This window comes from Alnus glutinosa, chromosome 3 (genome assembly GCF_958979055.1).
Source record: "Alnus glutinosa chromosome 3, dhAlnGlut1.1, whole genome shotgun sequence".
NCBI lineage: Eukaryota > Viridiplantae > Streptophyta > Magnoliopsida > Fagales > Betulaceae > Alnus > Alnus glutinosa.
This window is the reverse complement of record NC_084888.1, coordinates 21,168,861-21,240,949: the sequence shown is the minus strand read 5'-3', so window position 1 is coordinate 21,240,949 and position 72,089 is coordinate 21,168,861. Positions and strand designations below refer to the sequence as shown.

Below are 72,089 nucleotides of genomic sequence, written 5' to 3'. Positions count from 1 at the left end.
AATTTTCGACATCTCTGACCAGTTTCGCACCATTTCCCGAAGATGCAACCATCAGGCACTGCTTCTACGGAGTCGGAGTCAACAACGAGTGGGGCAACTTCTGCAGTAATGCCGATTTGTTATTGCGAGCGTCCGGCTTGTATGTTAACCGCCTACGCCGAAAAAAATTTCGGTAGAAGGTTTGTGAAATGCCAAAATTACAAGGTAATTTAACCGAAAATCTTCAGCAATTTTTATGAAGAGCAATGCTGCTTACCTCTTACTGTACTTATATAAATATTTTTTAAAAAAAAATGAACTGGGTTGATTTTTATTTAGTAGTTTTTTTTTTGGAGCATGTTATTAGATTACATTTTTACACATGTGATTAATTCTGTATAGACACGTGACTTTTGTTTTGTTAGTTAGTTAGACTGTTAGATTATAGCAAGTCATGTAACTCGGTATATATATACTGCGAGTCATGTACAGTTGATTATGCTATTCAATACTAAATCAGAGAATCATTTTTCTCTCAAACCTTTTGTTCAGTTTCATATTCACAGCTCGTTCCTGCTTTACATAATCATTCAACATCAAATTCAATACATGTATTAAACTCATTAATTTTCTGAAGATTAATGAGTTTTGAAATGATATGGAAAAGTGCATAAATAGCCTACAACGATTAATTTTCAAATAACATAAGCCAGAAATAACCTTTGTTTCTGTCTGTTTTATTTTATTTATTTTTTGATTTATTTTTGTTATCGTTTTTCAGATAAATCGAGCTTGTGGTTTCTAGCAATGGGTTGATCCCAAAATGTGTTCACATGGAGAGAGGGTGGTAGGTCGTTTTCGTGAGTGGCATGGAAGTTTGATTCAAGACGCTGAACGATGCCGTACAATGGTTGAAACTGAAGTTGCAAAGTTGAAGGCGAATATGGGGATAGAGGAAGCCGAACGATGCCGACTTATAGTTGAAGCTGAAGTTGCAAAGTTGAGGGCAAATATGGAGATTGAAAATGCTGCCCTCCGTAAAGAAATCGAGATTCAGGGGATCAATTACCAAACAATGAAGAAGATTTATAAGACAATAATTGTATGTACATGGATATTGATGATTGTGTATCTGCTTATGGCTGGATCAGAATCAAAGGGTGTATTCGATTCCAAACATGATCGTATGTTGTTACCATGAAGATTTAGGGTGATGATGTTTAGGGTTTAGGGTGATGTTTTGGGCAGGGTTTATGGTGATGTGTTTATGGTTACTTTATGTAAACCATTATTGGTACATAATGGATGATGTTTTGGAAATGAAAAATGTATGTGTGTTGAACCTGAACTTATTTGAGTCCGGTTGTGTTAAAGCATGCATGTCCACTCTAATTTTGTGTTAAAGCATGCATTCACCAATACCATGCACATACCATGCATTCACCAAACCCATTTAACAAAACCTGTCCAAACTCATTTAACAAAACCTGTCCAAACCCATTTAACAAAACCTGTCCAAACATACCAAAACCATGCATTTACCAATTCTGTCCAAACATAATTTTGTGTTAAAGCATGCATTCACCAATACCATGCATTCACCAAACCAAACCTGTCCAAACCCATTTAACAAAACCTGTACAAACATAATTCACCCATACCATGCATTCACCAAACCAAACCTGTCCAAACCCATTTAACAAAACCTGTCCAAACATAATTCACCCATACCATGCATTCACCAAACCAAACCTGTCCAAACCCATTTAACAAAACCTGTCCAAACATAATTCACCCATACCATGCATTCACCAAACCAAACCTGTCCAAACCCATTTAACAAAACCTGTCCAAACATAATTCACCCATACCATGCATTCACCAAACCAAACCTGTCCAATACCATGCACATACCATGCATTCACTACACCATAGGTTTTTTAAAGACACTGAAATCTGTACAAACATATCAAAAGCATGCATTCACTACACCATAGGTTTTTTAAAGACACTGAAATCTGTACAAACATATCAAAAGCATGCATTCACTACACTATAGGTTTTTTAAAGACACTGAAATCTGTCCAAAAGAAATCAGCATGCAATTCAAACTACTTACATAAACTACATGTCCAACCCTTTCCTATATACAAAATGCCATTATATTCCAGAAAACAAAAACTTCAATGCTTCCATTCTGGTCTTTTCCTTTTCGGCTTTGACTCCATAATCTGTAATCCTTTTTCAATGGTATGGGCGATCCTTTTTCCTTTCGCCGGTGTTGAGGATGTTGTCGCCGCACCGTGTTCTGCAACTTGTGGGGTTCTTGGGGTCAACCCAAATACTCTCCCTCCTCCATCAGTACCAGTCCTAGCTGTGAGGTCAATCAAAACAGGTGGACCCTTTTGAATTGGAACACTCTTCACCATGGCCCTGATTCGATTAGACACTCTTCTAACTGGTATGCATGGTTTGGGTGCTGGCGGTTGCCTGTTCCAGCTGGGCACTTTAAGTCCAACATGATTTTGCTGCCATAAATTTCAAATATGAGATATTGACAAATAAACAGTATGATGCATTTTAAAGACTAAACTAAAGTAAGTACCAAATTTTTCTCAGCTGTTGCAATAGGTGGGGCAGTGGCAGTGGGTTGCTGTGTAGCACCAGTAATTGTCCTTTTAAGGGCTGGTTGTGCACCCCCCCTTCGACTGTTGGGGGCTGGTTGTGCACCCCCCCTTCGACTGTTGGGGGATGGTTGTGCACCCCCCCTTCGACTGTTGGGGGCTGGTTGTGCACCCCCCCTTCGACTGTTGGGGGATGGTTGTGCACCCCCCCTTCGACTGTTGGAGGCTGGTTGTGCACCTCCCCTTGTACTACTGCTACATCCAACGCTTTGGGTCTGAAGGCCAACATTAATAACACATCAAATAATACATTAATAGCACATCAACTATTATACAACTATATTGGTTAGTGAGACTTACACTTGTTGAGGGTGGAGTGGGCAAACTAGCTGGTGGTGGAGTAGGCAAATCAACTTCTGTCGAGGGCTGGTCCTTCTTCATTGGACAGGTCCTGTTGTTGTGTCCAACCAGCTTGCAAATCCCACATCTACCCTTCAATCCAAACTTTCTCATTCTATAAGGATTCTGAGGAACTCTCGACTCATCAGGACCTCTTACCCTGGCCTTTCGAGGTCTGCCTAGCATTTTCTTGATCTAGGCGGATCCAATACATCATGCCCAGTCTTTACCCACTGTTCCTCACTAGGCATTGGATATATGATGGGAGCATAAGCCTTCTTGTACATCTCAATGCTATAACATGAATCTACATAATCCTCCAGTTTATGCCCATGAAATGTTATGGCAGAATGTGCATGTGCACATGGGATCCCAGTCACCTCCCACTGTCTGCAACCACATGTCCTCCTCCTCCTCAAATCCACAGCATATTGCCTTCTTCCCTGCTCTACTTCAAATATGCCATCACTAGCAAAACGGGATAGGCAGTCCGATGCAGCCTCACCAATGGCCTCAAGCTTCTCAACAATTCTAGGGCACAACTTGCCCTTCAATTTGTTGATGCCATCTCTTTTAAGTTGGTACCTTCTCATGAGCTGCTTCCTAATCATCTCAAGCATCGTCAGAATTGGCTTCTCATGTGCCTTCAGGATGTATGAGTTGAAACACTCGCATATATTGTTGACAAGGAGGTCACATTTAGGATAGTCACTGAACCATGCTCTCGACCATCCGCTGGGGTCAATCTTGTCTAGGTAGTCAAAGGCATCAGGACTGACTTTCTTCATCTCTTCCATCTGAAATCTGAACTCGACCTCAGTATATGCTGATGCTGCCTTCCACAACAATTCCTTCAAGGCCACCCCCCGAAATCCTTTATCTCGAAAGTTGGCATATAAATGCCTTACACAGATTCGGTGATCTGCCATTGGCATAACAACATCAAAACTTGGCACAAGACCCTACATTAGTCCAATGTGCAAAATGGGTAAGTTTATATGTAGAAAAAAAAATAGCTAAAAGTAATATGTAAAATTATGCAAGTAATATAACTAACCTTTTGCCGATCAGAAATGAATGTAGGAGCAGTGTGCCTCTCATGATGACCAAGATCTGAAACAAGGCACTCCAGGAACCAGGTCCAACTGTCTTTTGTCTCAGATTCTACAACGGCGATTGCAATTGGGTACATGTTGTTGTTGGCATCTCGACCAATCGCAGCCAGTAGCATTCCCTTGTAAGGTCCTTTTAGAAAGCACCCGTCTAGACCTATGACAGGCCTACAACCTTCCAAGAACCCATTCTTCATGGCTGCAAGGGACAAGTAGAGTCTCTGAAACTTAGCAGGCAAATTAGGGTTTGGTCTTTCAACCTTCATCACTACACAGCTACCCTGGTTAGTACGCCTTAAAGTCTCACAATAATCCCACAGCCTGCCATACTGTTCACCCAGACAACCGTATATCTTCTTTTCTGCCTTCTTCCTACCCCTATACATTTGACTCCTGCTGACTTCAACATTCCATTTCCTCTTGACTTCATCTTGTATCACTCGCAGTGGCATGTCTGGTTGAACCTTAAACTTATCATAAAGTTTATCTGCTATCCACCTCGAATTGACAATTGAGATCTTGTATACTCGAGTACAAGAATGTGTAGGTCTTAAGGACCTTATTTCAAATGAGGCCTCAGTCGCCATCTGTCTACCATACACTCTATAACCACAACCTGGATCTCTACACACAGCTACACACTTGGCTCTTTCATTTTTCTCAAACCTTATGTCCTTTCCCCTTCTCACATTGTATTGCTTAACAGCTTCTCTAAATAGTTGAATGTTAGCGAACTTCATTCTAAGCTTCAGGTTTGGATTGACAATGTCAACTTCATGGAACTCCACATCAGGGTGAGATGAAGTCCCACATGAAGTCCCACCATCCTCTTCATAACTGACAGGTACTGGTGACAATAGGATGTCACTTCTACCAAGTTCAGAGTCATTCTCATCCACCTCAACATCTTCAAACGATGACATTTTTATACTAGATGGCCTACTCTGGCCATCATCATCACCCAAAGTACCCCCACTCTCACCCCCACTCTCACCCCCACCCTCAACCTCAGTACCATCACCACCATCTCCATCCCCATCCCCATCCTCCCCATCACCCTCCACGCCCTCATCAGTTTCTGGCATTTTTGAGGGGCCAGCACTATCCACCAGATAATCTTCAAAAACATCATCATCATCACTGATTTTATCATCCCACCATGGATCATTTAAATCAACCCTACCTCCATCATCTCCCTCTTCATTATTTTCCAAATCTTCCCCATCCCCACCTCTATCATTTTGGAAAGAAACAATATAAAGGACTACATTAGGAGTATCCACATGTTTGGCAACCATATAAGCTACATCATAATCCGAGGATACTAGTTGTAGACCATCCACTAGATCTTTGGTAGGGTCCCTAAAGTAAATCAAATCACCTGGACTATACCCATATTGTCCCACTATAGACTTTATCAGGACAAATTACACATCATCACTATCAACGTTATCCGGATGGACATCCACTTGACCCCCCACATAAATACATCCATATTTTCTGTCAAACCTACCCCAATAGTTTATCTCAAAGACTAGCTTCATTCTACACATGCAAACAAAAAAAATATATTATGCATGGGACAAGGGGACCACAATAATAAATCTCAAAGACTAGCTTCATTCTACACATGCAAACAAAAAAATATATTATGCATGGGACAAGGGGACCACAACAATAAATCTCAAAGACTAGCTTCATTCTACACATGCAAACAAAAAAATATATTATGCATGGGACAAGGGGACCACAATAATAAGGCACTGCAACTAATATGCAAAGCACAACTGCAATCGGGACCCCACTGCATATAAAGTAGTAACATGCAAAACAAATAGTGCTCCAAAAAAATAGTGCAACTAATATGCAAAAAAATATATTTGATAGGTACACATACATATTAACCAATGCAGAGACATATTAAATAAGGACCAATAATGCTCCAAAATCAATTACAAAAAAATAGTGCATTGGGACCCCACTGCATATATTATAAGAATGGACTTGACATCAACATAGAGCTTCCACTACATGCACGGTATCCGGTAAGTGATGAGGATATTATGAACTGTGAAAAAAAGAAACAGTTCCTACTTTCATAATTTAGACATCCATGTATCTGGCAATATTTTTAAGTTCCATGTATTGGGTCCCATGTGGTGTAAACAAAACAAACCACATGGGACCCAATGCATATAAACAAAACAAACCAATTAGGTTCTCGGCAGACAACAAACAAATCAAAAAATGATACAAATCGGGACCCCACTGCATATAAATTAGTAAAAAACAACAAAAAGGATACAAATCGGGACCCAATGCACTTTAACAAATCAAACCCAATGCACTTTAACAAACCAATTACGTTTTCGGCAGACAACAAACAAAGCAAAAGGATACAAATCGGGACCACAAATGATTAAAAAACACATATTGTAAGCGAAACCCCCAAATCCCGACAAACCCTAACATTTTTTTATACCCAAATTGCAGTCAATTTCTACATTAAAAATGAGACTAAACAAACAACATTAACAAAAACCCCAAAGCCGACCACCCTAAATTAACAAAAACCCCCAAATCCAAAACCCTAGATTAACAAAACCCCCCCAAATCGCCTACCAAAAAAAAAAACTTTCTCCATTAAAAAACCACTAACCTTTATTTAACAACGATTATGAACGAGTTGAGCGGTATGGATTTCGGTATGGATTTCGGCGACAGGTTGTGGGTGGGTCAGTTCGTGTAGAACCTTCGAAAGCCGTCCGTGCTAAGTGGAAGTGGGGACCTCACGCACGAAATGTCTAAATCCAAACGATAGGTGAGGCGGGGGTATTTTGGGTAGCATTTCAGTCTGAAACGGTCACGTGACCGACTTGCCATCCAAAATAACGGGCGACTGGACGGAAGGTCCATTTCGTTACACGCTGGCAAGTTCGGGGGGGTCATGTACCGATTTTTGTACATTGGGGGGTAAATCGCCACACCGTGGATAAATCAGGGGGGTGAAGTGTAGTTATCCCTATTTTTAATAATCTGTCTAATAACAAGCTGCTGGATCTAGATCCACAGTGGGTACGCGAGGCTTCACATGAGTTCCTAGGTTCTCAGTTAATGAGGAGGTACCTGAAAAGAGAATAATAAATACAAAAACTGATGTACCTAGGTCACCAGGGAAACTGAGGTTTCCAGGAGCCAAGGCTCCCAAAGATTATAATTAAAAGTTAAAGGGAGGAAGCCAAGGTTTCAAATAACACGCTAACCGTGCCAAGGCCAACAGAGTAGTGGAAAAAGGGAAATACCCAAAACTCTACACTTAAAACTATCATTGCTTTATGATTACGTTTATGTTCATTTTATATCTATGATTCGCCGTCATAGATTATATTTTGTATATACATGTGATTATATGGCCATTGCATTGTGTTGCATTAATTAAATAAATCAACACTGATATTATTATTGGAAACAGTGGACTCACTTTAGTGTTTATGTTGTTGTCTTCTCTTTGTATGGTATCTTGTAATGATTCAGGCTATGAAGAGGAAGAAGAATATCAGGACTATCCCGACTCATAGATGGTCTCTGGTTCAGTCTTTTTGCAAGGCTGGATAGCCTTTCTTTTTGGAGCTACCCTGCTGTAGTTCACCCTACCTAGCTTAAGATAATACTTATGATCCTTCAGTTATATGTATATATTTGGCTTGTATGACTATCTTGCCCTGTGAGGCATGACTGTTATCACTGTTTGTATAATTATACTTACTGACTTAATATATATTTTGAGGTATTTCAGTAGTAGCTCTGAGGTGTCAATCTACTACCAAATCTTTTATTACATTTACATATATTCTGTTGCCAACATGTACCTCTGATAAGTTAGTAATGTCAAGTGGAAATTCGAAAATTTTCACTTACGCTTTTTGTAAAAGCGGGGCGTTACAACAGCATATGAGTCAGCTTCTCATCAGTGACTCTTTCCAACTATAGTTGCGTCTCCAGTAGCTTCTCCTCTAGTCCTTGTATCTTGAGCTACAATGAGCTTTTCTCTGTCTATAAACTGTTTAGCTCATGAATGTGCTGCTTGGGAGCCTTCCTCAGTTTCTTGAACTCTACATAGAGGGTTTTATAAGCCTCCTTGAGTTCTTCTCCATCTTCATCACTGTGCTATGAGTAGTAAGAATCCTCCTCTTCTACAAGTGGAGCCACAAAGGCTAGAAATTTCTCTTGCTCAGGAGCTTCTTCTTCTTCGAACTCATCACTGAGAGTCACATTGTAAGCCTTTCCTTTGCCCTGTTTGAGGTTCCCATAGTCAGCCCGTATATGCCCAAATCCTGAGCATTCAAAACATCTTAGGCCCCTGGGATCTTTCTTCTCAGTTTCCTCAGGTTTAGACTCTCTAGGGGCCTTCTTCATTCTTTCGGAAAACTTCTTCTTGAACCGATCATTCCTCATCAATCTTCTGAAATTTTTGGCTAGCATAGCCACGGTTTTTTCTTCATCCTCAAAGTCGTCTCCAGATGAGACTTCGACCTTCTTCTTGGAAGCTTTTAGGGCAATGGTCTTTACCTTCTTGACCGGGGGCAGGGACAGCTCATAAGTTTTAAGAGATCCCACCAACTTTTCAATCTTCATCTCTTCCAAGTCTTTGCTTTCTTCAATTGTAGTCACCTTGATTCTGAAACGTTCAGGCAAAGATCTTAAAATTTTACGGATGAGTTTTACATCCGAGACGGGTTTCCCAAGACTCACCATTGAGTTTCTTAGGTTACTCATTTTGAAGTAAAACTCTCCAAATGTCTCTTCTTCCAACATCTTAATTTCTTCAAATCTAGAAATCAACATTTGAAGTTTCGCAGATTTAACAAGTTTTGTGCCTTCATATGTTGTTTCTAAGATTTCCCATGCTTCTTTAGCAGAATCACTATTTGAGATTCATGAGAATTCAGACGGTGAAAGTGCTTGACATAGAGCATGAAGGGCTTTATCATTAAAAAGTCGTGTGTTTTTCTCAAGGACTGTTTCGGGAGTTGCATCTGCTGGCTTAATCCAACCAGTTTCAACAATCTTCCAGCAGTCAATCTATTTTAAAAAGAATCACATACGAGCTTTCCAATAGCCATAGTTCGTACCATCAAAGGCAGGAACATTATTAAGATTTAGAGACATTTTTTTAAAAAAAAAAAAAACTAGAAGTCAATAGGAAAGACAACATTCAAGAATTGAATCTTAAACAGAGTGTACCAAGCTCTAATACCAACTGAAAATTAAAGGACTTCTAATTTTAACAAGTGTGTGCAAAAGTGTGCAACAAAATATCACAATGAAGAAACTAAAGAGACAGATATTTTGTTGAAGAAGTGGAAACTCAAGTAAGAGAAAAACCACTCCGGGGCAGCCAAACCCAGGATATCCACTATTCAAAAGACAAAGCTAGTTACAAAGCAGTAGCACTCACATACCCTTATGCAGTGGTCGTACCTTGAACTCTGACGTGTAACCCAACACGAACGCCTCCCAACCAAGTCACCTACTTGAAAGGGTCTTCAATGGAATCATTTGCCTTAGGGCCAACCCATAAGATAGACTTCAGTTAAGCACATCAACAACACTTGGCAACGGCTTCAGAGAGAACACTTTAGCACAAAAATCCTCACAATAAACTCTCTAAACTCTACTAAATTCAATACCGAATTCTTACAATTCTCAAGTCTAGGGGCCTCTATTATAGGCTACAAAAGACCTAAATCACGTCTGATTAGGTTTTCCTAGGCGCAATCCTAACGGTAAACATAAGGTGTCCGGACGGACAACTGTGCAATCGGCTTTCCAAATTTTGCTAAAATTCTTTCCTGAATTGAGCCACTTCTGGACAGTGTTGCCCTAGCGTCCGAATGGTCGCACTTTAGCTGCACCCAATTTCCATATCAAGGCTTAGGGCGTTCGGACCATAACAGCTGTCGTCCGGACGGTTGATCTGATGAACGCAATTTCCATATATGTAGCTTGAGCGTCCGAACCATTAAGACTAACGTCCGGACGTCTGAATTTTGAATGCTCGACTTGCCTTTTGAATGAGCGCATCCAGACGGGAATACACATCGTCCGGATAGTTGCAGTTGTATTCCCATATATGTGTTTTTGAAAAGAAATCCCATAGCTGATTGAACATTGGACGGGGTCCGGACGTGCTGCTGAGACGTCCGGACATATGCAAGCTGGAGCAGTTCGAAGCTTCTTGACAGAAAAAAAAGGAAGGTCCAGACAGAAAGTTCTTATCGTCCGAACGGATGTTGCTTAGACAGTTGAGCGTCCGGACAGAATAACACGTCGTTCAGACGGTTGCAAGGGAACCGATTTTTCTAACTTGGAATCTGAGCAGAAGCTTCTAGGAATATAACTCTAAACAAGAAGACTTCTGAAAATGACTGGGTCCCTGTCTAAAAAGCATCATTACATGAAAGTGATTTTGTCCAACAGAATGTAACCAATTACAAACCAACAAAGTCATTCTAAACCAAAAACTCTCTCACACCTCACTGCAATATAACCTAAGGTCCTTACATGATCTCTAACACCGTCCTAAACCACAATAACACACCCATGCAGAATATGGTACATCAAACACCATTAATCCACTAATCCAACATTAAGCTTGTATTAAAACAAAAAACTAACTATAGATTCAAAACTGTAAAGTAGTTCCGAAAACTAACTAAACATTAGGTTAGAAATAAGATAACAACCTACTGATGCTAATAAAAAGAAGTTAGGCTAGGAAAATTACCACATTTGAAAAACAAGAACCAAGATAGCTCATTCTCTCTCTCCAAAGCACTCTCTCACTCTCACTCCAGGATCACATTGATAGAAGGGGTGAAATGAGGTGACATGGCAGAGGTGGTGGGCATTTATAAGCTAAAACCGTCGGGATAAGGAAGAGGTATATATATATATGAAGGGTATTTTGTCATAGGGGATATTAAGTTAATCAATAGTTTTGAGGGGACACTGACAATGGGGTAGTAGTTTGAAGAAAGTATATGGACTTTTCCCAAATTATTATTATTATTGATATTTTAAAAAAATTGATGAATGGTATTTTTTTTTGGGTAAAAAAAAAAGAAGAAGGAAATAAAAGAAAATTCTGTCCTCCTTAGCCAAAAAAAAAAAAAAAAAAAAAGGGAAAACTTCTCCTTTTTTTTTTTTTATTTCCCTTTTAACGGATAAAAATTTGGTAGTAGTTAAAAGAGAATAACTTCTATAAGGACTTGACAGTTGGCACAAACCAAGTCCTTTGTGCCCCTAATGAGAGATAGACACATAAGCATGAAACAACCAAGGGAAGATAGATGAAAACACCAAATCAGGTCCTATTCTCTGTCACTCATTATCAAAATCCCTTTTTGCCTATTCTAAATTCTCTATCACTCATTGTCAGAAAAGAAACACCACTGCCGAGTGCCCAAGCCACCGCGCTCCCATCCTCTGAATACCATCGAATGCCACTACCGAATAACTCCTTGTGAGCTCCCTTGAAGGTATGAATCTCACTCTCTTTTTTATTTTTTTCTCTCACTCTCTTCAGTTTCTCTCCCTTCCTCTTACATTCTCCAATTTCCTCCTTCTGTGCCTTGATTTTTGTTTCTTTTAACTGATTGAGTGAACTCTTTCTTGTCCACAATCTCTTAATTTTTTTTTTTCAAGCCCCTGTTTTAAACAGACTGTGATTTGGGGCCAAGAAGGTTCCAACTAAACTTCAACATGAGGGTGATGGTGTTGTTGTTAGGAGACATTGGAAGGTATTCTTGCATTTATGTAATACTTTAGATATGATTAAGGCTAATCATATTCTTATTCCAATAAAGTTGGACAAGGTTGGGTGATGATTGTTGGGATTTCTGCTTAAGTGAACATTTGAAGTTTCCTTCGAACGATTGTAAGTGAACGTTCGAAGTCCTTCAAACATTTGCCATAAACATTCGACAGCACATCCAGAACGTTCAATGCCTGTAAGTAGGATTGTTTCTTAAAAAGAAAGTTTGAACTCATGTGCATTCATGGGGTCTTATAAATAGGACCCCTACGACCCTTAAAGCGAGTAATTCTAGAAGTCCCTCATCTGTCAATCTTGTGTCCCTTCAGAAATGAGGTGGCTTTTAAAATCACCATTATGAATGGTGATTTTAAAAGCCACCTCATTTTTAGAGAGACACAAGAGTGAAGCAAGAGTGATTTCTAGCATTACTCCCCTTAAAGCCCCATTTAGGTTTCCTTAGTTTTGAAACCCTAGTGAGAGAGAGAGAATGTGTTTATTCTTCAAGGAGGTATTACCCTTTTTCTTAAAATTGTTTTGTTATGTTTCTAGTTGGTTATTGCTGCTTTGTTAGTATTATTTTAGTGGGTTAGACTACTTAGTATATTTATCTAGGTTAATACAGTTAGGATGTTAGTATTTAACATGGGTAGTCTTTAATTAAGGTTTGTTGATTAGTGAATTGTGTAGGTGCATCATTTTGATTTAGAACTGTGTTAAGTTTTATAAAAAAAAGCCTTACGTTGTGTTAGGTTAAATAAAGTTTAAATCTTTGTGAAAGTTGGACTCTCCTGTCCAGCGAATGTTTGTCAGAGAATGTTCAACACGATAAATAAACGTTCGACGAACAGACAAAATGACAGTTTTACCCCTAGTTTAGACTTTAGTTTGTTTTGTTTAGATCTGGAACTAAGATAAGGTCTTTTCAAATTTCAAGGTTGTGGAGCGTTAGGAGGACTTTGTGGAGGAACCTTACGATTCAAGTGAGTAAAACTCACACGGATATTTATTATTTTTTCGCATAGCATGATTATTTTATGTATCAAATCTACATGTTTACAACTCACATTGGAATACATTTTAGATTAATGTGAACTCGATTTTGTGAAAATGATTGATGAATAACAAGATGACGAAAATGATGAGTTTGTAATTGCATGCATGTAAAAGACGGTGAATAATAAATTTCATCATATTACATGGTACATCGATACGTGGTGGATAAGACCATAAGCTTATTATTATACGGGTTAGCCTTTTCGTCAAAGAGATTTGTTTTTATGTTTCGCTTTGGATCCAACGGTTGTTTTGTAATGGACGCACCACGTATAAATGGGTCACCATTATGGCTTTGCTAGTAATGTAGGTCGCCTAAGGATAGACTCGGTCGGGCTATTAGTAGATGATGGTATGCGAGAATATTTGAGGCATTGGTATTGTACTACAAGTCCCTTGAGATAGCGTCAACCATACCAAGAAGGGATTAAAGGCTTGGATAGACTATATGAGATTGAACTATGACATGATTATTTTATTACAACATATATTATATCTATATTGCATTCATGATAATATTTTGAAATGATGATCTGTAACTTTACATTGCTGCATGTGACTTATGAAATTTAAACATTTGAGTTCACAAAATATAATAACCTGTACGTAATGTGTATTTATGCTCATTAAGTCGTGGACTTACAATTATATCTTTTTCACTTGTAAAACATGTGTTCTTTTGAAGGACATAGTCATGATTACCTTTGAAGAGCTGAATCCCGAGTGGCTAAAGGACATGCGGGATGATGACGGAGATACATGCCACATTATGATTGAGATTATTTATCTGGTTTATCTTCTGAGGACTAGACCTTGAAACTTGATATTTTTACGACTCTTCTATTTGGTTTTATAATATTTCTGTTATGTTTTGATGTTTGGTTTTTTACCGTAACATTTGGAGATTTTGCTATCTATGTTACGATACTTTAGATTTACTCTGGTTGTTTAAAGACGTGTGTTTAATTAGTAGTTATCTTTGTGTGAAAGTGAAAAGTTTTCCGCTAGAGGCTCTATTCGGAGAGTGTGATATCTCTAAGTCTTATTTCTTGTGAAATGGGATTGAGAGGCGAACCATGAAGTTAGTTATTGGTTAATTAATTTCACTAGAGCATATGGGTATTGTAGCATCGGTGATGTTGTTTGGTGGTAGCGTTATGAGGGGAGGGTGGTGGCTTGGGCACGAGAGGAGATGTTTCTTTTCTGACGGTGAGTGCTAGAGAATAGGCAAAAAAGGGATTTTGACGATGAGTGACAGAGAATAGGACTGACACGGTGTTTTTGTCTCTCTTTCCTTTATTGTTTCATGCTGATGTGTTCGTCTCTTACTTAAGGAATAAGATCATTTCAATTTAAAAAAATTAAATAAATATTATTTATTTTATGGTTAAGATTTAAAATTGATGTGATATATATTATTTAAATTTTTAAATGATTTATTAATATTAATTTTATTATATATCATGTATCAATTTTAAATCTTCAACGTTAAACGCAAAAGTAATTTGATTTGATTTAAGGAAATCCTTGAAGACATTATTTATCGTGAGAAAGCTCACATTCCCATTATGTCGGTGTCCGGTCTGCATGTGTGATGAGATCTCAATTCAGAGTCTCTCTCACACTCAAGATCTTCCCACGCAGAGAGACAGAAAGAGACGCATGCGCACAGGACTCCGCGACATTACATCTCTCTACCTCAATCTCATTATCTGATTGCATGTAAGATATGGTTAGGCCCTCAGGCTCAGCAAAGCACGGATCAGCGAAACTTGTTCTGACGTGCGTGGGGCTATTAGGGTTTGCTCTCGTCGCCGATTTCCTCTGGGCCTCGTCTTCACGCTTCAGTTCTTCTTACTCCTCCATTGCCTCCAATTGGGCTTCTCCTGGTCATACCTCGCAAAACACCGTAATTTTGCCCAACAAGGATGAACCTACAAAATCCCCCAAAAAGGTCAGCTTTCCTGAATTACTATCGTGCTGTCTCTACTCTATGCGTGTGTCTGCGTTAATGTATTTTTGTATGTATGTATCTATGAATTTATGAATTTCAATTGTGGGTTTGTTTGGTTGCCTATAAGATGCGGGAAATGAAAAGAGAGAGCTGGGAGATTTGTAGTCCTTGAGGTGGGTTTTGATTTGTACGCCTTTGAGGACTACGGGGAGAGAGCTACGAGTCCCTGCCTTCACTCCCGCTAGAGTAAAAGGAATAATGCGGTAAAGCTTCAATTATGCTCCATTTGTTTAGACGGAAAATGATTTTCATAGTAAAATATTTTCGACGAAACCATTTTTCAAGAAAAAAGTTTTTCCGAAAATATTTTTTGGCATTTGGCTTGCACGAAAAGATTACCAACGGCAAAAAATGGAATCCAGCAACATTCGGTTGCCAAATTCCGACGAGTCAGATTCCGGCCAAATTCGCTGCTATCTGGCCTAATGTGGCCGGATATCGGCCAGTTCGGCCGAAATCCGGTCAGATTGGCCAGACTCTGACCAGATCCAGCTGGTCTTCGGCTGTACTGACTGGAAACCGCGAGGGCGGCCGGACGTCGCCGGATTCCGGCGATGGTTGACTGTTTGAGCATGAAGTTTAAAAGAGGGTCGATTACGTCTGCCGTTTGGGAAAAATGATTTACGCTTTTAAAAAACGTAAATCATTTTCCGAAATTTACTAAGCATTTTTGGTCAAACGGAAATTATTTTTCGGTTGACTATTATTTTCGCCCTTACTAAACACCAAAAAATGCCAAATCATTTTTCAAAAACCATTTTATGCTGAAACAAACGGAGCATTAGTAGAAAAGTGTCAGCTTTTTTAACCATGGTTTTGCTTATTTTAATGTATTTGCAAATTTGATTGTGGGTTTGCCTGGTTGCTGAGAAATAGAAAAGAAAATGAAAATTTGGGTCTTTGCTTTTTAAGTAGAGTTTGTAGCTCTATAGAATCACATTATTTTTGAAACTTGAGCATTTGGTGTGGGTTTGGTTGGTTACTGAGAGAATATGATTATTTTTTTTATTTTTTTTTATTTTTATGAATAATAATTTTATTGAAAGAAAAAGGGAAAAGCCACAAATACCCTTAAAGCGTATACAATCTAAAATATTATCAAGATCTAAAAGATTTGAAGCTGAGAATTAGGGTGAGTTGATCTACGTAGAGGCCAAAGCTTTTGAGCTTTCGGTGGCTCCTTCGCTTGGTTGAAAGGAAACAAGGTTTTTCTCGAGTTGTGTGTTATTGGGTAAGAGGAGTGTTGTTTGGCTGAAAACCATAGTGGATGCGTTGGTTTGTAATACAAAGGTGATGGAGTTTATCAAATTGTCTAGGGTTGGGAACAAGGCCTTCGTTGTTCAAAGAGGTTCTAACAGGTTAGGTTGATATCTAGAGGTGTTGGAGTATGCAGTGGGTGGTTGCAGAGGTCTTATTGTGATCGTGAAGGGGCGAGAAGGGTGGGTTTGGAGGAGTTTTGCTGCTGAATTGAGAAAGGTGACGGGTTTCTTCGATTCTCCTCTTGGCAGGGGAGTTGCGTTTTGCTTATGCGCTAGCCCAGTGGTGGCTCTCAATTAGTCGGTGAGGGAGGCTCTTCCTTCATCTCAATGGTAAGGACCCGTTGTTAGGAGGTGATGGGTAGGACGGGGCAATTACAGGGATGCCTGAGCGAGCGCCTCATTCCTTTGCACCTCAGGGGTCGTGTAAGAACCGAGTGCCGCTTGGACCACTACCTATTTACCTCTGGGTAAGGAGAATGTTGCTCAAGGTATGTCTGGAGACTTGTCCATTCCCTTATTTCATGTTACAGTTGGAGAGAGGTTGTGTGTAGGGGTGATATGGTGGACATTTGTAGGAACCTTAAATATTGGAGAAGCCAGTTGGAAAAATTGAAAGGGGAGGTGGACCAAGCTTTAGTGATTGTAGTTGAGGGGCTTCATTTTGTTAGGCTGGAGGGTCCTAAGGCCCATCTTGTGTTAAAATGTCTAAGACATAGCCCAGTTTTGGAGGAGAAATTTGTGGTTAAAAAGAATAAAGACCAGCCTATGAAGCATGCGGTCCATCTCAAGCCCAAATTTTAACTAGGATATGAACAAACAGGCTGGGGAAGCCTCTACTTCAGGTGAGGACCTTAGAGTAACATGTTTTGAGAATTTGGTTGTGGGTAGGTGCTCTGCCTAGCCTTGTGGCTCTTCGATTGGAACACTCCGGTTCAGCATTAGGAAGATGAGTAGTTCACATAGAGTGGGTGATTTACAAAGATAGTCATGAGTGCTAAGTCTCACATTACTTAGTTTCTAGGTGAAACTGAGATCTATAAGTGATTATAGAGAAACTCCAAATTGACTAGTTTTTTTGGGGTAATAACGCATATATGACTAACGCTTTTATGTACTATTACAAATGGTATTAGAGTTACCTAATAACGCCATGTGGTATTAAAGCACCACATGACATGGCCCGGACGTCAAGGATTTAAAGAGGAGAGTTTGTAACATCTCGGTCCCACATTGAAAAGATGAGTAACTCACATAGAGTGGATGATTTATAAAAATAGTCATGAGTGTTAAGTCCCACATTACTTAGTTACTAGGTAAAACTGAGATCGATAAGTGATTCTAGGGAAGTTCCAAATTGACTAGTGTGAAATCGCAGATGTGGCTAGCGCTTTCCCTGGGTTATTACACCGATGGACTCGTAGGCAATAGTTGTTTCCAAGATGGATGTTGAATGTGCTGTGCATACTCCTCCGGGGATTGAAGTTGATGTGTTTGTGCCCGTCGGTATCCTTCTAGCCACAATGGAACCTTCAGTGCTCCAGTCAAAAAATGTTGTTCTCCCTCGAATTTTACTAGTGATGTGGTTGAGTTGGTTCCCCTTCTTCCTGGGCTTTCCGTTGCGAATTCTATTGGCATTGATTGTAGGCCTGGAGGTTTTCCTTGTCTGGTTAGGCAAGTAGGCCTCCACGAAGGCTCTTTGACCGATTCCGTCTCCTCACTACTAATGATTTGAGGGCCACCTCTAAGCTGATCACTTTGTCGGCAAACCGAGAGTGGGTTTTTGTTGCTAAGGGGTGTAAGCGGGTCCCATTGCTACAGTCTTTTATCTCCTCTTATCATTCTTCCAAAGAGGTGTTGCAGGGGGAAGTGCGAGTGTAGAGAAGGATAAAGGTTTTGATCTTGCTGGTTGGTTGGGGTTGTTGTGGGGGGGTGCGATGCTCTTGTAACCCGACCTTGTCTGGATGTGGATTTGTTCTCTAAGGAGGTGCCCACTCCATTGAGATTCTGTTCAGCAATTTCTAATAAGAAAAAAGTAGGGGTCCTGCCCTTGTTTACGACCATTGAAGAGAGCCACCTTGAGCAGGTGTTGGCCTCTTGCTCCAGTTTGGGAAAAAAAAAGGTAATAGACAATTAAGAAGGTTATCTTGTTCCATAAACTATGATGCAGACAGTGGCAATGCTAGCCGCGGTAGGGTTAAGGGGAGGGCTGCTAGTGGGTTTTTATGAAACCCAAGTTGTTATCTTGAAATGTGAGAGGGTTGAACGAGGGTGACAAGCGTTTGAGAGTCAAAAATCTTCTTAGATAGTGGAAGGCATATATAATTTGTTTGCAGGAGTTTAAATTGGAGCTCATTTCCAACAGTGTTGTGTGAAGCTTGTGGGGGTGTTAACATGTGGTTTGGTACTACTCAACTTCTAGAGGGGTTTTCGGTGGAATATTGCTTATGTGGGATAGAAGAGTGGTGAAGAAGGTCTACGATTGTGTGGGGGAGTTTACTGTTGCCTGCTCCTTTAGAAATGTCGAAGATAGTTTCTCTTGGGCTTTTGCGAGGGTTTATGGGCCTAATTTCGACTGCGACAAAAGGTGCTGATGGGAGGAGTTGGCTGTCTTGCTTGCTTTGTTGGTGGAATATACTGTGGTGCATTGGGGGAGACTTCAACGTCATATGCTTTCCTAGTGTAAGATTGGGTGAAGCTCATTTTAGTCCCGCTATGATGGAGTTTTCTGATTTTATACATGAGGAGGGCCTCATGGATCTTCCCCCCTTGTAAGGGGGGGGGGGGGGGGGGGGGCTTTTACGAAGTCTAATAATCGGGACTCCCCTTCTTGGTCAAGAATTGATAGGCTTCCTATTTCTCCCGTATAGGAAGCTAAGTTTTTTGATTTATTTAAAAAAAGCTTGCATAGATTGTGTTCAGACCACTTCCTCATTCTCCTTGATTGTGGTGGTATTTTGGGAGGCAAAAAATCTTTTAAGTTTGAGAATATGTGGTTTAGGGCTGAAGGCTTTGTGGATAGGGTAAGACAACAATGGTCTTCTTATCACTTTTGAGGCTCTCCTAGCTTCATTTTGGCTCGTAAACTTAAGGTCCTGAAAGTTGATTTAAAAATCTGGAATGAGGAGGTGTTTGGCAACGTGGAGTACTCTTTTGGAGGGGTTGTGTTCTTGATGGGTTGGATGAAGAGAGAGCTTTAGTTGCTGAAGAGAAGTTGAGGAAAATCGTGGTTATCAATGAATTTGAAAAAGCTACTTTATTTGGAGAGATTAGTTGAAGGCAAAAGTCAAGGGCTCTTTCGCTAAAAGAGCGTGTGATAAATGTATGAAATTTTTCCATGGGGTGACCAACTTGAAAAGGAGAAGCAACTCCATTGAATCGCTATTAGTAAACGGATCAGTTTCTTCTGATCAATCTACCATTAGGGAATATATTGTCCAATTCTTTGGTAGTTTGTTTTTAGACTAGTTTAGTTGGAAGCTTAAGCTGGATGCCTTTTCTTTTGACTCCATAGATGCAGAGGAAGCCTCTGGGTTAGAGAGTCCGTTTGAGGAGAACGAGGTTCTTGAGGTGGTGAAAGGTATGAACAATGACAAGGCGTCGTGACTTGATGATTTTCTATGGCTTTTTTCCACCCTTGCTGGATGTGATCAAGGCAAACATTATTGGGGCGCTTCATGATTTTCAAGCTAGTAGTTTGAAAAAGGCCTTACTGCCAATTTCATTGCTCTCATTCCCAAGAAATCCAGGGCTATGATCTTAAGGACTTCCAGTCTATTAGGGTCTGTTTGGGCTTGCGATTTCAAAAAGTGCAATTTAAAAATAACGATTTTTAAATGTGCGATTTGAAAAAGTGATTTTTAAAAACGCAATTAAGTGGTGTCCTTTTGTATACTTCCTGTATGCTTAGGGGCACCTTTACACTTTTTATAAAATTCTCTACTTATCAAAAAAAAAAAAACGCAATTAAGCGTTTGGCAAAATCGCAGTTTGACTTTTAAAATCACAGCTTAGTCTTTAAAATTTTGCGTTTTGAAAAAAGCGCCCCCATTGCCTACAATTTGAAAAAGCAATTTTCTGCGTTTTTAAATCGCAATTTTTTTAAAACACAATTCTCAAATAGTTCATTTTCTGCAATTTGGTTTAAAATCGTACTTTTTATATACGAAATCGCAATTCCAAACGCACCCTTAGTCTTGTGAGTGGAGTTTATAAGATTATTGCCGAAGTCCTTGCTAATAGGTTTAGAAGGGTTGTGGAGAAGATTATTTCGAAGCACCATAATGCTTTTGTTAAAGGTAGGCAAATCCTTGATGATGTTCTCATAGCAAATGAATGTCTGGATAGTATGATCATATCTGGTGAGCCAGGGTTGCTTTGCAAACTGGATATTGAGAAGGTCTATGATCCTGTCCAATGGGATTTCTTAATTATTGAGGAGGTGCGGTTTTGGGGAGAAATGACCCTCTTGGATGGGGTATTGTATTTCTTCTGAATGGCAATCCATTCGGTTTCTTCAATAGCTCCCATGGTTTGAGATAGAGAGATCCTTTATTATTGTTATGGAGTCCTTAAGCAGAATGCTTTCTGCAATTGTTAATGGGGATTTTCTCTGAAGCTTTTTTGTGGGGTCTTGACACTTTGGTGCGGTTAACATTTCACACCTGTTGTTTGCAGATGACACTTTGGTTTTTTGTGGGGCCAATCTTGACCATTTTCACTATCTACGTGCTTTATTTTTATGCTTCGAAGATGTCTCCAATTTGAAGATTAATTTGGTTAAGTCAGAATTGGTTCCTGTGAGTAATGTTGATAATGTGGATGAGTTGGCTGGCATTCTGGACTGCAGAGTTTCTTCTTTGCCTTTGAACTATCTTGGTCTTCCATTGGGGCCTTTTATAAGGCCAAGTCTATTTGGGACAGTGTTATTGAAAAGAGAGTGTCGGTTGGCTAATTGGTAAATGATGTACTTGTCTAAAGGTGCTAGGGTAACCCTTACAACGAACACCCTTTCCAATATGCCTACGTATTTTATGTCCCTCTTCCCTCTCTTCGCTGGTGTTGCAAATCACATAGAGAAGCTTCATCGAGATTTGTTATGGATTGGGCTAGGCGAAGAGTTCAAATTTCACCTAGTAATCTGGTCTAAGGTTTGTTCTCCAATCTCTGAGAGAGAGTTGGGGGTTTGAAACTTGCTGATATTCAATCGTGCTCTCTTAGAAAAATGGCTATGGCGCTATGTGCATGAGAGAGAGGCTTGGTGGAGAGTGGTGGTAGACTCTAAATTTGGCAGTTTGTGGGGTAGGTGGTGTTCTAATGACCCTATTGGGTCGTATGGGGTGGGGTTATAGAAGAATATTATTAGAGGTTTGGGGATGTTTTCTTGTTAATACCATATTTGAGGTGAGAGATGGCTCCAAGATTAGGTTTTGACATGATCTGTGGTGGTGGATAAGGCCCTTAAGGTAGCCTTTCCAAATTTATATAGTATTGCTTATGTGAAGGATACTTTCTTAGCGATTCATTTGGAGCTTTCTAGTTGCTCCAATCAATGGAACACACGCTTTGCTAGAGCGGCTCATGATTGAGAGCTAGATGTCTTTGCTCGTTCTTCAATTTTTTGTGTTCATTTAGAGTGAGACGGGGAGGTGAAGACAAGCTTTGGTGGGTGGCCTCCAAAAGAGGGTTTTTGATGTCAAATCCTTGTGTAGTGTCCTTTTTTGTAATGATGACATTCATTTTCCTTGGAAAAATATTTAGCAGACTAAGGTTCCTTTGAGAGCGGTATTTTTTTGCTTGGTCGGTAGCCATAAGGAAGATCTTTACCATGCACAACTTAAGGAAGCGACATGTCATTATGGTTGATAGGTGTTGTATGTGCAAGAAGAATGGGGAACCCGTGTCTTATCTTCGTCTCCATTGTGAGGTTGCTTATGCCTTATGGAATGTTATTTTCAATCGTTCTGGGTTGTCTTGGGTTATGGCTAAATGAGTAATTGACTTGTTTGCTTGTTGGAGGGGGACTATTGGAAGCACTAAGAGTGCCACTGTGTGGAAGATTGTGCTTTCTTGCTTTTTGTGGTATCTTTGGAGGGAAATAAATGATAGAAATTTCAAGGACCGCAAGAAGACGGTGGAGCTTAAGTTTTTTTTTCTTTAATTTTCTTATCTTTGGACAACTGCATTTGTAGCTCATTTGGTGCTCAGTTTTCATGACTTTGTCTTTTCTCCTTCTAGCCAAGTGTTTCTCTTGCATACTTTCTATGTACCTGGATTGTGCTTTATGCTTTTAATGATATCTCGATTACTTACTAAAAAAAGAGAATTAGGAACATCAACTACAACCAAATCCAAGAGAGATCTAATAAAAGAGGACTTTAAACATAGCATGTTGGACTTACAGTCCTGAAGGAGGTCCTGATTCCTCTCTCCAAATGCTTCACATTAAGAAAGCCAGAATAACCTTCTAGATGGCCTCTGATGTCCTCGCTCTTGGGTCTTCCAACAATGAAGCAACTCTAGAATGTTACTAGGCATAGCCCACAAAACCCTAAATAAGCTGAGAACCAAGGGCCAAAGGTCACTAGTTTACTCGCAATGAATGAGAAAGTGATTTACAGTCTCTTCATTTTATTTTTTATTTTTTATTGCATTGACAACACCAATATATGAAAAGGAGTGAAGCCTCACCTTTTAAAGTTATCAACCGTGAGGATTCTATCCAAAGCTGCCATCCATATGAAGAAAGCAATGCGGGGCGAGGCCGTAACCTTCCAAACACTTTTCCAGTGGAATAAACTAGGCTCTCCAGTCTTTAAAGTCTTATAATAGCTCTTCACTTTGAAACTGTGATTGCTAGCTGGGATCCATAGCATTCTAGCCTCCCCAAATAGTTTTCCAAGGAGTATAACAGGTTGAGGAAGGAGTCAAGAGATTTGAGCTCCCAATCCTAGGTTGCCCTAAGGAAACTCGGATTCCAATGAATAGAAGAGTCGGTGGAATCTAAGTAATCCAATACCTAGGCCTCTTGTCACGATCTATTGAATAAAGTTCTGGGAATGAAGATTAAGAGCTTCATCACCGCACCGCACCGCACGTCATGCCAAAAGCGAATGTAGGCTCCATCCCCCACCTTGAAGGAGACAAGTTTGGAGAAATACCCCAAGCCATTTCTTAATATTCCTCCAAAGACACACCCATAAGGCCCTCGAGCTTCCTCTAAACACTAACACCCTCTATGGACCCCACTTCTAAACAATCACCTGTCTCCATGGAGAATTCTCCTCTAGCCTATATTTCCAAAGCTATTTACCAAGACGAGCTTTATTGAACATGAGATTTTTAACACCCAACCCCCTCTAGGGACTAAGGAGTAGATAGTCTTCCAGTTCACCATGTGAAACTTAGGCTCACCACCCGGACCAACCCAAAGAAAATCCCTTTGAAGCCGCTTTAATATCCTAGCAATGCTTGCTGGTAAAGGGTAGAGGGACAAGAAATACGTAGGTGAACTGGATAACTTACTCTTGAGTAGAGTTAGGCGGCCTCCCCAAGACAAGTAGATCTTCTTCTAATTAGCCAACCTTTTTTTCCATTTTCTCAACTACTCCATCCCAAATAGCTTTTGACTTAAAAGAAGCACCCAAAGGAAGGCCTAAATATTTTAAGGGTAGAGAAGAGATACAACAACTGAGAATATTGCCCAACTCTTCTTGATGGCGAGCCTCCCTTACTGCGGCTAATTTAGATTTTCAATGGTTAACTTTTATCCCCAAAATGGCCTCAAAACACAAGAGAATGTGGCCCAAATTATAGATTTGATCATGATCTGCATCACACATAATTAGCGCATTGTTTACAAACAGAAGGTGGGACATTTCCAAGGGGGCTGTGTTTTGGATGTCTACCAGAAATCTTGATAAATAACCCCAACCATAGCTCTAGACAACAGCCAACTGGGAGTGTCCATAACAATCACGAAGAGGAGAGGTGAAAGAGAGTCTCCTTGGCGGAGGCCCGAGAACTACCAAAGAAACCATGCAAACTACCATTAATCAAGATAGAGAAGCAGGCCGTGGAGATACAAGCAGATATCCATTTCCTCCATTTAGTACCAAAACCAAAGCATCCCAAAAGATAGGAAAGTAACTTCGAGTTGACATGGTCGTAAGCTTTTTCCAACTCCAACTTGCAAATAACACCAGGAATTCCCGATTACAACCTACTATTTAGACACTCATTAGCTATAAGAACTGAGTTTAGAATTTATCTTCTGTCTTAAAAGGCATTTTGGCTGTTTGAAATGAGCCCTCCCAACACTTTTTCATTCTGATAGCAAGTTCTTTTGCCATGATTTTATATACACCCCCTACCAAGCTGATGGGTCTGAAATTCTTAACTTCTAACTGCCATTCTTTTTAGAGACGAGAGATAAAAGTGGCATTGAGGCTATTCTCGAACATCTCATCCTCATGGAAGTTTTTGATGAATAATAATAATTTTATAGAAGGGGATCACAAAACGAGATTCTTTCACCACCAATTCTCACTAGAGAACAACTTTTTATTTTTTATTTTTTTGATGACAAGGGACCCCTTCAAGGCAGGGCCACTTCGTGTACCCACCCCTGTCAGGTAAACCTTTGACCCGTGCAAAGCACCCCCACCACACGAATTGAGTAATATTGAATTATTTGCACCTAAAGGGATTCAAACCTTAGACCTGATGGAAATGTTATCAAGACTAAGGCCTTTACCACTTGAGCCAACCCCTTGGGGTTACAAGAGAACAACTTTATCTCCAATCTTTGTATTGGAGCTTAATACAACCTATTAGCTTTTCTGGATAGTTTTATTTTTTAAATTTTAGGTAACTAAAGCATTGTATGATTGAATCGTTGAGGATAACGAGAGGACGTTGGAGGAGTTCAAGTCCTTTTTCTTTTATTGTCTTTTTATTTGGACAGCAGCATTTGTAACTTCTTTGGAGTTAGTTTCATGATTTTCTTGTTTGTTTTTCTCCTTTTAGCTGGATGTTTCTCTTGTATACTTCTTGTGTATCTAGGTTGCGCTTCGTTTTTAATGATATTTCGATTACTTATATAAAAAGAAAACTAAAGCATTGTTGGTTTGTTTACTGTTTTAGTGTTAACTTTTATTTTGATTAATTGTACCACATGGGAAAATCCACATATAAAGTAGGGAAGAAAGTTCTAAATGCTGTGCTTTCTTAATTTTCTTAAATCTGAAAATTTGATGGCTAATTTGCATCATTAATAGGAAGAAGCTGTTAAGGATAAACAAGCTGCTACTGGAAGACTCTTATCAGCAACTTTTGCTGATTTACCTGCACCAGAATTAAAATGGGAAAAGATGGCAGCTGCACCTGTGCCTCGTCTAGATGGCGCTGCAATACAGATTAAGAATCTTCTATATGTTTTCGCCGGATACGGCACAATTGACTATGTAAGAATAACTCCTTGAGTAATTAAGTTTTCTTTACATTCAAAAGCTTCTTGTAAATCCAGAAGCTAGTTATCTATTATTGATACTTCAGAATATGTTTTTTTGTCTTTGTGATCTTAATAATGGCCAATTCTATTCAAATATGAATACTTAACAAGTTAGTGTAGCTTTGGATTAGTCAACATTGTTGCATTGAAGATTCTGTGGACTGCTTGTCCAATTTGTTAGTCCTCGTCTAGCTAATGTCATTTGGGATGTTATTCCGTTTTGATTTTCTCTGGGTGTTGGGACATGCATATCACAGATGTACCAGGGTTGCAGTCTCTTTTTTCACCCTTTTAATTCCATTCATATTTACTTATAAAAAATATTTTTGTATTGTAAATGTTAATGTAGTTCCATTATTTCTAATGTATATTGCAGTTTGTAAACATTATTCTTGGTTTTTGTTGGTGTTAGAATACTAAGATTGAATTAGCTGATAAGCTCTAGCTTAAAAGGCCCCCTTTTTTCCATTCATAAAAAAAAGGGCACCCTTTTTTCCCGTAACAACAATGTGGAGAGTAAGGTCATGGGTTCAAAACCCGCCGGGTACATGAGTAATTTGTTAATCAAAAGAATACTAATGCTGAATTACATTCGAATACACCAAAATTAAAGGCCACTATTGCATACTATATTCTTTTTTTTTCTTTTTTTTTTTTAATAAGTAATAATTTATTGAAAAATGTAAGGCGCCCCTAAATATACAGGCAGTATACACGAGAGGCTCCAAACAAGAAGGAAACCCAAGCCCTCAAACCTGAAATCCTACAAGCCCTCAAGCCCAAAACCCCCCAAGGCACTCAATGCTAGAAAACGTGAGACTTGCCTCTCCCCCGCCTAGTGCATGCTTTATGGTTTCACTGGCTATATGAAGATTTTAGATTGAAAATATATTTTGACCTAGATGCCACCATATGCCGATGTTTCAAGGTTTTCATAACAGACTGCTTGATGGCTGTGAGAATTTTGATAAGTAATATTAGACAATCAAAGGCGGCTGTCCAGTGGTATAAGGTTTTATTGAACGTCTTTAGTTCTACTACTGTTCTCTTGCAATCCTCAAAACTACGATAATTTCTCTGTCCAAATACACCACATTAAGCAAGATGGTATCATCTTCCAATCTGCTACGCGTTGAGAAGAGTTACACTGCCCTCTCCATAATGTGAAGAGATCCCCACCACCTGATGTGGCATGACCCACTGTAACCCATAAAGGCCGAAGATAAACTGTGAGATTGATTGGGCATATCGGGATTGGCATCAAGAACTTCTGTTCTTGGGGTGGCCTGCTGACTCTAAACACTTCTGTAGAACTATTGGAGATTTGTTTAATTGCAATCTGTTTGTTCGTCAAAAAGTTTTTATTTTTTTTTTATTTTTTTTTTATTGGTGATTGATATGTACAAGCACCTGGTGTATCTTGAATCGACAACCGTGCTCTCCACACCATTCTTATGGGGGAAGAGGTTCATTTGAGCTGGAGCTCATTGGCCAAAATTGATCTTTTTGTTAATATTTATTATGTTATATGTTTGTACTACAGAGACATAGGCCTTGATGTTTCTGTCTATTGTTTATGTTGACTTTCCAATAGGTCCATTCACATGTTGATGTATACAATTTTACTGATAATACATGGGGAGGAAGATTTGATATGCCGAAAGAGATGGCACACTCACATTTGGGAATGGCAACGGATGGGAGATACATTTATGTAGTTACAGGTCAATATGGTCCACAGTGCAGAGGGCCTACTGCTCGTACATTTGTACTTGATACTGAGACAAAGCAATGGAGGGACTTGCCCCCTTTACCTGTGCCTCGGTATTTGCCTTTATGAAGACTTGATAAAAAATGTTAAGACTATTGTTGAAGAACATTTGTTGGTCTTGTGCATCTGACTTGTTTTTTTTTTTTTTTTTTTTTTTTTTTTTTTTTTTTTTTTTTTTTTTGGGTATCTGAGAACCACAACACATCTGTGCTGATATTTACCTCTTTGATTTTTCTTTTTGTTACTTATCATTTTTTTAATTTTTTTTTTTATCTTTTTGTTGTAACAAGTGTGTTATTTCGAAAAAAAAAAAGCTATTGTTTTTATGTTATTTCAAATGGTAAAAGCTGTTTTTTCTAATTGCTGAATACCTTCCAGATGGTGACTAGTGACTACTATGAAGTGAGATATCATGGGGTTGAATCATGTATTGTACTGGTTACAAGTCAATATTGTAGTTTAGGAAATGAAAAGACAAATATTTATTAAACTCTGCATTTTCCTGCATACATAGTTCAATTACAAGAAATCACATCAGGCATTGTACCTGTTATTAGACAATTTGATATGTTTGAAAGGAGCAATAAATTTAGATGTGTGTGTGTGTCTTCTCATCTAAAAAATATCATCTTTGCCTTGTAACCTCAGTTTCATCGTTTGTGAAACTGGTAGAATTTTCATGAGGATTTGCCCCTCTGTTGAGATTGTCATTCCTTTATATTTTGTCAACTATCTACTTTTTGTTTTTTGTTTTTTTTGAAATAAATAAAATATCAGGTGTTAGCTATCAATCTTCATGGCCCTTCATGAAATTCATGTTTACGGATATGGCGTAAATAAATTCAAAGGCTCTCATCTTGTGGATATATATTTTTGATTATTCTTACTTCAACCCTGCTACTATATCTACATGTATATTTGCTATGCAGTTTAGGCATTGGTTTTCATAACATTTTTGGCTAGCCTTGACACGTTATTCATTGGATGTATAGATTGGTGGTATTGGCTCACATGCTTTGCTACAGAAAAGCTGTGTATATGCTATCCCATAAAATATTAAATGAAGAAAGTTCAATTAAATAATTGAAACATCAATGAAAAACAGTTCTTAAGCATGTTTATGTATGCTATAAAATATCAAATATGGGAAGTTCATTCAAAATTTATGAAATTTTTATGATATGTGATTCTTAAATGTGTTTTAAGTTGTATGATGTTACGTACCTCCGTAACGGGGAATGGACGATGGTGATTTGGATGGGAAGTGCGTGTGATAGTAGGGTATTTGAGGTACTCTGGGCCTCCTAATGTTAGGATTATTCGAGAAACCCTAAAAAACTCCCAAAGCAACTACTAGAGTTGTTTTATAATTTTTCTTCTTGATTTTTATTGATCACTCTATTAGGTTTATATAGAGATGATTACATCAGGGGAAATATAAAACGTAAATATTACTTCTAACTCTAATGGGAAACAAGTCTCTTATTTCTCTCCCTAAAATCCTGCTTACTCTAATGGGCAACAAGTCCCTTATTTCTCTCCTTAAAATCCTGTTTACTCTAATGGGAAATAAATACCTTATTTTTCTCCTTAAATCCTGTATTTATTCTCCTAGTAGGATTCTTGCTTTATGAGCATGTATCCTACATTTACAATGGGTCCTCTTGCCTTAATCAGCCACTTTCTTCTCCACGTAGTATTCTTTCCTTCTTAGCCATGTTGTGCAGCTCAAGACTTTCCTTGGGAGAGGCATGGTATTTGGCAGCTCCACTTCTTTCCTTCTTAGTCATGGTGTAGACCCGTAACATATGATTCCATCTGTTTATATATGTTTCAACTTAAAGGGCCATGTCAAGATGACAGAAAATCATTAGTCTATCCAGAAGTATCTATCACTAGTCTTCAATGAGAAAAAAGAATTAGAATTCAACTATTGCTGAATGCAAAATGTTTTGGACAACTTGTTGTATTTCATTTTTACTTGAATTTATATCTATATGTCAATCTATATTGACCCTACCATTCCAAGATATAATGTCTGATGAACCTTCATTAGTGATGACTGCATCTATTATATGTTACTTTTTTGATATGTGTCTTCTAGTGTTGAGTGCCTCGGGGGCTTTTGGCCTTGGGTTTCCTGCTCATTTGGAGCCTCTTGTGTATACTGCTTGTGTACTTAGGGGCGCCTTACGCTTTTTAATATATTATTACTTATCGAAAAAGTTTTTTTGATATGTCAGTGTGGATAGTTTAAAGAATTTATCTTCTGGATTTTTATAGCTTTTGATGCTGGTAACAAATCCTGAAATAATCTTATTTTGCTCGGTGTCTGCTAAATATGGTGTTTTTATCAAATTACTAGGATGTATGGACAACTTAACTTTGTTTCACTATTCCATTTATTCAAAAAAAATTCTTGAATTTGTTTCATTAGTGATCGCATAGCCTTAAATGAGTTGTTACGGATTCACACAATAGTTAGCACTGTCTGATAGTTTCTATTAAATTGCCAGTTGTTCTGTCTGCTGGTTGCTACTAACTTGGTAGTTTTTGTCTTTGTGAGTGTGAACAAGCTCGCAAGTGCAATAGTGTTGGAATTTTGTTGGTGGCTCTAAGTAAATAAAGTGTATGTAATTCATGCTATGTAAATCTTCTTTCATATTTCACACTTTTGAGTGAAAGGTTCTACATGATAATTATCAGGTATGCACCAGCAACTCAACTTTGGAGAGGTAGACTCCATGTGATGGGTGGCAGCAAGGAGAACCGACACACACCTGGAATAGAGCATTGGAGTCTTGCTGTAAAGGATGGAAATGCATTAGAAAAAGAGTGGAGGACTGAAATACCCATTCCCCGTGGAGGGCCTCATAGGTCTGTGTGCTGTCTTATGTTATATGAACGTATTATGGTAATTAGTTTTTTTTTTTGATAAGTAATTGCAATTTATAAAAAATATTATGATAATTAGTTGTTACTGAATTGACGATTCTAGGCATTTAACTGTAGAAAATGATGTTTTTTAAGGTCATTTATGAGCTGTACAACTTTTTGAAACGGTAATAATCATTTGCTAAAGGAAGAAAAATTTGAGGGCGATAAGTTTGTATTAGTACTTGGATAGTTTTCTAGTATTGCAATTCTAAGACCATATTTTTCAATGGAAGGTCTTCATGTCTGGTAATTATGATGAACATCGTTGTCATCACCGTTACAGTTTAATAGACACCTGATTTTTCCTTTAAGGAGGCTTTTCTCTTCAATTTTCCAATTTTTCTATCTGTCCTTGTCCATATTTTCTCTTTTGCTATGTGCTGTGAAATGTCCATCATGCTCTAGTCTACCAGTTGAGTGTTCTCATCGGCGAGTGTAGGCGTGTCCCGATGGTCATTTCAGTTGGTGTACATTTTTAGCAACGATAGTGGTCCTAGTTGTTTGTTAGTGAATTTTGTCAATTCTATGGGGAATTTGAGATGGTGTTTTATTGAATCTAAAGCTTTTGAGCTTGTGGGGAGGGCGGGTCTACAATGTTAAAATTCTTGTAAGGATTGAGGGTATCTTTCATTCTATTCGTTTGGGTAAAGTTAGGGTTGCTTGGTTGTTAACCACCGTGGATGCCGTGATTCAAGAGGAGGGGATGAAGGATTTTAAGAGAACCTCCAGAGTTGGGGTCACAACCTTCCTTGCCCAAGGATGCTCTAATAAGCACATGCGTTATCTAGTTGTGGCGGAGTACGATGGGGTGGTCAGAAGGGCTTTATTGCTGTGCTGGAGGGAAGAGGTGGAAAGGGGTGTTGTTCCTTCTCCCTCGAGTTATGCTCGGTTCTGCATTTTGTCCATGCAATATTAGGCGGTGGGAGTGGACCTCAGTCAACTGGGGTTCAAAGTGGTGGCGGTTTGTCACATGGCTTGGGTGGAAGTGTGTCGATGCAGGCTTTGAAACTGCCGAAGGAGGTGGTTGGGTATAGGTCTTATGCGGAGGTCTCGAAGGAGTGTCCAGCAACATTCTCTTCGATGAGGGGTATTTTTGGGAATCTTGTTTCAACATCGTTGAAGGGATAGTTGACTAGGATGGTTGTGCTTGGCATTTCGTCTAAGGGTTCACAAGATCCCCAATCCTCCGTTGGTGGAGTCTGCTTGAGGAAGGACAGGGGACTTTTGAGTGAAAGTGGTAATTTTCAGACCCTTTAGGACCTTGGCTAGGCCTTGAGAAGGTTGCGTTAGTTGAGCCAAAACTCAGCCCAATAGTCAATATTCTTTCTAAGCAACCTTCTAATGTGAGTAGCCATGGCCTGCCTCCTGTGGCCCATTCTAATCTAGTCTCCAAAGGTAAGGGTGCAATAGGCTCTTATGCTTCACAGGCTAAACTCTCTCTCAAGACCAGAGCCAAACTTTCGCTCAAGTGGAGAGTGAAAGCGTTAAGTTGGCCATCTTCTTTGTCATTGGACGTTGTGAAGGGCCCGGGTGCTTGTTATCCCCAACTCGGAGGACCTACAACGGGCTGTCCATGCAGTGTTGTTGTCTCTACCACTGATCTACAAGCCACGCCGGGTGAAGTTTTGGGAAACTCATCCGCTAGCGATTCTATGGTTCTAGATCCTTGCTGGCAGTTACCTCCACATGTGGAGGGAAGCTCGGTGAAGTGTTCAGAACTTGCTGATAGTAACTCAGCACCCTTGGTTATCCTTGTACAAAATGTCATGGGGGTCGAAGTTTTAGAGGGGTACCTCACCAATGGTTCTTCTTAGGTGTTGTCCCCAGAAGACCATTCTTAGCCGCTTTCTCAGTCCCGCTCTTTACGCACTGCCAAGGAGGATGAGGTAGCATTGGTTGCTCTTGGGTTTGGGCTCCCAAGTACTGGCGATATTGGCATTGTGCCCTGTTATGAGAGAGTGCCTCATTTTATACGGCAGATAAAGGGCTTGGGTGATGTTGATTTTGACTCAAGGCTGGCAAGCTTGGGCCCCATGGGTGTTAAGTTAATTCCTAAGCCCTTAGAGTGGGCAATAGTGGTAAAAGGGGGGAAACATATCTCTTTACCGGAATACACTCTCTACTTCTCCTTGATCAGGGGTGTTTGTGGGAGGAAATTGACACTGTTAATAGGAGGAGCTAACGAATTGTCTGCGTTGTTTGGGATGGAATTGGGTTGTGTAGAAGGGAACAACCAGTTTGATAGCAAGCCGCTACCGTGCCTGGATGTGGAGATCTACAATAGAGAGGATGCCATGATTTGCACAACTCTAAACTCTTGTTCCCGCCAACTGAGTTTGGGAGAGCCGATTGCTTAGGGCTGGAATATTCAGACTCGGTTTTGTGAAAGTGGAGGATATTTATCGTGTTGTGGGGCTTTCTTGTAAGGGTTTTGAAGAGGAGCTTATGGCTTTGTTGATAGCCATTGAAGCGAGCTGTTCTCAAATGAAAATGGATTCAACCGCCATTTCCAAAACGGGCAAATAGAGGTAATAGGGTGTAAAAACGACTAGCTTCCTATATTAATTATGATACTAAATGTGGGATCTAGTCATGGAAAATGTATGGGTAGGGGTTTCTTAGTTCTTAATGAAGCCTAAATTGTTATCTTGGAATCTTCTTTGAATGAGGGGGATAGGCGCCTAAGGATAAGGAATTTGCTGAGAGATTGGAAGACGGATGTGGTTTGCTTTCAAGAAACAAAATTGGATCATATATCCTATTAAGTGATTCATAGTTTATGAGGTTGCATCATGTGGATTGGTGTTGTTTAGACTCTAGAGGAACTTTCAGTGGAATTTTGCTTATGTGGGATAGGAGGGTGGTGGAGAAAACCAATGAGTGTGTGGGGGAGTTTGCTGTTGCATGTTCATTATGGAATATCGAAGATCATTTTACCTGGACTTTTACGGGTGTTTATGGTCCCAATCCTAATGGGGATAGAAGGCTTCTCTAGGATGAATTGGTTGGTTTGCTTATTTGGTGGAACTTTAATGTCACCCCTTTTCCTAGTTAGAGGTTGGGAAAGGGCTGCTTTAGTCCAGTAATGACGGAGTTCTCAGATTTCATTTTTAATCAGGGTCTTATGGACCTTCCTTTCATTGGGGAAATATTCACTTGGTCGAATAACTAAGATCTTCCTGGTCTAGAATTGACAGATTTATTGTCCCTCTTGATTAGGAGGCTCAACTTCATGGTGTGTCCTAGAGAATGTTGGCTAGACTTGCTCGGACCACTTCCCATTCTGCTTGATTGTGGAGATTTTCACAAAGGTATAAGGTACTTCAAATTCAAGAATATATGTTTAAAATTTGAGGGTTTTGTGGATAGGGTGAAATAGTGGTGAACTTATTAATTTCAAGGCTCTGTGAGTTCATTTTGGCTCACAAGTGGCTTTGAAAGCAGACTTAAAAATTTGGAATGAAGAGGTGTTTGGAAATGTAGGTAGGCAGAAGAAGCTTCCTTTGGAAGAATTACGAGGTCTAGAAGTTGTTGAAGAGAGGGCCTTATGTGATGAGGAGAGGGTGGGGAAGGCTAAAGCTATTAATGAGTTAGAGAGGTTTACTCTCATGGAGGAGGTGAGTTGGATGCAGAAATCTAGGGCCTTGTGGTTAAGGGAGGGTGACAAGTACACAGTTTTTCCACCGCACGACCAATTATAATAGAAGAAATGACTCCATTGATGCTTTAATTGTTGGTGGTACATTTTCTACCGATCAATCTGAAATCAGTGATCATATTGTGCTACTTTATAATAATATGTATTTCAAGCAGTTTAGTTGACGACCTAAGTTGGACGACCTTTCTTTTGAGTCTATTGGGAGGTCGAAGCCAATTGGTTGGAGAGAGTGTTTGAGGAAGGAGAGGTTTTGGAGGTGGTGAAGGCCATGAATAGTGATAAGGCCCCGTGTCTTGACGGTTAAAAGAGACATTATGGCATTTTTACATGCTTCCTAAGACGTGTTAAAAGAGGATATTATGAAGGTCTTCCGTGACTTCTGTGCTAGAGGCAAGTTTGGAAGAAGTCTTAATGCTACTCTCATTTCGAAGATTTCAGGGGTTGTTGATCTTAAGGATTTTCTATCAATTAGTCTAGTGTGGCATTTATTGTCAAAGTTGTAGCTAACAAGTTGAAAATGGTATTGAAGAAGATTATTTCCAAGTCTCAAAACGCTTTCATCAAGGGAAAGCAAATTTTAGATCATGTGCTCATCGCAAACAAATGCCTTTATAATAGAGTCAAATCAAGGGTACTGGGTGTGCTGTGCAATCTGGACTTAGAAAAAGCTTATGGTTACATTAATTGGGACTTTCTTGTTGTACTTGCTGAGGAGGTGCGATTTTTGGGAGAAATGGTGTACTTGGATAGCTCATTGTATCTTTTCGGTATGCTTTTCTGTTTTGTGAACTGCACTCTCATCACCTTTTTGGTAGTTCTCGTAGTCTGAGACTGGGGGACCCTTTGTCTTCGTTGTTGTTTGTTATTGTTATGGAGACTTTAGGCAAGATGATCACAGTTATAGTGAGAGGGGGTGGGGGGGTTCTGGTTTTTTCGTGGGGCCTAGGAATGCTGGTGGGATTGATATCTCTCATCTTTTTTTGGGGATGACACCTTGATTTTTTGTAGAGTTGACCCAAACAACAGCCGTCATTTGCAATGCTTATTTTTATGTTTTGAAGTCGTTTTGGTTTTGAAGATCAATTTGGCCAAGTCAGAATTTGTCCCTGTTGATAATGTCAATAATGTAGAGGATCTGGCTCATATTTTGGGTTGCACGTTCTCCTCTTTGCCTTTGAAGTAATTTGGTCATTGGGTACTTCTTTTAAAGCCAATTATATTTGGGATGACATTATTGAGAAGGTTGAGCGCCATTTGGTTGGTTAGAAGAGTATGCACTTGTCTAAAGGGGGTATGATAACCTTGATTAAGAGCACTTCGTCCAATTTGCCTACTTCGTGTCCCTTTACCCCTTCCAGCAAAAGTTGCTAGGTGCATTGAGAAATTACAACGAGATTTCTTGTAGGGAGGTACGGGTGAGAATTCAAATTTCACTTGGTAAGGTCGTCTAAGATCTATTCTCTGATTCTTTTTTTTTTTTTTTGGGGGGGGGGGGAGGGGGGGTGGTTATATATTCAAGAGGGCTCTTCTAGGAAAGTGGTTATGGCACTTTGCTTATGAGAGAGAGGCTTTGTGGAAATTGGTGGTGGACTTAGAAGATGGTAGTCCGTAGGGTGGGTGCTCTAATGAAGTTAATGGTTTGCACGGGTTTTGTTTTTGGAAATTCATTAGGAGGGGTTGGGAGGAGTTTTCGAAGCATACAAGATTTGAGGTGGGTGATGGTTTCTAAGGTGAGTTTTTGAGTGTGTATGTATATATTATTCATAAGTAATTAACTCCAAAGGGAGGGGGAAGGGAGATTTGAACAAGGTTAGTTTTTGGTATGATGTGTGGTATGGGGAGCAGCCCCTTAAGGTGGCATTTTTGGATTTGTTTAACATAGCTTGCTTTAGGGATGCTAGTGGAGTGTTATTTTTGTAAGAGTGGCATATGATTGGGAGATGGAACTCTTTACTTCGTATTTCATATTCTATCAGTTTGAGACAAGGGAGTGAGGATAAGCTTTATTGGGTCTCCTCCAAGAGAGGATTGCTTGATGTTAGATCGTTTTATAGTCTTAATTTCCCATGTTTTGCAATCATATCCCTTAGAGGAGTATTTGGTGAAGTAAGCTCCCCTTGAGAGTGACTTTCTTTGCTTGGTTGGCTGCTTTAGGTAAGATCCTCACTTTTGACAACTTTTTTTTTTTTTTTTATAAGTAATTTCAAATTCAATAAAAAGCTCAGAGGGGCGCAACCCTAATACACGGGAAGTATACAAGAGAACCCCTAAACAGGAGGAACAGCTAATAAATTTAGAAAGTCTACAAAAGTAGAAACACCTAGGTGGCAAAGACGGGACGCTATCCAAAGATATAGCGTGTTAAGTACACGCTTCCTTAACACTACCATTACAGTCTCGACATCTTCAAAAAGCTTCGCATTCCGCTCCCGCCAAATGCTCCACAAAACACAATGAGGAACTAACCGCCAAACTTTTTTAGCTAGGCCATGCCCAAAAAACGCACCCCATGTAGTCAACAAATCCAACACCGTTTGTGGCATGACCCACTCAACTCCAAATAAAGAAAACATAAAACTCCAAAGCTCATGGGCGGCGTTGCAATGAAGTAACAGATGATCAATAGACTCCCCCTTCTTTTTACACATACAACACCACTCAATAACCACAATATTCCTCTTTCGCAGATTGTCATGGGTCAATATTTTTCCTAAAGCTGCCGACCATACAAAGAACGCCACCCTTGTCGGAGCCTTAGCACACCATATATTCTTCCACGGGAATGATGGGCCTTCTTTCCTACTAAGCACTTCATAATATGACCTTACTTCAAAAAAACCCCTTGTAGAAAGGTTCCAAACTAACTTGTCACCCTCTCCTTGTCGAATCGAAGTGGAGTACAACCGCTCGAAGAAAGAAAGCACCATCTCCATCTCCCAGTCCTGGAATTGCCGCGTAAAGAGAACACTCCAATGAATATTTCCATTCTGAACAGCCAAATTATCCACCACCATTGTAGCTCCTCACAATACTATATAGAACTGGATAACAATGCTTCAAAGATCTCTCCCCACACCACCAATCATGCCAGAAACTGATATGTGACCCATCCCCTACCACAAACCGAACATAACTGCAAAACTTCTCCCATCCTTTCCTGATATATTTCCAAACCCCCACTCCATAGGAACCCGACACCTCAATAGAACACCACCCCCCCCTTTAGGCTCCCAAATTTGGCGTCAATCACCAAATGCCATAAAGCCTCTCTCTCCCTACCATATCTCCACAACCATTTACCCAGAAGAGCTTGATTAAACTGGGTGAGGTTGTGAACTCCCAACCCACCTGAATGCAACGGAGTACAGATCCTGTTCCATTTTACTAAATGAAATTTGGCCTCATTCCCTATACCACCCCATAGGAAATCCCTCTGGATTTTTTCAAGACGATTAGCCACCCTCAAAGGAATAAGGAACAACGACAAGAGATACGTGGGGAGATTGGACAACGTGCTCTTAATAAGAGTCAACCACCCGCCCTTTGACAAATACATACGCTTCCATCCAGCCAGCTTCCTTTCTATTTTCTCAACCACCCCTTTCCAAGTAGAAACGGACTTGTAAGAGGCACCCAAAGGCATACCCAAGTAAGTCATAAGCAAAGAACCAACCCGACAACCCAAAAGCTGAGCAAGAGGTAGATCATTGTGGTAGATTAATGCTGCATGTGCAAGAGTGGAGAAACCGTTGATCATTGTTTACTTCATTGTGAGATAGCTAGTCCTATGGAACTCAATCTTCGGTCTCTTTGGGTTAACGTGGCTCATGCCCGACGAGTGATAGATCTCTTCACTTGTTGAAGAGGGCAATGTGATAGTCCTCAAAGTGAAGCTTTCTGGAAGATGATCCCACCTTGCATGATGTGGCTTATCTGAAGATGCTCTTTCATTGGGTAGATGTTTAAAATTAACAAAAGCATGTTATCATATGTTGTGAAATTTTGTGTTTGCTTGTTAAAGTACATAACACTCCTTTGTCTATTTGCTTAATGGTGTAAGGTGGCAACTATGGCAATGTACAACTTAGGGTGGTTGGTATGATTTATGTCCGTACAACTTTTGCTTTTCAGAATTCGTAGTAGTGGTATCCTTTTATTAATGTTGCACAACTTTTTTAGATAAATTCAAGTTACTCCTTTTCTTTAACTATGGCGAATTTTGTTTACATGGTTATTTTCTTCTATTTTATATCATTGCATTGGGGTCTCTGGTTATGACTTCTTGGCTTTGAGCTGGCATAGAAGGGGGACTTCTAAATTTGTGGCCGAAAATATTAGTACACACACATATGTGTGCTTGTGTATCAACTTATGGAGATATTTTTTGTAAAATTTGCCTAATGAAACAGTTTCTTTTACATCTCATTTGAATTAATTGCGGGTGGGCCAATTTTTCACATTGAAACCAGCCACGTGATGGCCCTAAACAAAGCACCCAGTAGTGCCTAGGCAGCCTTCCACTCCCTAAGCAAGGCACGCAGCAAAGCCTAGGCAGCCTTCCACAGATAACACAAAGGCCAAGCACATCAATTCCATATCTCCCATTAATTCCACCTTAGCCAACGGCTATATTGCCTATGAGGACATGATATTTCTTTCCTTATTTAACCTTTGTAAATATAGAATAGAATTACTATTGTATAATATGCCATATATACACGGCAGCCTGTAATATCTATATATACTGAATCAATATCAATACCTTGGCATTCAATGCCTAAAGCTTTTACCCTACTTTTGTATTTAGTTTACATGGTATCAGAGCCTACCAATAGCCAACGCTTTCCCATGGCCAACACAAACACTGCTGAAACCAACTTTTTGCCCAATGTCACTCAACTCGGCAGCATCAAACTGGAAGGTCCTAACTACCTAGGCTGGGTTGCTTAGTTTCAACCAATCCTATGTGGTTATGAAGTTATCAGAGCTTGTTGTTGATTCTGGAGTAGTATTTCATGGCTAAGCAACTCGGATTGAAAATCATGGAATGTGGTTTCTCGGTTAGGTAGGGAGAATGCAGTAACAAAAGGATTAAAAGTAGGGTTGATACCGTTAATAACGTAGGAAATAAGGTCATCTTTGTCGACGGGTTTACCGACAGCTGAAAGTTCATCAGCCCACGACTTGGCTTGATTGAGATATTCGGTGCACGTCTTAGTCCCCTGCTGCAAGCTTTGTAACTGACGCTTGAGATGGGAGATGCGTGATTTAGATTGACCAGCAAACCGTGTGGACAGAGAGGTCCATGCAAGCCTCGATGTGTTCAAACCGTACATCGAGGGCACAAGAGAAGGTGCTAAAGAGCATATGATGAGACTCAGGAGCTGCTGGTCTCGTCTCAGCCATGCAACATAGGCTGGGTTCGGAATCTGGGCGTCACCAGTGGCATTGGCGACGGTTCTGGGCGGACAGGGATCGGTTCCATCAAGTAGGCCCTGGAGATCATAACCACATAGGATTGGTTGAAACTGAGCAACCCAGCCTAGGTAGTTAGGACCTTCCAGGTTGATGCTGCCGAGTTGAGTGACATTGGGCAAAAAGTTGGTTTCATCAGTGTTTGTGTTGGCCATGGGAAAGCGTTGGCTATTGGTAGGCTCTGATACCATGTAAACTAAATAAAAAAGTAGGGTAAAAGCTTTAGGTGCTGAATGCCTAGGTATTGATATTGATACAGCATATATAGATATTACAGGCTGCCGTGTATATAGGGCAATATAGCCGTTGGCTAAGGTGGAATTAATGAGAGATATGGAGGAGATATTTGGTTGTCTAGTTTAGGAAGTCTTCCTAACGGCTCTAGGGTTTGTTTGTGAGCTGCAGTGGCGGCTAGGGTTTCTGTAGAGGGTTCGGGTAGGCTTGTATCCTTAACACCCCATGCCTGAGCTAGGTGGCCAGCAAGGGTGCAATGGATACCCAAGCTGCCACCATGACAGCCATGTCACGGATGTCACAAGCCACCCCCACCAGTTGAATCCAATGCCCTCGTCAGGTGGGTGGCTAAGTACTTTGAAGTTTCATCCCCATCTTTTCTCAAGTTTTTCTGGGGCAGCCTTAACATGACCTCATTCCCCACAACAAACTAAAAGGTTTGCCTCTTCTCATGGGCAAACTTTTCCATACCGTGCTTCTGTTGCACCTTGGCCAATACACCCATGGCCTGTTGCAGTAACTCTCGCTCTTTCTCTCTCCCATGCTGAAGTCGCAAGGCTTATGCTCATAAACTTCATATGATGGTGCTGAGTTTTGTTCTCTGTGATGGAGTACAGTTATTTAATAACTCCAGAGTTTCTTTTTCACTACATTAGAATTTAAAGGCGTGTTATGCTTGCAACTATGCAATAGAATTCACTGGTGGAGTTTTGTTCTCTCCTATTGCTTATGTGTTTGAGAGCAGTGGGTTATTCAGAAACACATTAATTATCAAGTGGGCTGCCCTACCTTACTTGAAAAACAATCTGCCAATGTGATTAGTTGGAGTCAAAGACTTTTTAGCTTTTATCAGTGATGGAAAAAGAAACAAGATAAGTAGTACTCAAATTTTGTATTTTAAATGAAATGAGTAGTGTAGAATCATCAGTAATATATGAGAATAGTATTCTAGGATATCTTGTTGTCTAACGTACATAAAACAGGTATGAGATGAGAGTGATCATCTCATGCATATTTAAGGGCATGTTTATTTTTGCAATCTGCAATGAACTTCTCATACTAGTGTAAAGTTTTGTTCTCCATGATCTTTTTAGTTGTTTTGGGACTTTTTTTTTTTTTGGATAAGTAATACATTCTCATAAAGAGGCGTAGAGGGTTTTGGGACTTCTTTCTTAAGGGATAAATTGGCATATGCCTTGAGCAGCATCAAACTTCTTTTTTTTTTTTTATAAGTAAGAAAAGATTTATTAAAAAAGCGTAAAGGCGTCCCTAGGTACACAGGAGCAGCATCAAACTTCTGCAGCATATAAAAGTAATAGAAATGAAAGAGCATCACTAAACAAGGAAATTGTAGGAAACTGTTGGTCATTTATGATAGCATGTTGTGCTGGTCAAATTAATGTGACTTCTGTTTGGTAAAATGAAATAAGCATTCTCAAATTACACCCCATCACGCAAAGCTCAAGTATTCTTTTACTGTCATATTTGTTGTAGGGCTTGTATTGTGGTTGAAGATCGGCTTTATGTTATTGGTGGTCAAGAAGGCGATTTTATGGCAAAACCTGGATCACCAATTTTCAAGTGCTCTCGTAGGAATGAGGTAAGCCAATTAGTATGATCATGTTTTTTTAAATTTAAATTTATTAGATTAGATGTTTCAACATGTAATAGAGGTTTCTTCATGTTCATCTTCTTCATGTATAAATAGCTGTTTCAGCATCGAGACTCCTAAATTATGGTGACTACCAAACTCGCCTCTCCAACTAGCCTCTCCAACTAGCCAATAACTCCACCACCGGTTGGAGCATTACCCACTCTCATGAAAAGACAAAAAACCGATACCCACAAGTCTACCTACTCCGCAATGGAGCAACATATGATTGATAGATTTCTCGCTTTTCTTGCACACAACACCAGTTCATCACTATGATGTGCCTCTTTCCAAAGTTATCCAAGGTCAAGATCCTCTCTAGTGCTGTTGTCTAAACAAAGAAGATGAAATGATGAGACCATATATGCTTGTTTTGATTACCATTTAAGTCCCAAAGGAAAACTGCTTTCTAACACTCCAACTGGTTGAAAGAGTTTTTTTTTTAAAAAAAAAAAATAATAATAATAATATTTACATCCATATTCAATCTGTCTTTATGGATATTCTGTTTAAAGTTTAAAGTGTTTTGTCTTGAATTTTCTATAATTTTCTTTGCATTAAAACTTCTTTAAATCCCTGAATATTTTTTTTTTTTCCTTTTTTCTTTTTGACAAAACGTTTCTAAATGTTTCCCGCCAACATTTCTTGAGATTCATTAGAACTTTAATTTGATATATATATATATATATATATATATATATATATAGGGCTTTACCTTTTGAGACTTGGGCTTGGCTTTGAAGGACCTAGGGCTGATAGGGGCTTAAGGGCTTTTTGGATTTGGGCCGGGGAACTTTGGAGCCCATGGAGTCAGGCTGGGTCTTGGGTAAGAAGCTATGACCGGGAAGCTTAGGTCCACTACCCAGCAGACCATCTTCTAGCAGGTACAAACCCGTTAGACAATGCCCGATTTCCACATGCAGTTTCTCCAACGTCTTTCTGATGCTATGAAGATCGAGGCTTTCACTGAAATGTGACTTGCGTGAAGCAGGAGGCAACGTAGGGGAGCTTGAACCAGCCGCCCTACCCCTTAGGCTTGAAACTGACGCCTTTCCCGATGAAGCAGAAAGGGATGCTGGAGTTGTCTTCAGTAGAGAAGCCTTCGTCGGAAAAGCCTTCACTGTAGTAGTTGTATTCTTCATAGCAGATTTCGCCGTAGAAAACTTCATCGTTGCTATCACCTGATCACGACGACCCTTTGTTGGAGACTTCGCATGGCCTGGATGTCTTTCTCCGTATCAAAAGATGTCGACTTAGCCCCAGCAACTGTAAGAACAGCGAGCCACCTCGGGACCCTAGCAAGAGTGCAGTTGGAAAGACCAAAGGGCTCTTCAATCTTCGGCATAGAGGACCTCAGAACCTCAGCAAAGCTCCTCCTCATCTCGGATTTAGGCTCAGGTTGTGATACTTCCTTTACATGTAAATGCTTCGAGTAGCTTTTTAGGCCAGCATGAAGACAGTTGAAGGCTAACCGAAGCTCCACCCCGAAGCCCTCCCACCCTTCGCCAAGTTTCCCTTTAGGCACTAAGACAGAACCACTTCTTCTTCTACCCTCATATTCTTCTATGATCAAAAAGAAACCATGCCTATTGGAGCATTGCTGCCCAAGAATACGAGGAAAGCCCGAAACAGATTGGTTCCAAAACACTCTACGGTCTTGAACCGTCACCAGATCATGGAATGACTTAATCAACCATGCAGCCTCATCTTTGTCTATAAGAATGGACCTCGTCACTCCTTTGTGTTTTTCATGGATCCTAATGCCCATGAAGCCACCCACAACTGACAAAGCAAACTCGTTTGACTCGACCAACCACCAGGACGAAGATCTCATGGATCCTATAAACATTTTTGTTGTTTTTATGAAGACTTGTTCATTTATAATCATCTTGATAAAATTCAAAGGGAGTTTTTTATAGGGTGGCATTAGAGATGAGGCCAAATTTCATTTAGTGAAATAAACAGGGTTTGTATTCCATTGCATTCAAGTGGGTTAGGAGTACACAATTTCATCCAGTTTAATCGAGCACTTCTAGGTAAATGGTTGTGGAGATGTGGTAGGGAGAGAGAGGCTTTATGGCGATTGGTGATTGACACCAAATTTGAGAGCCTAAAGGGCGGGTGGTGTTCGAAAGAGGTGTCGGGTTCCTTTGGAGTGGGTGTGTGGAAACATATTAGGAGGGGGTGGGAGAACTTTTGTAATTTTGTTTGTTTTGAGGTGGGGGATGGGTCACTTATTAGTTTCTGGCATGATTGATTGTGTGGGGATAAATCTTTGAAGCAGTGCTTTCCAGTTCTGTTTAGTATTGTGATGAACAAAGATGCGATGGTGGTGGATAACTTGGTCTTTCATAATGGAGTTATTCAATGAAATGTTCTTTTTATGCGGCAAATCCAGGATTGGGAGATGGAGACCGTTCTTTCTTTCTTTGAGCAGCTTTACTCCACTTCGGTTCCACATGGAGAGGGTGACAGGTTAGTTTGGAACCCCTCTAAAAGGGGTTTATTTGAAGTGAGGTCCTATTATGAAGTGCTTATTAGGAAAGATAGCCCATCATTTCCGTGGAAGAGTATTTGGCGTGTTAAAGCTTCGATTAGGGTGGCTTTCTTTGTATGGTCAGCAACTTCAGATAAATTTTGACGCATGACTATTTGCGTAAGATAAATGTCGTAATGATTGAGTGGTGATGTATATGTAAAAAGAGTGGGGAGAATATTGATCATTCGTTGTTTCACTGCGAAGTTGCCCGTGATCTTTGGAGTTACATTCTTACTTTATTTGGGGTCTAGTGGGTTATGCCGCGAACGGTGCTGGAGTTGTTGACTAGTTGGGGTGCGTCGGTTGGGTATGGTCCTGCTAAATTTATTCTCAGTTCCATCCTTTTAGGGGCATTCTTGTATACTTCCCGTGTATCAGGGTTGCGCCCTTTTGCACTTTTAATGAATTGAATTGAAACTACTTATCAATATATATATATATATATACATGGACTTGGGTGTGTGCGTCTTAGTGTTCGAAATTGTCCGTATATTTTAGTGCTGGGATCATCTATGTCCTAGTTCTAAAGATGTGAGGACATTTTAAGTTTTTCCCTTTTACCCTTTGAAGTAAATTGAAGTGGATGCTAACATTTTCCTTTCTGTTGGAGGTGTTAAGGATAAGATAGTAAACTCACCCAACACACCCGGATCCTACCCAACAAATCAAGCCATTACTCCAATAGTGCTCTCACTAAATGACAGCAGGCAGCATCTAGAGATTACAACCATAATTCAAGGGATCTCTCCTCAACAGAATACTCGCAGATCCCCTACAGCAATCACACCTACAGCTAGCATACCTTACATACATCGGATCCTCTCATTAACTCCATTCCTCATATACACCCCAACGACTATATTGCCTTCTAGGACAGAATCCTTCTTACCATATCTAACCTATGTAATTATAAAATACTAAATACACGGCCTCTATAAAACTCTATATATACAATTATAATACAATACCTTAGCATCAAGTACTAAAGGCATTTTTCCCTATTTGTTAATTTTAGTTTACATGGTATCAGAGCCTACTAATAGCCAACGGTCATCCATAGCCAACACAAACGCTGCACCTATTGAAGCCAATCCGTTGAAGCCAATTCGTTGACGCCCAATGTTACTCAGCTCGGCGGCATCAAACTGGAAGGTCCTAACTACCTTGGATGGGTTGCTCAGTTTCAACCTCTCCTCTGCGGTTATGAACTCCAGGGATTACTTGATGGGACAGACCCTTGTCCTCCCAAACTTATCACCAATGCAACTGGTGATGCCCAAATCCCTAATCCAGCCTATACTACATGGCTGAGACGAGACCAACAACTTCTAAGTCTCATTATATCGATGCTTGCATGGACCTCTCTAGCCACACGATTTGCTGTTCAATCCAGATCACGCATCTCCCATCTCAAGCGTCAGTTGCAAAGCTTGCAGCAAGGGAATACGTGTACCGCATACCTCAATCAAGCCAAAACTTGGGCTGATGAACTTTCTGCAGTAGGTAAACCCGTTGATGATGATGACCTGATTTTGCTCATCATCAATGGTATTAACCCTACTTTTAATTCCTTTGTTACTGCTTTACCCTACGTGATCGAGAGACTACTTTTCATGATTTTCAATCTAAATTGCTTAGCCATGAAATTCTGCTTCAGAACCAGCAGCAAGCCCTTCATCATGAAGCCAGTTCCTTTGCTCTTCATGCTCAACGATCCAGACCACCTTACAGTCTCAACTCCTTCTGCAACAATCCTAATAACTTCCGCAAACCCAGATTCTTTCCCAAACCACCTGGGCAATTTCACTATCCATCTCCCAACAACCAATATCATACCTCATCTTTCTCTCCAAGAAATCCGTCTCCACCACAGACTCAAATATCACCTTGCCGGGCACTCCCTCTCCGGTACTGCCCAACCTCCTTGTCAATATTCTCCCTATCAAATTTGCAACAAGAGCAGCCATCGCGCTCTCGATTACTACCATCACATGGACTATGCCTACCAAGGTCGCCATCCACCCGAGCAATTTGCAAAGCTCTCCGGTGATCCCATTCCCATCTTTGCATTTGCCAAGATCCTTTATAATTCTAAGATCTCAATTTAATATCAAATAATATTTGAAATCAATAATACATTAAATTTTGAATTTATTTTGGTTAATGTAATTTTAGGGGAATGTGTTTAATGCAATTAAATAATAGGGTTTTAGGTTTAGGTCTTTAATTAATGCAATTTTTGAAAGAAATTAAGAATAATTTTTCGAAATTTTAATGCCCTAGGCGTGACTTTTGGAGGGAATTTTTTTTGCAAAAACTAAGGGCTAGCTGATCAAACGAGAATTTTGAGAGAGATTTGATTGAAATTTAATGCAAAGTTTCAATTTTGAAAATTAAATATAAATCGTTTCATTAAAGAAATTTTCCTTTTCCCTTTTGGTTGTCTTGAGATTTAAAAAATTCAAGAGTAAGAGATCATTCAACTAGGAGAACTAGATTTATTTTTAATTTTTTTTTTTTAATAAAAAAAGTATATTTAGGATGGTTAATGAAAGTTTGATTATAAAATCTATAATTGAAAATTTGAAATTTTATTTGAAAGAAGGAATTCTTAGTTTATTAGGTGGATGAACAAAGATTTCCTCCAAATTGGGTCCTCGAGCCCAATCTATAAAAATGTCATGTGTCCATTTTGCGTGTTAGAAGCACATGATTTTTAAATAGTAAGGACAAAGTTGAACAAGACGTATTTTTTTAATAAAGTTTCTTCAGTAGCAATGATAAAGTTTGAAGAAATTCTACCACGGGTGTGGGTGATGAGGAAAAGACTGGCTTAGCTTTAGAAGAGAAACATCGGAGTGAGGAATTCGCTTCCCTCTCAAAGGCACTAGGGAGCTAAGAAATTTGAAATGTTCCATTAACTATAATGCCAGAGGCGAGTCTTCTTGCCATGGAAAAAGCAAGGCTCGCATCTTTTAGCGTTGTACACAATTTTTTTGGTGTCTTTATGAGGGGCTTCAAGTGGTTTTTGTGACTTTAGGGTGCTTTGTGGGGGTCTTTCTTGGTTGTTTCTGGTCTTTCTTGGTTGTTTCTGTTAGGTTTTGTGGGGGGGGGGGGGGGGGGGGGGGGTTTGCTAGGGTTTTTCCTTTATATACTTCCCGTGTATGCTTACTTTTAATAAAATTTTAGGAGAACTTTACTTATAACTTCTGATATTTTATCACTTTTGAAAAATATACCCAAACTTTAAAAAGTTTTAATTTATGGTATCCATCTTTAAATATTTTCAATTTCAACCCTCCATTAGATTTTTCTGTTAAATCCTGTCAACGAAAAGAAAAAAAGAAAAAAAAAATTACTAGGATTTAGATGTTTGTCAGAATTTAACGGAATTTGTAAAAATATATATGCCTGAATCTTTGAAAAATTTTATAAGTTTTTTTAGAAACATAAACACATGGGTATTTTGGGAATTTTGATAAGATTTAACTGAAAATTCTAACGGATGGTTGAAATTCTAAAAAATTTAAAGATGGATACCCTATTACATTTTTTAAAGTTTAGTTACCTTTTTTCAAAAGTGATGAAAAATTATGGGTTATAAGTAAAGTTTTTCCTAAAATTTTCGATTACTTAAAAGAGGCATTATGTGGACATATTATATATCAATACTACATACTATTCTATTAGTTATTATTAACATATAATATACATCAATACATTTATACTTTATAGTATACATTGTATCTTAGTGTCTAGATACTTCATTATTGTATTAGTATGTATTTGTATATTTTTTGTCATTATGTGGCTATAATTTATAATTTATAAATTATGATTATATGTCACAATTTCACATATGATTAATGATTATATAATCATGTGATTGTATGGCACAATGTTAGATGATATGACCATGTGATCTAAGTTCTAATGATAATACATATGATCATATGATTATTTGATCCGAGCCCTAATGATAATACTTTATTTGTGATTACAACAATGGATAATTGCACCACTGGTCCCTAGGGTTGGCCTAAATTACGAATCACTCCCTTTGGTACAAAAAGTTCATGGAGGGTCATTGTGGTAAATTATATTACGAATCACTCCCTAAACCCATTTTTTCGTCTACCAAGTTAACAGAATCCATTAGTTTGCCACTTCATATAAATAGTGAGACAATCTCTAAATATCATTTGTATTGTAATCTATTAACAGACTTTGTTTACTTGGTGGATGGAAAACGGGTTCAAGGAGTTATTTATAATTATAGTACCACAGGGAGTGATTCGTATTTTAGGCTAATCCCAAGGACCAGTGGTTCAATAATCCCTTAAAACAAATACATTGTTGATTACAATGCTAATCACTTAATTTGGGATTATACGAATCATTGTATATGAATAATTTATAACATATAATTATATACTTGGAACATTTAACACATAACATACATTTATAATGTATGCTTGTATAAGTATATAACATTTACTTATATGCTTATATATATAACCAAATAATTATTGTACTTAATATATATTGACTATTATTACTTACTAAGTAGTATACTATATAAGCTATTTTTATTAATATATATTTACATATTAATAAATATATACGAGTCAAGCTAAATAAGCGAGTCAAGTCTTATACGAGCTTGTTCACAAACGTTAATTGAGTCTAGCCGAGTTTATACGGGTATGCATCATTTAATAATCGAGCCTAGTTTCACGTTTGCAAACGGCCCGTTTAATAATCAAGTCAAGCTCGAGCCGAGCCCAAATATGTTCACGAGTAGCTTTGTCCTTTATAGCCCTATGCAAGAAGAGTGGAAAAACTATTGATCACCTTTTGCTTTACTACGAGGTTGCTAGGGCCTTATAGAATTATGTTTTCGGTCTTTATTGGTTAGAGTGGGTTATGCCTCGACGGGTGGTGTATCTCTATGCAACTTAGAAAAGGCAGTTTGGTAGTTTTCAGTGTAGCAGTATGGAAGATGATCCCGCCTCATTTAATGCGTTGTGTCTGGAGAAAAAGAACTGATCAAAAAATTTGTAGATTGTAAGAGGATGGTGGTGGAGCTAAAGGCCTTCTTCAAAACTCTTTACCAATGGACAACTGCCTATAATTGATTACATATTTCTAATTTTTTTTCCTGATTTTCTTTATCTTTTATCTCTTTTTGGTTAAATGTTCTTTTTGTATACTTCCTGTATACTGGGGTTGCTCCCTTTACTTATAAAAAATGAAGTTGATGCTAAATATCATTTTTAACATTATCTTGGGCTCCTTTGGAATTATCTATCCCATGATTAGATTAAAAACATATACTTGGTAGTTTCTGCTTAATTAAGTCTAGCATCGTTAATTTCATGATTAGTTGAACCTTTTATGGTGTAGCAAACGGCGAGAGTATGATCATATTATGAAAATTGAGTGGGCCTTTGGTCTCAAAAGTGGACATGCTTTGTCATGCAATAATATTTTTGCCTTCCCCACCCCATTCCCTCCCATTTATGCAGTAAATTCCGCTTCTTTATGGCTTCATATTCTCGATTGTTTCAGGTGGTATTTAGTGATGTTTACATGCTGGATGATGAGATGAAATGGAAAGAGTTACCTCCAATGCCGAAACCAGATTCCCATATTGAATTTGCCTGGGTGGTTGTGAACAATTCTATTTTTATCGTTGGGGGCACAACAGAGAAGCACCCCGTCACCAAGAAAATGGTTCTAAATGGAGAAGTATTCAAGTTCAACTTGGACACTCTGGTATTGAGTTTCGCTCCCTTGCTTATCATATGTTTGTCATTTTGTTTTATATAAAGGTACTTGCATGTGTACACATACTGGAGAACATGCACAAGATGGGAAAGAAGTTGTCATTGTCTTCAGTTGCCTTTGATTGACATCCTTTGATTTTATGGTACCTCTGTCTTTGGAGTGACATAAGAAGGCCAAGTTAGTGTTTTGATTATTTGGTCGAATCTCCTTTTTCTGTGGTTAAGTTCTGCTTTAATTTTATGCCTGTAAAGTGGCCAACAAATATAGGCATTTTTAGGGGCCTCAAAATTGTACCGTACATACAAGAAAGACATGGACTCCTATTGAATCATTATTGATAGATTGGGGAACAGTTAATTTATGTGATTGTAACTCTTAAACTAGGGATTTAATGATGTTTGCAGAAGTGGTCAGTTATTGGGAAACTTCCTTACCGCGTGAAAACTACACTTGTTGGATTCTGGAATGGATGGTTGCACTTCACCTCAGGACAGCGAGACAAAGGACCAGATGACCCGGCACCAAAGAAGGTGATTGCAGACATGTGGAGAACCAAATTATAATTGTTCTTGTGAACCAATTTTTCCTATTTCACTCTTTTCTGCCCAACCCATTTCCCCATATCTTGTAAACTAGCAATCAAAATTAGTAATTAAGAGAATTAAGGGAGTGGATGGGGCTCCCCCATTGGTAGGCCTTGTAAATGGTGTAAAAACTTTGAATCCAACTGATTTGGTACATTCTTGTTGCCTTTTATTTATTTAATTATTTATTTATTTTCTCTCTTATTTTTAAAATCTGCAGCATGTTGATGTATTCCCAGCCAAATAGAGCACTCTAGTGATCCTCACCATTGTAGAATTATAAGGATGGTCATGGGTCTTATTTCAATCAAGAAATGAGAGGTCTGGATTCAACGCACGTAGGACTAGGATCTGTGTGAATAGTTTTATTTATTTTTATTGAATTAAAAAAAATAAAAATAAATAAATACTGCAAGTGCGTGTTCTTTATACTTTATATTAGTAGTTCGAGATTATGTTTGCTTATGCATTCTCAAGTCTTTTCTATTTTTAATTTAAAAAGGCACACTTTTTTTAAATACCTTATGATGATTCTTTTTTTTTTTTTCTTTTTTTTTCTTTTTACATACAAATAAATCATCATAGTGACATGGCATTTAGTCATGAACCAACATAACTTAAATACTTATTTTAATGTGTATTTAACACCAAAGATAAAACACGAGTAGGGAAACTAAATTCATTAACTAAAAAGAATAATTACAGCTTCAGAGCCATATAACTATTTATGTAATTAGAGCTTATCAATGTATTAATTACATAGCATTAGGATGACTATACAAAAGTCACATCCAACACATGTCATAAACCAAATGTATATACAAAAGGTAAACTATTTACAAGTCCAATAATGTGTCGTGAAGAGCTTCAGTCATAGTATTTCAAATACAGAGCCACGGGTCCTTGTCAACGCCAGAACACCTGCATCCAAAGCACCTACATCTACACGATCGTGGTGGTTGTCACGTTCGCACAGGTGGATTAATGAGTTCACAATCTCAATGGTATATAATTCACTAAGTTTTGCATTGAGCTGACATTTATTTCTTCTACGAAGCGTTTATGTTAACAACTACCCTTTAGTAAACTATTATTTTTTTTGAAAATATTTCATAGTGGATAAGGTAAATACTGACATATTATAAACATATAAATCCTTTAACATACATATCTAACATGTGACTCAGCTATACCCAATTATAGGCACGAAACGATTGACATTATAACTTAGTTATACTAGCATACATGTCCCCCAAACCGTTGTGGAATACATGTATGAGTGCACATCCAAGCATAATATCACATAAAACAATTGATATTATATCTCAACTATACTCGCATAGAAGTCTCTCAAACCTTTGTGGAATGCAAGTATACGTGCACATCCAAGCATAATATCACATAAAATAATTGACATCACACGTCGGCCATACACATATACAAGTTTTCTAATTGTGTCCGGACGGCCTCCAAAATTGTGTTGTTTCTGAATGTCGATCGCAGAAGACCGTCCGGACGAGGCTAACTTTTGTCCGGACGGTCTGCAGTTAGAGTCTGATTTTGAGCAGATTTAGGGTTTCTTTTAAGCCTATAAATAGAGGGCTCTAGGCTTGTAAATTGTAGGAATTCAGTATCGAATTCCATAGGGCTTTGAGAGGGTGTTTAGGGAGAATCGAAGATCTGCTACCTCTCAAGCTGTTGCCGGTGTGTGCTCAAGTGTTCGTGTGAAGTCTATCTTAGGGGTCAGCCCTAAGGTAAAGGAATCCATCAAAACCCCTTCAGGTGGAAGATCTGGTTGGAAAACGTTCGTGTTAGGTTACATGTCAGAGTTAAATGTATGACTATTTGCATAGGGTTATGTGAGTACAAGTGTCTTGTAACTAGCTTTGTTTTTGGATATTGGATTTCCTGGGTTTGGCTGCCCCGGAGTAGTTTTTTCTCTTCATAGAGTTTCTACTTCATAACAAATATCTTATCTTATTTAAATTCCGCATTTAAGATATTTGTTTGCACACAAACACACACACTTGGTTTAAATTAGAAGTCAATAAATATTTTCAGCTTTGGTTTAGGATTCTCCATTAAGCCGTAAATCTTGCAGCCAAAGTGAGTAATTTACCCACTTAGAACTTGTAGTACTTTTATGATAAGAATTCCATATGATTGATTGTCGAACCAATGTTATATTTGGATGAATATATGTGCTTGCACTTATTTTCAATATCTTGAAGAATGATGAGAAATATTTTAGATGTGTTTTATGTGTTTTGAAGATGATTATGAAATTTTGTTGAGACATGCTTTATAGTGTGTTTGATGAGTTTTATGTGAAATAAGTTTACATGATGGGTTGAGAAAGTTATATGATGATGGTTTGTGAAAAAACATGAGTTGTGATGATTTGCATGTGAGATAGCATGAACACAGAGCACGAATAGTGTTGAAACACTAGCATAATGAAATCATAAACGCTGAACAAGCCCTGGGGTTGTAGCCCTACAGGCAGAGCAAGTCTAAGTCCAAAAAGTTTTAGCTCCTAGCATCAGAAACAAGTCATGGGGTTGCAACCTTGTAGGCAAAGAAGCAAGTTTTGGGGTTGTAGTTCTACACACAGTGAAACTAAGAAAACAGAATAAGAGCATGCATAGCATAGTGATGTGTGACATGATTTGGAAAAGGTTTTCATGCTAGACGTATTAGTGCATGCATACGTTTTCTTGTATGGGACGAAAAGCATATGTATGGTGATATTCGACTAGTTTGCTTTGCATTCTATGAGATAGCATGTATTTGGGGTGTATGTACTACATGAATTCCCCAAAGGTTCGGAATGTCATGTATGCATGCACGACCGAGTAATGATGTTGAGTAGATTTTATGAAATGGCATATGTTTGGAGTACATGTAATACATGAGTTCCCTGAAGGTTCGGAGCATCATGTATGCATGTATGACCAAGATATGAGTGCATGTATATTAGGATTCCCCCAAGGTTCAGAATGTCTTAGGAGACAATAACCCACACAACCCAAAAGCAGCAAAATACAAAGAAAGTTACAAAAATACATAAGAAATGCAATAGGAAAGTAACAAAACACCAGAAAATAGCTGCAGCGGCGGAGGAGGGTGATGAAGTCGAGAGCCAGAGAGGCCACCTGCCGGAGAGTGGAACCCACACAATAGTGCATGGAGGACACTCTTGAGCAAGTGAGATCTATGTTTAGGTACATGAGGGCCACGCCCCAATGTGTGGAGGGGCTAACGACAATGCGAAAGAGATTGGCGAGAAGCAAGGAGACCTAGGAGCACGATGGAGGGGCGCATCTAAGGGCGAAACTGAGGGAGGTTTATAGATCGAGCCTTGAAAAAACCAAATCGGTGAACCTCCACAAATCCAAATACCAGCCGACAAGGGGGAGTAGAAAATGGACGAAGAGCAACATGACAGTGAGCAAAGGGCCAAAGGCTGAGGCTGAACTGGAAAGGTGATGTTTGGTAAAAAAAAAAAAAAAAACTATTGAGAGAAAGAAAGACAAGAAAGAGAAACAAGGGAAAGATGAGGATGGGGGGAAAGAAATCAATCCCTCCTCCCTTGAGAAACCACTGGAGGTGGAGAAAAACCCTCACAAAGGAGGTGGAAGTACCTATCAAATCTTTTGTGTTGAAACTTAAATGATTCTTATTATTGTTCTTACTCACAACGTTTGCAACATCCAAGAGAAGAAGAGTAGTAGCTCGATAAGTATAAGTGCTAGGCTGGGATAATTTCTGGTTGGTCCAGTCACCAAATAAACCAAATCCAAATCGCAATTCCATTTTTTGTCGCCGTCCGGCATGTTTAGTGAATGAGCATATTCAATCTATTATCTTATCTAACCCCTCTCTCTAATATGAATAACTAATGAGCAGTGTTACTCTTAACACCCATTCTATCATACTCACTTCACACCGGTGGCGTGGCATGAGCTGAACATGAATAGAAAGTTTTGTTTTTTTAACAAGAAATACTAGATGCTATAATTTTATCTAACATTAATCTGGCAAGAATAGCGTGCATTCCCGACTAACCTTTGGATTAATTCTTGTTAAGTAATAAAAAATCAAATGGTTGATTTGGAGTGCCACATCAACATTGTTAGACAATTGGAGAATAATAATATAGTCAACCAGTGTCAAGTGGGTGTGTTAAAAGAGAAATGCTAGATGAAAATTATTGGACTTCTAATTTATCAAGTGTGTGCAAAAGTGTGCGACAAAATATCACAATGCAGAAAATAAAGAGACAAATATTTTGTTGACGAAGTGGAAACTCAATTAAGAGAAAAACCACTCCGGCACAGCCAAACCCAGGATATCCACTATTCAGAAAACAAAGCTAGTTACAAAGTAGTAGCACTCACATTCCCTTATGCAGTGGTCGTACCTTGAACTCTAACATGTAACCCAACACGAACGCCTCCCAACCAAGTCTCCTACTTGAAGGGGTCTTCAATAGAATCTTTTACCTTAGGGCCAACCCTTAAGATAGACTTCAGTTTCAGCACAGCAACAGCACTTGACAACGGCTTGAGAGTGAGTAGATCAGCACCGACAGCACAGTAACTCTAAAATATAACTCTCTAAGCACTATAGAATTCACAACCGAATTCCTACAATTCTCAAGCCTAAGGGCCTCTATTTATAGGCTACAGGTTCAAATGAACATCTGACTTGAAATACCTAGGCGCCGTCCAGACGGTAGACATAAGGCGTCGGAGACGGACAACTGTGCAATCGGCTTTCCAAATTTTGAAGAAATTCTTTCCTGAATTGAGCCTCGTCCGAACGGTGTTGCCCTATCATCCGAACGGTTGCACTTTAGCTGCACGCAATTTCCATATCAAGGCTTGGCGCGTCCGGACCATGACATTTGTCGTCCGGAAGGTGAATCTGATGAACGCAATTTCCATATATGAAGCTTGCGCGTCCGGACCATGAAGACCGTCATCCGAACGTCTGAATTTTGAATGCACGACTTGCCTTATGGATGAGCGCGTCCAGACAGGAATCCACATCGTCCGGACGATTGCAGCTGTCTTCCCATATTTGTGTTTTGGAAAGAAATCCCATAGCTGATCGAACACTGAGTGGCGTCCGAACGTGCTACTGAAACGTCCGTACGGATGCAAGCTGGAGCAGTTCGAAGCTACTTGACACAGGGGAAGGTCCGAACGGAAAGTTCTCGTCGTCTGGACGGACGATGCTTGGACAGTTGAGCATCCGAATGGAATATCACGTCGTCCGGACGGTTGCAAGGGATCTAATTTCTCTGACTTGTAAACTAAGCAAAATCTTCTAGAAGAACTCTTAATAGTTGAATCCCTGTTTAAATGCATCATTACATAGAAGTGATTTTGTCCAACAGAATGCAGCCAACACAAAAACTAACAAACTCCCCTTTTGGCCATTCTGGGACAAAAATAACTTGACCGGGTTAAAAATACATTTCCGGTCCAAAACTAACATATACTCCCCCTTTTTGTCTCAAAGGGACAAAGGGTAAACAGAGTATAGAAAGACCACAGTAATAAAATACTTCATCTTGATGTCTCAACAGGACAAGGGTAAACAGAGTATATAAAATTCACAGACAAAAACATTCTATAATCCAAAATAAAAGGAAAATAGAGAAGAGTTTGCAAGTGGCCCAAAAGAGAGGAACAAAAAAATCCTCCCAGTATCGAATCCCGCTGATCTACTGAAATCAAGTAGCGGAGAGAAAACTGTATAACAAGCTGGATTTGTACTACTTCGGCTTCTAGCTCCAAAAGCCAGGAACCATGGACTGAAAAATCCTCAGTCGCTTGATTTTGCAAAGCCTAAACCTGGTTATCCGCATATTGACATCCTCTAAGCAACTGGTCTTCAAGATAAATGAAGAGATTTACCACTGAACCTCTAACTGATGCAGATCTGAGGGAGATGCTACGGAAGGCTATGCATGAGCTGGGGGAAAAAGCTCATCTCAAACCCTGAGACCTTTGGAAATTTTGAACATATGACCTCAAAATTAATTTTCCAAAGGATCCATCTGTCGATATTGTGCTAGGAGCTACTGGACGACATATTCCTAAAAAGATTTAAACAGAAATATTTTCAAAAATAACACCACAAAAAATATTAGATCCTGTTAGTCCCAAAAAGAAGTGATATTATGACAGCTGTCAATTGGATGCCCAAGTATTTCTAAAGCAAATATCACAATCCAAATGACCCAGATATATCAATATCAACCCAACACACAGATAGAATAGGATTTTCATGCACAATATCTCGAAAAAAAATTCAATCACCAAATAGTCCAATATTCTAAAAAGCACAAAAACTTAAAGGAACAAAGGAAGATACAGCAAATACCATGGAATGAGAAAAAATGTGCAGAGAATGCCAAAATCTCGAGAAAAATCCGCAAAAAAAATACATAACATGACATGGTAAATCACTAAAAATGCAGAGATGTGTGTATGGCAGAAAAAGAAACGCAAGTCTTAAACCTGTAGAGATCCCGTCTAAACGTGTCACTTAACCGTTCGGACGGCTACTGCTAGGTCAGCGTATGGCAAGACTGTGCTCGTTCGGACGTAAGAATAGGTATGTCCAGACGCTTCACACTGAAAATCTGAAACTTGAGGAAAATTTGCAGAAAAATATTTTTCCTTAAAGTTAGCTTCAAAACATGCATATATAATCAACTGATAAGGCAGTCAAATAGCATTGCAAAAATATGCAAAGATATAAATGAGAGTTAAGTATTCAATAAGCACAAATTTCTCTGCTGTTAGTTTTTGTGTTGGTTGCATTCTGTTTGGACAAAATCACTTCTATGTAATGTTGCTGCTTTCACAAGGATGATGCTTTATCCAGAGTCTACTCTTCAGCTATGTTCTTCAAGAAGATTCTGTGAAGTTTTCAAGGAGTTTTATTTCGGTTCCCTGTCAGCCTTCCGGATGATGTGCTATACCGTCCGGATGCTCATCAGTCAGCAACATCCGTCCGGACGACGAGAACTTTTCGTCCGGACGCCCAGCTGTCCAATGCATCAACCGTCCGGACAACGTGACATACCGTCCGAACGCACATCAGACTAAAGCATCATCCGTCCGGATGACATGGATTCCCGTCCGGACCTTCCTCTGTGTCGAGAAGCTTCGAACTGCTCCAGCTTGCATACGTCCGGATGATTCAGCAGCCCATCCGGACGACTCTCAGTGTTCGACCAAGCCTCAAATTTTCTTTCCAAAACCAAATATGGGAAGATTACCGCAACCGTCCGTACGACGTGGATTCCCGTCCAGACGCGCTACTCCTTAAGGCAAGTTCGCAATTCAAATTCAACCGTCCGAACTCCAGTCTACCATGGTCTAGACGCGCGTGCATCAGATATGAAAATTGTGTGCATCAGATTGACTGTCCGGACGCCCATCCTCCTGGTCCGGACGCATGGAGCCTCTATATGGAAATTACTCACAGCGGACGTGCGACCGTTCGGACGCGGCTCTCAAACAGGAAAGATCTTCAGCAAAAATTTTGGAATTTCGGTCACACAATTGTCCGTCCGGACGACCTATGACCACCGTCCGGACGACACCCAGTTTTATCATGCTAGACGCTCATTTGAACTGTTAGCCTATAAATAGAGGCCCCTAGGCTTGAGAACAGCAAGAATTCGGTATTGAATTCCTCTAGTGCTTAAAGAGTTATTTTGTGAGGTTATTGAGCTGAGTTGATCTCTCTGAAGCCGTGCCGTGTGTGCTGTTATTGCGCTTAACTTGAAGTCTATCTTAGGGGTTGGCCCTAAGGTAAAGGATTCCATTGAAGACCCCTTCAGGTAGGAGACCTGGTTGGGAGGCATTCGTGTTAGGCTACACGTTAAAGTGCAAGGTACGACCACTGCATCAGGGGTATGTGAGTGCTACTATCTTGTAACTAGTCTTGTCTTCTGAATAGTGGATATCCTGAGTTTGGCTGCCCCGGAGTGGTTTTTCTCATCTTGAGTTTCCACTTCTTTAACAAAAATCTTGTGTTATTTATTTTCCGCATTATTTTGTTAACACATTGTGCACACACACACTTGCTTTATTTTAGAAGTCAATTCTATTTTTCACCTGCAGATAGAAATTTTAAATAGATTACTCAACTCATGCAATACGTGTGTGTATGAAAGCTTTCTTAACAAGGTATGAAGTTCACTGATATGACTTAAAGCAACTGGATTTTCTAAACAAAAGAGAAAATCAATGTTAGATCAATCAAAAGTCAAACCTTATCCTACTAGGGCCTAACCACCCTCATCTGATACACTCCCCCTAAGATGCAGCACCTAATTGTTTCTTCTTGGTGTTGCAACCTAGAGCGAATGCTAGAATTCTTAGGCTCTAGGTTCAACTAGCATATTGGTCAATTTGACCATCTAATCAAAAACATCTCTCTCATTAGAATTTCCAAAAGCAAGAAGTCAAAGAGGAAAATGATGTACCTTAGGGGAGCCTTGGATAGTGCACAATATTTCATCGCATGAGAAGAGCAACTATCTATCATTAAGATGCAATAGGAAAACTTAGTAGATATCAGACATAAACTCTCAATCATATATAAGCATATTCAATTAATGCACAATGAATTGAGATATCAGGCAAGAACACATACAATATCTGAAAAGCTATCAAAAGTCAAAAATAGAATTCTACGTCTTCTCCCCCAATTTTTATTTTTTATTTTTTATTTTTTATGTTGAAAACAATAAAACAGAAAAACAACAAGGACATGCTTATGGAAAAGGAAATAACATCTAGTCCCAGTATGTAAGGTAAAATCAAACCTGTACTCAGGAAGAGAGGTTTAGAAATACCAAGACAGAAAAGCAGCCGCTTGACGTGCTTTTAACTGACATCCCCAAAAAAAATATCTGCAGAAGATTCTCAAGATAACAAGAGAAAAATATGGGGATAGAATAAATGGTTCCTCAAACAGAATGCAAGGCATCAATAAGATATGGCATGATAAACAATGCAATGCGAACATACCTGACATGCACTAGGATTTAGGAACCAAAATCCTAGGCATGGTGAGACTTCACCTTTACTAGGTGAGTCCACTCCCCCTCAAGGGGTGAATGGTCTCATCATTCTTGACCCATACCTGCTTAACCCGTTGAGATGGTTTGTGGGTCATGTCCATGTTGGCCATACTCCTTAGCATACCATGTATTAGGCTCAGCAATCCTTCATAGCCATGGTTGCCATTGTGCTTATGCGGCTTTCTCTTGTAGCGCCTTAATTTGTTCTTCTTTGGTTTGCCACTCTAATTGGCAGGAACAAACTTCTGCTGATGCCGTGGAGCCTGAAGAGCCATTGAAGGTATAGTGCCTAATGTAGCTCTTGTTGGTAGCTTCCTCTTAACCTTCGACATTTGGAGTTGTGGACATTTGGATTGAATGTGACCGGTGATGCCAGGTAGACAGGCTTCTTTTGGTTGAATGCTTCTTGACATTCTCTGCAGAATTATGATTAGCATTCTTACAAATAACATTGCCCTTACCTTTTATATGTCTCCCATGAGAAGTGACATATTTAGATGAGGAAGAATCTTCAATTTCACTTTTCCTCATAGCATCTTGCTTAATCCAAGGCTTGTGGGATTTCAACAAATAACAATTTGGCCTAATATGACCAATCTTCCCACAATTATAACAAGTAGGGACAAACTTACAATGAGCTTGTGTACCTGTATCTTTGGATTTTGGCTTCACACAATTTTTCAAGCAAGAATTTTCAGAATTATCCAAACAAGTAGTGTCTACTATCACAGGCTTAATAACAATAGAATCTAATTCAGAATCAGAAGCATGTGAAGTAGAAGCATTCAAATTATCAACAATTAAATCAGGCTTGTTAGAAATATCTGAATGAATACAAAACATGCTCTTTAAATTATCACTAGAGAATTTTTTTCAAGAGATCTTCAGATTCTTTTAATTTATTCTCAAGTGTATCAATAATGTCAAATAGCATGGTATTTTCAGATTTCAAAGAGTCAATTAAAGCATGTGATTCAGATAACTGAACAATCAAAGACTCTTTTTCTTTCTTCACCTTTTTGAGCTCTTTTGGAGAAACAATTTTATCCAATTTAGCAAAAACTTTAGAGAGCTCAATATTATAATTTTCTTCAGATAACTGAGAAAAATCCATGATAAAAGGTATAATAACAAAATAGAAGTCACAAAGAGATAAAGATCACACTCAGGAATTAAATCCTTTAAACGGAGTGTACCCGCTCTGACACCAATTGAAAATTATTAAACCTCTAATTTATCAAGTGTGCGCAATAGTGTGCAACAAAATATCACAATGCAGAAAATAAAGAGACAGATATTTTTTTGACGAAGTGAAAACTCAATTAAGAGAAAAACCACTCCGGCACAGCCAAACCCAGGATATCCACTATTCAGAAAACAAAGCTAGTTACAAAGTAGTAGCACTCACATACCCTTATGCAGTGGTCGTACCTTGAACTCTAGCGTGTAACCCAACACGAACGCCTCCCAACCAAGTCTCCTACTTGAAGGGGTCTTCAATGAAATCATTTACCTTAGGGCCAACCCCTAAGATAGACTTCAATTTTAGCACAGCAACAGCACTTGGCAACGGCTTGAGAGTTAGCAGATCAGCACAGTAACTCTAAATATAACTCTCTAAGCACTACAGAATTCACAACCGAATTCCTACAATTCTCAAGCCTAGGGGCCTTTATTTATAGGATACAGGTTCAAATGAGTGTCTGACTTGAAATACCTAGGCGCCGTCCGGACAGTAGACATAAGGCATCTAGACGGACAACTGTGCGATTGGCTTTCCAAATTTCGCAGAAATTCTTTCCTGAATTGAGTCGTGTCCGAATGATGTTGCCATGTTGTCCGGATGATTGCACTTTAGTAGCACGCAATTTCCATATCAAGGCTTGGCGCGTCCGGACCATGACATCTGTCGTCCGGACGGTGAATCTGATGTACGCAATTTCCATATATGAAGCTCACGCGTCCCGACCATGAAGACCGTCGTCAAGACATCTGAATTTTGAATGCACGACTTGCCTTACGGATGAGCTTGTCCGGAGGGGAATCCACATCGTCCGGACGGCTGCAACCGTCTTCCCATATCTATGTTTTGGAAAGAAATCCCATAGCTGATCGAACACTGAGTGGCATCCGGACATGTTGCTGAAATGTCCGGACAGATACAAGCTAGAGCAGTTCGAAGCTTCTCGACAGAGGGAAAGGTTCGGACAGAAAGTTCTCGTCATCCAGACGGATGATGCTTGGACAGTTGAGCGTCAGGACGGAATATCATGTCGTCCAGATGGTTGCAAGGGATCCGATTTCTCTGACTTGTAGACTGTGCAAAATCTTCTAGAAGAACTCTTAATAGTTGAATCCCTGTTTAAATGCATCATTACATAGAAGTGATTTTGTCCAACAGAATGCAGCCAACACAAAAACTAACACTAGATACTATAATTCTATCAAACATTCATCTAACAATGTTGACACGACACTCATAATCAACCATTAGTTCTTTTTTTTATTTATTTAAAATGGATTAATCAAAGTGTTAGATGAGAGTTCCACGTCAACATTGTTGTATAGAATTATAATATCTAGCATTATTCATAATAAAATGGGTGTGAAAAATAGATTTAGTCATAACTAATTAATAGTATTATACTAACTTAAAAAAAAATCGTTTCACAAACCTTGATCTTTTGGCAAATGAGCCCCATGTATTTATAATAGTATGGGAGAATGAATGGTTAATGCTACCCAAAAAAAAAAAAATCTATTTGTTAATTATGAAGGATTAAGATATTACAAAATACTTTCTTTGAAAACATTAAGAGTTAATATAATATTCTTCTACAGAAACAGGAGTTAATAAGATGTAAAATTACAAAATATTATTTATGAGAAAAAAAAAAATTATACTTAAGTTGTAAGGATTAGCCTATTATCTTTTTAATAAGTGACAATATTTACATTTCTAAGAAATCACATAATTCATGACATAAGATTTTTTCTAATTCTTAGTAGGATCAATTACAATTATTATAACATTATAACAAGTGCGTATTGTTGAAATTCTTAAAAATTAAGTTGTATTCAATATTAGTCACTACCCAATGAACTCGGCTCAAGCTCGAGTTAAGCTTTTACAACGTGTTGAAACTTGGCTCGAAAAAAGATTAGTTGAGTATTCGCTCAGCTCAAGTCAACTCAAGCAACGCAAACTAGTCGAGCTTGAGCTCGAAAGCCCAAAGAAGGAAAAAAAATTGGAAAGAAACAGAAGCAGAAGCGTGAATCTCAAGACCCTTGAGTTCAAACAACAACCGTCTGATTAGGCCGGTGGACAATGTGAACATGAGGATGGCCAAACTTCAAGTAGATGTATTCAATGAGTCCAGGGAGGAGGTCAAAGCGTAGAACAATGAAGTTGCAGAAGTTCATGTCATTCTTAAGGTGTGCAACGATACTAGAGGAGGAACAATTAATGGAAAAATATAAAAAGTCAAAAGGTTAGGCTTAAGGTTAGAAGTCTTGCAAAATGTAGAAAATCAATAGTTGATAGAGAAAGAACGAGAAAAAGAAAATGAACATTGGGAAAGATGAAAAGATGTTGGTTGTGAGAGAATAAATTGTGAAATGAAGCAAAAAAAAAAAAGAAAGGGAAATGGGTGTTAGAGGTGATAGAAGTTAAGTCTATAGTTTAAGAACCTTAAAATTAGAAGGCAAATTTTGAAAATGTGAAAAATCATTAAGTAGTTTGAAGGTTGGGAATTGTAAAAGTTGATGGGAAATAGTGAAAGGTGGGAGTTTTAAAAAGGAGTGTGAGGTTGAGAAAGGTTAGGTGGAAAATTAATTAATGGGTGAGGTGGCAACATATTGTGAAGGGTAAAATAAGGTGCCATCATGTCAATATGAGTCCACATTTTTTAGCAAGTATAGAAATGACTAACATTTCACAATGAGCCGACTCTTCACTATAGTAATGAAAAAAAAAATCCTTAAGTCATACTATTTTAGTTGTGAATATGTGCACAATCCAATCTTCTACTTGGAAACATACACATAAAAACTCATTTAAGTCGTATCATAACTGTACATCATATAATTCAGTTATATATGCATTTTACTGCCTCAAGCAAAATACATGCATATGAGCATATCTAAGCAATAAACTAGTAAATCATTATATGCATCCAATTGTAATGGTAGACGTATGTTCCATCCAGGAACATTTATGTACTGATACACTTAACATGAAATCTCTCATAAAACATCATCATAAATCACTATAAAACATATGCTATGCATGCTTTCATTTGCCCCTTGCATTCCCGTTTTCATTTCTTTACATGTCATTTCGCATCGTGTGTTGAGGGAATTAAATGCCCTTTTTGTTTCACGTGTTGAGGGTTTTAAACCCCATTTTCATTTCATGTGCTGAAGGACTTAAACCCCATTTTTCGTTCATAGCTATCATGAGGGACTGATCCGGCCAGCCGTGAGAGTATGTTTAATCAACAACTTGGGAAACCGTCAAACATACCATAACATCATTTGTCTTTTATTCTTGGTTCATCTTTCATGTACATGTTCATGTTGCATGTTATACATGCAATCATCAACATTATATGTTGGACACAAAATGTACATCATTTTTTAACACTTGTAGAATCATCGAAAGTGCTCATAAAACATCCATCAAGTCATTCAATGTCATCAAAAGTAATCGTAATGGTCCGTTTGAGTGTTTGATTTTTAAAACAGAATTCAATTTTTATTTGGTGTACAAATTTCAAGGTTTGACTTTTTAAAATAAGATGAATAAAATATGATTTGTTTTTGAAAAAGTTTAATAAAATATGATTTTTTTTTTTAAAAAAAAAAAAAAACAAAATCAGAATCATATTTGTTTTTGAAAATTCTTTTGCCAAACACACCATAAGCCTTCCTAAAGAAACTTGTATAAGTCTTGGAGTTGCACCCTTTTGCATGGAAAGAATCATACATCTCTTGTTGCAATATATGGAAATTCGGTGCTCAGGTCTTCAGTTATGGAAACATGCACGTCCGTTTATTTTGTTGCTGGAACGGCTCTTGTGTATGCATGGGCATCAGTGCTGCTTGTTTATGGAAAGATCTTTCCAAATTTGGTTCGGTGCTTGCTTATCATGGAGAGAAGACACGCCTCTTCTTCGGTGCTGTCTCTTTTTGCTGCAGCTCAAGAGTCTAACTTGTCTCCCGATTAGATGCACTTTCCTTAATTCTGTTCGGTTGCCACGGCTACAGGTCTAAGAATAATACACTCAAAAAGTCTCCACACGTCCAAAAGAAAAAGAACATTCAGCAGACAACAAGCAAGCTGAAAATGTGTTGCGCACTCTAGGTCTAGAAAAAAAAAAAAGTATTCACAATATGGCAGCGCCAACACATCCTTTTTGGTATGTCTTTGATTATTTCATTCTTAATGGCATATATACTGCTTTTATGGTGGCAGAATGACCCAACAGCAGGCATGGAAGTTGGCCTTTTCTTTGTTCCTTATTTTCTTTTAAGGCACTTTGCCAAAATTTCCGCTTGTGCATTTTTTACATAAAAACCACCATTATCTTTTAATGACCTACAAAACAAAACACCAAAACTACTCAAAAATATTAGAAAATAATAAAACTTAAGATTTAATAAATGCAAATTAAGGGGTCCAATTATACAATATTTAACACTCATCATTATGATTTTTTTTTTTTTTGTTGTTGAGAAAATCAGTATGATTATTTGATATAAAAATAATCATAATATTGGCTTAAATCTATTTTGGTATCTCACTGTTTCAATTAGAATAATTGAAACAATAACTGCTTTAAAGTCATCTAACTTGAAAGTTAGTATGATTATTTGATATAAAAATAATCATAATATTGGCTTAAATCTATTTTGGTATCTCACTGTTTCAATTAGAATAATTGAAACAATAACTGCTTTAAAGTCATCTAACTTGAAAGTTCAGTTATTTGGGGTTACAAAACTCTATTGTAAAATCATGACTAACAAATTTCAAATTGAAAAATTTAAATTATGGAAATTTCAATCCAATCAATTTAAATTCTTATTCTTTGAATGAGTATATTTAAATGATAAATAATTGTGAAGTATTGTAAAACAAATTTAAAATAACTCTCTTGTTAAAAACACACTAAAAAATCACAAATTTCAATTTTAAGTACGATCTTTAAAAAAAATAAAAATAAAGAGAGATAAGAAAAGAAAAGATAAAAGATGTCAAAAGAGACATTTAAAATGGAATCTAAAAGACAGATTTTCTCCGAACTGAGTTTTAATATATAAAAATATCATGTGTTTACTTAGTATGTTGGAAGCACATTTTTTTTTTTTTTTTTAATTCCAATGACAGTTGGAGAAAATTTTATTTAAAAATGTATTTGCTCTTTCAACTTTGCCATTGTAATTAAAAAAATACATGTGCCTCATAGGCAAATGAACACATGACATTTTTGTAAACTAGGTTGGAGAAAGAGTTTAGAAGAAAATTCTGCCCATAAAGGCGTCTAACCAACATTTTTATTTTTTACCTTTTTCTTTTTAGATCCCTCCAAAATGTTTTTCAACCATCCACAGAAATTACTCAATGTTCTACGATAATAATATTAATTATATGAACACATAATGCTTATATTTTGTACATTGAATTTATAGATAGAGGCACCTAATAGCCAATATTCATTTCAAGGTGGATGCATACATAATTACAGAAGACAAACATAACAATGTCTTTAAGAAGGCAATTTAGAGAAGAACAGAAGTTAGCATCTCTCTATGCCTCCTCCCTCTCCCTCCGTTGCGATCAATGAGTAATGCTACATACTACACCCACATCTCACTCCCATCTCATTAGGCAGGTATGACAGTGCCCATCAGCTCTTAAATCAGCCCTAATAAAAAAAGAAATGAAAAAACCCCAAAATAATAAAAGTGGAATAAGGGGTGTAGTATTTAGCATTACTTGTGGTCGATAGGATAACCCGATTAAAAGTAGAGTTCCAAGGTCATAAATCAACTCTTGAATCAAACATTTTCCTTTCTTCAACATAACCAGTCTGTTCAAACCTGTAAAACTTGTCACTAAATTCAAGCCACGCCCCATTACAAAAGCTTTGTTTTTTCAAACCCTAGGAAAATAATGGAACAAAAATTCCCGAAAGCTATACACCATGTTGGAAAAGAAAAAGAAAAATAGAAAAAGCACCATGTCATCTTGATCAACACACTTACCACCACTTTTCAACACCATCATCAATTCTGACACTAGGAACAAGATATTTCACAAAAGAGCCAAATGCTCTAAACAGGTATGACATCAATTTTTGACGTATCTTCGAATCTCAAAACAATACCCTCAAGGCTAGCAGGAAAGATACACTGGCCCCACTGGCATCCAGTTGTCAATGGCTCAGGTGGAGGGACAATCATAAGCACATTATCATTTCTCTGAACAACTCCCATCACACTAACCGTGCTCCCTTCTTTGATGAACCTACAAAACATCGGTAAAAGATCACAAGATTTTATCACACCGGTCTACCGTTACACACTTCTCTCAATCTTGATTACGTTAAGAAAGCAATAAGAAAAAGGAAAGAAATACATTGTTTGTCACTTATCCAATCATGAAATTATTATTATCTACCTATAAATTGGACTACACTTATGTGCCAAAGGCTGCCTCCCACCCAAGAGACAAAAGGAAAAATAGGAGGAAAGGAAAGAGTTAAAGTGAACCTCTGCTTAACATTTTTCATCAAACAAATAACTTAGGTGAGCTAAATTCTTGGAGATAAAATGATTTTTTACCCTTCTTTCAATCGCATTACACGATCATCACTTGAGAGATTCCTCTCTCCCAACCATCGGACAAAATCAGGAGACAAGTCTTTGTTTTCTGGATTAACATCAATAACAACGGAGTCATCAACATAAGGAGTCACCCTTGCGCCATAGCCAGTCTTGACCAATGCTCTTAACCCAGACTGGAAATCAGAGATGTAGAAGTCGACCACATGCCTCTGTAAAACAACATAAACAGAAGATTCAAGATAAACAGTTAAAATAAGTTGGGAAAGCCTCTGCACATTCCTGATGAACACAAGGTTTCCATTTGATAATGGCATGTCTGACCTGCATGCATCCATCAACATGAGGTGGAAACATAGCTTTTAAAGGAAAAAAGGCAAGGTTTTAATAACTGAAATTTTACATGATCAAGAACATTTGAAGAATGCTTGGACTCCTTTGAAATTGGCCCATCAATAAACAAAATAAATTAGAATTCCTCAGACATTGTCCAATAAAAAGAAAAAACTGATTGGACTATAATTTTGGAAGTGAAGAAAAGGATTTGAACAGATATGTTCTTTCTCTGTAATAGCTTATTGAGGATAAATGGCTAGAGTTCCCAGGAATGCAGGAAAACAAACCTGGGCTTCGTTTCACTCACAAAGCTCATTGGAATAGGGCATTGCCTGGCACTCAAAATTTGTGAAACCATATGGAAGAGTGGCCTTCTGTGTTTAATCAACAATAAGTTTAAATCTGACCGCAGTTGGATTATGGCAAAAAAACGTTTTTTTTTTTTTTTTTTTTTATAAGCAAAGAAGTTTATAAAAAGCATAAAGGCGCGCCCCTAAGCATACAAAAAGTATACAAAAATGACACCAAAACAGGAAAAAAGAGGGAAGAGAGGAAAAACACCCGAAAAACCCAAAAACAGGCAAAAAAAAAAAAGTCTCAGCATTATATACGCTTTTGCACTTCACATACACAAACCGTGAATCGATGTGTGCCTTTCTGGACTAATATAAAAAATTGTATTATTGGCACAACTACATAATACCGAGTGGTGGAGACACACCCCATGATTGTTTTCTAGAAAGCCTTTAAAAACCATGGGCTGGATCAAAGAAAAGAACAGACCTGGATAGCAGAAAAAGATTTGCAGCTCGAAAAAGGAGACAAAATGTCAGATATGCAGATGGCATCCAACCAGAAAGAAAAGGAAACCTCCGGCGTGATCAACCATTTTACCAGATTCAAATAAAAAGTAATTTTTATGCATACAACTAAAACAAAGATAGAATACTTCTCCACAAATGTTATGGAATGGTTAAGACTCAACTCATTATGAACTACCGATGTGACTATAAAGGTAATATTTTCTGTTACTCACCTCAGATGATCTGAGTCCCCATGTAAAACGACGATGTGTAGAATTGGCTGGCTTAGAATCCCATCCTCGGTACTCATATAAACTGGTAGATGTATAGACACATCTAGGAACTTTCCGGAAGGATGACTCAAGGGGTACATTACCACAGGTAACCACCTTTAGAATAACAAAACAAGACATCAAACTTTCTCATATGTGTCATTTAAGTGTGCAAAAAAGTTAACATTTAACCAGAGGATGACCATGCTCACGAGAAAAAACCTACCAAGCCTTAAAGCCATGTACATCACTACATCCATTGCACAAAATTCAGATTTGTGCAGCCAATTAATGCCCATTTATCACCCTCCCTCTCCTCTCCACACACACACATGAAGAAAAACAAACAAAATACTGAGTACAAAATATTGATCTTACCATTGAATAAATAAATCTTGTAAAGTTCAGATTTTTTTTTTAGGTCCATGTAGACAGATAATGACCTTACAAAAATTTGTCAATTGATGCTATTCATTAGAAAATATGTCATAAAAAAATCCTAGTAAAATCTGTCAAGATAAAAACTTGCTCAGATTTTTGGAAGAATTCAGTGTTTCCATGTCCAAGCAGTCCATTACCATGAGTAAGATGTTAGGATCATTTTCCTACATTTAGTATCACCATGTCTAGGTTAATTATTCCAACCCTTTATAGTAATTCCCTCTTTTATTCAAATTGTCGTTGCTCTGTTTTTACTGCCAGAGACAGAATGAAAACCTTTCTAGAAACCCAGAATTCTACGTTCTTTGCAATTAAATGTCTATATGAAGAGTTTGTTTTTCTTTAAATTTTAGGAGAAACGACAATAACTAACTTCATGTGGAATTCAACGATGCAAATTCAAGATAATGAGGATTGAATTCATAAAGAACAATGTCATCTTCACACTAGATTTTCACACCAGCTTCACACTGACTAATGTGGCGTGTTTTAAGTGGTTAACACTTTTTTTTACAAGGAGTTGACATGGAAAACTGCTTAAAACACGCCAAATTTGCCAGTGTGAAGAGTAGTATGAGTAGTATTATTCATTCATAAAACACTAAATCTTAAGAAAAATGATGGTAATAAAAGAAATGTAAAGAAAAAGAAAATGCATAAGTTACGAAAAGAAACAATTTTTTTTTCTTTTTTCCTGGAGAAAACAAAGATAGAAAGTCTGAACTCATATAAGTATATATCTCAAACATTAAACAATGCAACCATAGCATACAGAGATATAAATATCAGATCAACAATTCTTAAATTGCATACCCCAGAAACCTTCACATATTGCCCATTCTTGGCAGTTCTCAGTTCAGCATCGGGATAACGAGAAATGAAACCTGTGATAGCTCTTCTTCCCCAACAAGTATTCCAAATGAATAATGCAGCAACTGTGCCAAAAAGAATTATTACAACAATGAGCAGAATCACATTGTGGACCGCTCCAAGAATAAAACCACCAGCAATGAACCCCATCACAAATATCAGAATCACAGACCACAGAATTGGCTTTGGGAAATTTCTTCTGAAGGAATATTCATCATCTTGGCTAAGAGTAGTCACGGATGGGTTGTGAGCGACAGAAGAACCAGGTATTTTGACTGATCCCATAGATTCCAAAGGACCAGAGACCTTTCTTGGGGCCCCAGATGAATTTAGTGGGCCAGAAGAAATGGGCCCAGATGTAATAAGACCTGTTGCAGGAAGAACTGGTGGGATAGGGCCAGAATTTTGGCGTGTCACTCCACCAGATTGGGGACCAGATGTCTTCTTCACAGGATCACCATGCTTATTAAGTGGCCCAGAATTTGATTTCTTTAATGAAGCTGAGCCAGACATGCCTGAAGATACAGGACCTGATGTATACCCAGCCCGAGCTGATGCATTACCCGTGATGGGTCCTGAATGCGTTGCAGCACCTCCAAAAGATGCAGTCCTTGATGAGCTATTTAACTGTCCAGATTTCCTAGACTTAGAGCCATCCATAGGGATATCAAACATTTTACCCAATTCCCCGGACTTCTTGATATCACCACCAGTATAGGGCATAGCAGTTGAACTCATCGTGGGAGTCCTTTCTTTTGGCTGCTCAGGCCGGCCTGAGACATAGAGGCCATTGCTGAGCTGATGAGATGGGAATCTGGAACCCATCAAGCTCTTTTAAGAGACCCCAAAAGAAGCCACACAATAAAGACAACCACCAGTATGCTGAAATAATATTCGAAGTCTTACTGCAAAGAAAGGAAAAATGAAAACATATTTTAGAACGGAAACTTTGAGAATGTCAAGAACAAAGCATCAGGAGTAAAATCTTAATTTGCACAACTAAACTTGAATTTAAGGAGAAAATGGACCAAAGTGCATGTACAAGGCCACTATCTTTCAGTCAATATCAGAATTTTCCAATCAAACCAAAACATAAGTGGTCTGACAACAATCCACAGATGCCAACTCAGAATGAAAGACCAGTAAATAGTGACATAATGCTATCAAGGTTTGAAACAAACTAGTAAAACCACCATATGAAGAATATCAGTAAATCAGGATGGAAACAACTTGTGAACGTAATACAGTTAAAGCAGAAAATAAATATAATATACAAACAACGTATTGGGCCAATACATGATGTTCAAGAGAGTTAACAATAAGATCGAAAGAAACCCTGACAGCATAACTAGAAATAAGCTATGTCATACAATCCAATATTGTTAGCTTGAACAGTAGTCAGTTTTGGTAGGTGAGTGAAGCTGGGGGTGGGTAACAGACCCAGTTACCGCTGGCAAATTTGGGCTGCTCTGTTTCGAATTCTTCTTTGATGCGTCTGCTCCATTGTCTTCTGTGTGCTCAGTTGTAAGCACAGGGTCCCTCAAGTTCAGTGCTACTCCTTTGGTGGTTCTGGATGATAAGGAATTCTCTAATACTGAAGTGTTTTTCCAGGTGTCAAATTTCACTATAGATGGGTCTAATTCCGATGCCTATTCTTCGGGGGCTGCTGCTTTGGGTGCTTGGCTTCACTCTTCTTGTCCGGTGATGTTGGAGTGTGGGACACCTACCTACCCGTCGGATTCCAAGCAGGTGCATAAATATTACTGGAAAGCAAAGAAAGGCAGTGTAGCTCAATTGGATGTTTCTCTGCTTGCGGAGGCTGCGGCGGCAATTAGTGTTCCAAAGGTGTAGTCTTGGGGTGTTCTTTCTCAGCCCTCAGTCAGGGCCGTGGTCCAGCCCATACTGACGCTAGGTGGGGGACGGGTTGGTTTGGATCCCTTGATCCTTGATGGAGACTAAACCATTGTAGCTCTCGAAGATAGGGGCTTGTCTTCTTGC

At 38.7% G+C, this 72,089-nt stretch overlaps 3 protein-coding genes across 5 annotated transcripts in view; 1 reads left to right on the top strand and 2 right to left on the bottom strand.

Moving 5' to 3' along the window:
- Positions 1–3,181: 3,181 nt before the first annotated feature.
- Positions 3,182–5,412, bottom strand: LOC133863255 (uncharacterized). The gene is made up of 2 exons (XM_062299213.1): positions 4,060–5,412; positions 3,182–3,964 (listed from the first exon to the last, which is right to left on the bottom strand). The coding sequence occupies exons 1-2, from the start codon at positions 5,410–5,412 to the stop codon at positions 3,182–3,184; spliced, it is 2,136 nt and encodes a 711-aa protein (XP_062155197.1).
- Positions 5,413–14,530: 9,118 nt separating this feature from the next.
- LOC133864403 (kelch repeat-containing protein At3g27220) lies at positions 14,531–50,610 on the top strand. Its single transcript, XM_062300729.1, has 7 exons — positions 14,531–14,940; positions 25,535–25,720; positions 27,362–27,591; positions 30,245–30,415; positions 41,337–41,442; positions 49,604–49,810; positions 50,227–50,610. Exons 1-7 carry the CDS (start codon positions 14,716–14,718, stop codon positions 50,383–50,385), a joined length of 1,284 nt encoding a protein of 427 aa, XP_062156713.1. The 5' UTR covers positions 14,531–14,715; the 3' UTR covers positions 50,386–50,610.
- Positions 50,611–66,578: 15,968 nt separating this feature from the next.
- Positions 66,579–72,089, bottom strand: part of LOC133862858 (uncharacterized membrane protein At1g16860-like) — a 7,838-nt gene continuing 2,327 nt past the window's right edge. For all 3 annotated transcript variants that reach the window (XM_062298752.1, XM_062298751.1, XM_062298753.1), the window contains 4 exons: positions 70,035–70,996; positions 68,742–68,897; positions 67,370–67,581; positions 66,579–67,052 (listed from right to left, as the gene is read on the bottom strand). In XM_062298752.1, the coding sequence (XP_062154736.1) occupies positions 66,860–67,052; positions 67,370–67,581; positions 68,742–68,897; positions 70,035–70,916 (1,443 nt within the window). In that variant the 5' untranslated portion in view covers positions 70,917–70,996 and the 3' untranslated portion in view covers positions 66,579–66,859. The remainder of the gene's footprint in view (positions 67,053–67,369; positions 67,582–68,741; positions 68,898–70,034; positions 70,997–72,089) is intronic.

Bases quoted from the DNA above. Each gene is read 5' to 3' on its own strand.
- LOC133864403 (XM_062300729.1), top strand. From the start codon at position 14,716: ATGGTTAGGCCCTCAGGCTCAGCAAAGCACGGATCAGCGAAACTTGTT. The intron at 14,941-25,534 runs GTCAGCTTTCCT...CATCATTAATAG, and splicing joins CTACAAAATCCCCCAAAAAG to GAAGAAGCTGTTAAGGATAA. The intron at 30,416-41,336 runs GTCTGTGTGCTG...TATTTGTTGTAG, and splicing joins CCCCGTGGAGGGCCTCATAG to GGCTTGTATTGTGGTTGAAG.
- LOC133863255 (XM_062299213.1), bottom strand. From the start codon at position 5,412: ATGGTTGCCAAACATGTGGATACTCCTAATGTAGTCCTTTATATTGTT. The intron at 3,965-4,059 runs GTTAGTTATATT...GGACTAATGTAG, and splicing joins TCATTTCTGATCGGCAAAAG to GGTCTTGTGCCAAGTTTTGA.